At 27.4% G+C, this 72089-nt stretch overlaps 7 protein-coding genes across 30 annotated transcripts; 2 read left to right on the top strand and 5 right to left on the bottom strand.

Annotated features, from left to right (window-relative positions):
- Positions 1–1624: 1624 nt before the first annotated feature.
- LOC107169576 (facilitated trehalose transporter Tret1-like) lies at positions 1625–10338 on the bottom strand. Of its 5 annotated transcripts, none has more exons than XM_015519366.2 (8): positions 10000–10338; positions 8352–8659; positions 8136–8218; positions 4969–5511; positions 3870–4110; positions 2646–2851; positions 2207–2472; positions 1625–2051 (listed from the first exon to the last, which is right to left on the bottom strand). In XM_015519366.2, exons 4-8 carry the CDS (start codon positions 5479–5481, stop codon positions 1796–1798), a joined length of 1482 nt encoding a protein of 493 aa, XP_015374852.1. In that variant the 5' UTR covers positions 5482–5511; positions 8136–8218; positions 8352–8659; positions 10000–10338; the 3' UTR covers positions 1625–1795. The 5 variants fall into 5 exon arrangements, with proteins under 5 accessions (XP_015374852.1, XP_015374849.1, XP_015374850.1 ...); XM_015519363.2 differs by having other exon boundaries at positions 8136–8285; XM_015519364.2 differs by having other exon boundaries at positions 8136–8285; positions 8352–8671.
- An 843-nt stretch (positions 10339–11181) lies between these two features.
- LOC107169567 (facilitated trehalose transporter Tret1-like) lies at positions 11182–19367 on the bottom strand. 4 transcript variants are annotated; one of them, XM_015519338.2, is made up of 10 exons: positions 19270–19367; positions 19027–19126; positions 17308–17405; positions 16282–16370; positions 15916–16060; positions 14967–15355; positions 14090–14243; positions 13799–13989; positions 13327–13592; positions 11182–12815 (listed from the first exon to the last, which is right to left on the bottom strand). In XM_015519338.2, the coding sequence occupies exons 4-10, from the start codon at positions 16330–16332 to the stop codon at positions 12599–12601; spliced, it is 1413 nt and encodes a 470-aa protein (XP_015374824.1). In that variant the 5' UTR covers positions 16333–16370; positions 17308–17405; positions 19027–19126; positions 19270–19367; the 3' UTR covers positions 11182–12598. The 4 variants fall into 4 exon arrangements, with proteins under 4 accessions (XP_015374824.1, XP_089084898.1, XP_015374827.1 ...); XM_089228772.1 differs by lacking the exon at positions 17308–17405; XM_015519341.2 differs by lacking the exons at positions 19027–19126; positions 19270–19367 and adding an exon at positions 17944–18070.
- Positions 19050–36258, bottom strand: LOC149055221 (uncharacterized). Its single transcript, XM_089228762.1, has 4 exons — positions 33281–36258; positions 31904–33221; positions 30533–31269; positions 19050–19496 (listed from the first exon to the last, which is right to left on the bottom strand). Exons 1-2 carry the CDS (start codon positions 34751–34753, stop codon positions 33201–33203), a joined length of 1494 nt encoding a protein of 497 aa, XP_089084888.1. The 5' UTR covers positions 34754–36258; the 3' UTR covers positions 19050–19496; positions 30533–31269; positions 31904–33200.
- LOC107169569 (prostatic acid phosphatase-like) lies at positions 24925–30333 on the top strand. Its single transcript, XM_015519348.2, has 7 exons — positions 24925–25440; positions 25598–25696; positions 27333–27572; positions 27652–27837; positions 27979–28102; positions 28171–28376; positions 29315–30333. The coding sequence occupies exons 1-7, from the start codon at positions 25276–25278 to the stop codon at positions 29501–29503; spliced, it is 1209 nt and encodes a 402-aa protein (XP_015374834.1). The 5' UTR covers positions 24925–25275; the 3' UTR covers positions 29504–30333.
- Positions 36259–36564: 306 nt separating the features above from the next.
- On the bottom strand, positions 36565–45156 carry LOC107169568 (facilitated trehalose transporter Tret1-like). Of its 8 annotated transcripts, XM_015519343.2 has the most exons (11): positions 44974–45156; positions 44775–44876; positions 44280–44376; positions 43230–43268; positions 43093–43137; positions 42595–42739; positions 38360–38748; positions 37928–38099; positions 37545–37723; positions 37168–37433; positions 36565–37103 (listed from the first exon to the last, which is right to left on the bottom strand). In XM_015519343.2, the coding sequence occupies exons 3-11, from the start codon at positions 44328–44330 to the stop codon at positions 36887–36889; spliced, it is 1503 nt and encodes a 500-aa protein (XP_015374829.1). In that variant the 5' UTR covers positions 44331–44376; positions 44775–44876; positions 44974–45156; the 3' UTR covers positions 36565–36886. The 8 variants fall into 8 exon arrangements, with proteins under 8 accessions (XP_015374829.1, XP_015374828.1, XP_015374830.1 ...); XM_015519342.2 differs by lacking the exon at positions 44775–44876; XM_015519344.2 differs by lacking the exon at positions 43093–43137 and having other exon boundaries at positions 36566–37103.
- Positions 40683–54006, top strand: LOC107169570 (facilitated trehalose transporter Tret1-like). 8 transcript variants are annotated; one of them, XM_089228766.1, is made up of 8 exons: positions 40683–40949; positions 50580–50658; positions 50829–50979; positions 51317–51705; positions 51777–51933; positions 51990–52189; positions 52310–52575; positions 53527–54006. In XM_089228766.1, the coding sequence occupies exons 2-8, from the start codon at positions 50593–50595 to the stop codon at positions 53741–53743; spliced, it is 1446 nt and encodes a 481-aa protein (XP_089084892.1). In that variant the 5' UTR covers positions 40683–40949; positions 50580–50592; the 3' UTR covers positions 53744–54006. The 8 variants fall into 8 exon arrangements, with proteins under 8 accessions (XP_089084892.1, XP_089084891.1, XP_089084894.1 ...); XM_089228765.1 differs by lacking the exon at positions 40683–40949 and adding an exon at positions 49543–49651; XM_089228768.1 differs by lacking the exon at positions 40683–40949 and adding an exon at positions 49584–49651 and having other exon boundaries at positions 50785–50979.
- An 8833-nt stretch (positions 54007–62839) lies between these two features.
- Positions 62840–68186, bottom strand: LOC107169573 (facilitated trehalose transporter Tret1-like). 3 transcript variants are annotated; one of them, XM_089229591.1, is made up of 8 exons: positions 68084–68186; positions 67057–67135; positions 66733–66927; positions 65906–66294; positions 65678–65834; positions 65425–65603; positions 65042–65307; positions 62840–63669 (listed from the first exon to the last, which is right to left on the bottom strand). In XM_089229591.1, exons 3-8 carry the CDS (start codon positions 66827–66829, stop codon positions 63453–63455), a joined length of 1305 nt encoding a protein of 434 aa, XP_089085717.1. In that variant the 5' UTR covers positions 66830–66927; positions 67057–67135; positions 68084–68186; the 3' UTR covers positions 62840–63452. The 3 variants fall into 3 exon arrangements, with proteins under 3 accessions (XP_089085717.1, XP_015374842.2, XP_089085718.1); XM_015519356.2 differs by lacking the exon at positions 68084–68186 and adding an exon at positions 67893–68018 and having other exon boundaries at positions 66733–66883; XM_089229592.1 differs by lacking the exon at positions 68084–68186 and adding an exon at positions 67893–68017.
- Positions 68187–72089: the final 3903 nt, after the last annotated feature.

Genomic DNA, 72089 nt, shown 5'->3' on the forward strand with positions numbered 1-72089 from the left:
CATTGAGATCGACTGGATCGACTATATGTCCTTCTAGATTTCTATTAATCAGAGTAGTCTCGGATTAATACTTCTAAAAATTATACAGTGGCCACACCAGTAAAATTAATAAGAATACTGTCTTATACGCTAAAAAATATGGATCAAAAACTTAATATGTGGACAGCAAAAATCTATAAGTCGGTAAGCGAGTTCGTGTATAATAGTAAAAATAGTTTGTACTCCAATTCGTTGTATTAACACAATATTATAATTATGTTCATAGCAGCTAGATAAGTGCATAAGTAGCTTTTTTTTTATTATTGTTTTGTGTGTACTACTTGTTTTTGGTTATGTTTTTATACTAATATTATTTATGTGTCACTCAAATATATAGTACATAATACAGTTCCATATAAAACTTAAAATAATATTCATTATAATCTATAAATTATAAACCAATCTATGAAATTAAATATCTTATTTGGTATAAGTTTTTCGAGAGTCATCATATATTATATAGAAATCTCGAGTACCTAACAATAGTCATGTAGTATATTATGTTTTTTTTTTTTTTTAATTGGCCGTAAATTAATTAAAAATCAAATAAAAATTAGTAACTGAATAAAAATGCGAAGTAATATTATTATTGTAAATGTGCATTTTTTTTTTTTTTTTTTTTTGATATATAAATTGTTTAAAAAAATGTATGTAAATTAAAAAGTGTTATCTTCATCTTGGTAAATAGTATAGCGTTGTGAGCTTTAAATGTCTATAAATATTGACACATGAAATATAAAAATGTGTTAAATTATATTATTATATTAATATACTTAACGTATTGTTTCAAAAAGTTTAACAACTATCATGTCTAGTGCCTATTATTCGACTATTCGTGCAATGTCTGGAAAATGATAACGAGTGTGCTATTCATAAGTTCTTATACGTCATTCTCATCAATAGCAAGTCGTCTCATACGGTGTTTGTGTACAGTTAAAAATATTTATGACGTAAGAAGTATATTAAACGTAATTTCATAATAAATAAATAACCCAACCCAAATAGTAAATAGTCATCTCACAAACAATATTATTTACTCTATGCTAATAAATAAGTAAACTTACAAAAATACTATAAATTAAACAAATCATCCATCTCTCTACAGTCTACGTCATAATTTGAACAAGTTAAATTTAGTTAACTGAATCATCATAGTTTTAATCTTTGATTTTAAGTAAATAATAGGAATAAAAAAGCAAAGTTTGGAATATGTATGCACATAGACTAATAGACTGTTTGTATAGACTTAAGGCACCAATTATTATTTAAATATACTAAAACCTAATTGTATTAATCATATTATATAGTTTGTGCTCTAATTTTCGCCATAATCGTAAAGAGCAATGAACATTGTATTTATATCGATAATCTGTGTACGTATTATTATCAATTAATTGTTATTGTATAGGTAATGCTTTTTTTTTTAATCTAATTTTTGTTCTTTCGTTCTACGAATAAGAATAATACACACACACAATGTTTCTCGAAAAAAAACTTTTCGTATTGATAATGTTATGCTCAATTTAAGCTACATAATACGTATAGGACTTTCCGCAGTAATTTTGCAGTATCTAAACATTTCAAAACACTGTTTAATTGTTTATATTAGTTATACTATACAATATAATGTAATGGCGTTCAAGTTAACAATAAATAATAAATACATTTAAATTAATATAAATTAATATAGTGAACAACGTTGATTTTTGCGAAGAACAAATTAGGAATATTTTTGTTTATATTTGTTTGCGATAAATCAGTTTTGATTATCGTGGTCCTCATAATCGTCTAAGTCACCGATGAAAAATTTTTCGACATCTTGAAGGGTTCTATTTTCAGTCTCGGGCATGCACGCATACAGGTATAGAGTTCCGACTAATGTAATTGATCCATAAACGATGAACAGCCCGGGGAGAGTGAACCATTCTTGCATTTCCAAAAAAAATTTTGTCAAAACGAACGTCATCAAAAATGCCAAAGCGGCCGTTAGTCCACTTGCGATGCCGCGTCCCCTAAAGAAAAAATTTGGTTTTGACAGTAAGTTAAAGACTTTACCGAATATTGTATAAAATTAATTTCACTAAATTATGGTCATTTTTTTTATATAAATATATTTTTACTCTACAATTATTTAACATACCTTACTAAAGAAAACGTCTAAACTTACTTTGTCGGATATATTTCACTGACCATCATCCATGGAATGGGAAACACACCGTAACCGGAAAAGAAGAATAAGGCGTTTAACAATATCATCGGTATCCAAGTAGATAAAAACGAGAAATAAGTAGTAGAAAGAATGTATATTCCGATTCCAAGCATCGAAAAAGCACAGAGTGCCATCGAAATCAATGTGATAGGACGTTTGCCAAATTTTGCAACAGTTAACACGTTCAAAAGAGTTCCTATTAAGGTCAAAAGAGAAGTGTAGACCTAAAAATAAAAAATAAATACGATTAGTAAAAAATATAATCCTCAAACAATTTGTAATTAAAAAAAAATAAAAATTCAGAAGGACGAACTATTATTTACATATTGTGAATATATAAAAAAAACATTGTATGAAAAATATATTAGTAATTTAAACGTTAAAAAGAATCACAGACCAATGTCCATTGAGCAGTGCACGGTAAACCGATTTCACCAAACACGTCTATCAGGTATGGTTTAGCTGGTATGAACGTGGCGAACGACCAAAAGAAGAAGAAGAGCATTATGAAGAAGAACGGCCGGCTGACTTCTGGCGACCAAAAACTTCTCAGCGTCTCCAGAAAACCGATTTGGTTTTGATTTGCGAGAATATCAATTTCAGCTTTAAAAAACATTATATTAATACCTATACGTTATAAATACGACTGTTACATTGTATTTTTTCATTACATTATATTGTGTATATACCTAATACCTACTTATTGATATAATTGTTAAGATTTTAAAATTTTTTGTTACTATAGTGAACCAATATCATTTATAGAGAACATATTCTTAAATTCGTCAAAAATTAAAAGCATTTTTTTCAAAATCTTACTCCATATTAATAAGAATATGCAAAACAAAAATATTTTAATCCGGTAGAAGTTGACTTGGGTCTAAAAGGATTGATATCTTATATCTATACGTAAATTACAAAAATCGTACACACTCATCGAGTATCGTCAATTTCTATGACTCCCAACCTATCAAATTCCGGATACACCACTATACTATTATAGTCTCATTTTACTATCAAAAAATGTGGGGAGTTTAAATACTTTCCGACTTACTTGAAGCATTTGTTTATTTACTTGTCAGACCTATTGTTGAATATCACTCGGTTGTTAAGAATCCGTTGCAGATTGCGGACGCTTGCAAACAATTCGAGCTTGTCCTGATTTCTAAGTTTTATACTAAAATATACTAAAATATACTTTTAATATTAACTTTGTAGTTTGTACCTCGTGGATATATAATCCCGCCCTCTATGTTTTTAAACCCATCCACCTTTTTAGCTCGTTGTCATCAACATAATGCATTTTTTCTTTAACAACTGTTGAACTCTTCTTACCTAATTGCACTTATACGAATATACAATTATATAAAGGGTCTGTTTTGAAACACCCGGAATAATTATAATATCCTAATTCTTGTTTTGTTATGACCCATCACTAATCAACCTGAAATTACGTAAGAAACGAGCATCTTCCTTACACCAAGTGTATGTATAAACACTTAAAATTATTTTTGTTAAATATTCACATATCATTTCTCTGTGCATATCTTGTTTATAATATTGAGCTCACTACCGTGATTGTTACAAATAAATAAATAATGTTGTCATCTACGATACTTACCATTGGTAGTGTCGTTGGTGTTGATTTGCAGGTATTTGACGTACGATAGACGACGTTGGTCTATTCCGCAGTCGGCGTACTGCTCGAGATCGACGGACTTGTTGAATCCCGCGTAGATCGAAAGCTCGGAAAACTCGTCTTCTACGTCGGCCGTGCTCACACAGCCCCTCAGGTAGGCCAACGACTTTTTCGCCTCGTCGGGCCTGTTCCTCGACATTAGCCATACCGGCGATTCGGGTGTCTGCATAGAGAAATGAATAATAACATTACGTAGAGCGTGTATAGAGACTGCAGTGGAGTGGCTGTGTTATAATATTATAATATATGCCATGGCCATCATATCCTAGGTCTAATAATATACTGCGTTCGAGTCTCGGTAACTCAAACTTTTTTCTTGGCCCTTAAAGTTTTTTTTAACACAACGTTTGAGGTATATAATTCGAATAATTTACGAGACAAATTTATTTTTATTCCCTTTGAGATACTACTGAATATTACTAATGATCACTGATCATTCATTAAAAAACGTATTCACGATTCCGGGATATGATTTGAAAAAGTTAATAAAAAATAATAAAAAAATAATTCTAAACCGCAACCACTATAGCTCTACTTGACGTAGTATCCAATTTTTCTATCATTCGTTTTAGACAAAAATGAAATGATATTGATTTATCTGCTTTGTGAGTGTACCTATATTGTTTATTTTCTATGTCCTACATGATTTGTATTATTCGCAATGCGCCATATCCCACCTACACGATCATTTGCGAAAACAAAAACTGTGAAAAATATCAAATTTGAACACACCGATATATACGGTTTGAAATGTTTACGAATCAATTATGTATAATGCGTGCACGTGATGGCTAACCTATGTAAAAATATTCTATCTGAGAGAAAAAAAAACCACGTTATTTGTTTTAGATAAAAGTTCTGTAGCGCTAAAATCGTACAATGCAACCTTATCATGATTTTTTATATTTTGGTAATAACCCCTTTGTCATCTTTTTAAAGAACTAGAAAAAATATGACTAGTATAAATATAATAATAACTTATGAAAATGCATAATAATAATAATAATAATAATATACTTACCAGGAGCACGACAGCGGCAAACGATATGATGGGCACAGACATGTTGATCATGGCAACCGTCCGCCATGGCATAACTGTGGACATGAGGTACGCGACAAACGAACCGAGCATGATGGTGAACGTGGACACCGACGACAGTGGGCCACGAAGCCTGGGTTCGACCGTTTCGCCCACGTACGTCAGCACTGGCGCCTCGCTCAGGCCCATACTCAGGCCCAGCGCTACGCACGACACGTACAGATCGAACGCGTCGCCGGCGCGCCACAGCACGTACCAGCCGGCCAATTGCGGTACGCTCACCAGGGCCATGCACCACTTGCGGCCCACGATTTCCTGCAGAACGCCGGACAGCAGGCCTCCCGTCGGGTGACATACCAACAGCACGCTGCCGTACCACGACGCTTCGGTTTCTGTCAAGGTCATGCTGTCGCCTCCGCCGCCGTCGACTTTGTCCAACATCAGCGAACCAATGACCACCGTTGGTATGGCCAGCGACATGCCAAAGCCCAACATTATCACATTCTGCACGATGATGGTACCGATCTGTGGATTTTAGAAATGAATTATCACAGCTGATGCAGTGCGTTTGTGCAATTTGTTTTTATTTCTATTTCATAGTTTATTGTGAAATGTAGCTTTCTCGATAGAAAGTTTAAAAGTTCGAATCATATGTGACAAAAAATTATATTTTGAAACATTAATTTTTCATTTTTAGGTTATTTCCCTTTTTATCTTCAAATATCTTAAAATGTAATTTTTTGGTGATTTTCAATGCGATAAATTCACAACAGACAACAGTAATAATAATATTAAACTTGTTATGAATAATTCAGAAACTCTAATGACCAGTAAAAATCGAAATATTTAGTTAACAAAATATTTGTATTAAAAATATATTATTTAAGGTGTCGGGTTACGTGTTCGAAAATGATATGTTCGAATGAAAAGTGTTCGAAAAAGCATATGTTTGGATGAATTTTTGTTCGAAAACTTTGTATTTATTATTTTGAAATTATAGATATTAAGATATCTATTATCTATAGTATATTCCAACTATTATACCGTTAACCAGGGAAAGACGGTTATTTAAGACAATTTAACAATTAACATTATGGCACGTTTCCCTCGTCGATATCGTCTGGCGGCGTACGATACGCGTTTATGTGAAACGGGGCTCCGGCCTAATATAGTATCTGATATAGAGCAATAAATTTTATCTACACGTTATATTATCGTAAGCTTTATCATAATATGGGTTTCTGTAAAATAGGTACCGACTGTAATTTACCTACTGCTGCAGTATATTTTCGATTGTCTGACCGAATGAAATTGCGAACGAATATGTCGACGTGTACTATAAAATTAATATCTACTATACATAATAAAAATATGTTATTAGTTAATGAGTATGAATTAATGTTTAATAAAAATAATTTTCGTAAACGGGATAATGAAAATGTGTACTATTGGATCTGTGTCAAAAAATGTGGTGCTAAATTTCGAACAATTATTAAAAACAATGAACATATTAAAGACGAGTCGTACATATTAATGGATCATTCACACGCGCCGAATCCTATAAAAAATGAATGCAAAATAGTTAAAAATAAAATCAAAACTGCTTCATTGCAATCTCAAGATAATTCACACAAAATTTATCAGGAGTAAATAATTGGAGTAACGACCCACGTTATATCCGCCAGAATTATGGTCAGTAGCACAACGAGTTGAAAATGAATTGACATGGACTACTAATATCACTGAATCTTGGCATAGTCGTTTAAATAGGTAATTTTAAAATTGATAGAGAATGTATACATTTTATATTTTTATATCATAATGTTGTACAGGTTGATATCGAAACATCCAGGTGCTTATAAATTCATAACACTTCTTCTAAAAATGCAGAACGAGAACGAAAGCTTAATTAAACAATTTATACAAGGCAGAATTGCAAAAAAAATAAAGGTATCCCGACAACAACACGAAGAAAGAATTAAAAATTTAAAAGATTTAAAAATAGTAATCAAAATAACATTGAGTTTTTAAGAGACATTGCGTACAATTTAAACTTTTAACTTGAATATACTCGTATATACATTTATTTATTTTATTTGACGATATACATAGAACTATACATTTAATAATTTTTTTCACTATATAAATAATATTTTAATATAATATGCTTGTTCTTAAGACTGAGTTTCACTATTCGAACAAAAATTCATCCGAACATATGCTTTTTCGAACACTTTTCATTCGAACACATTTTATTCGAACATATCATTTTCGAACACATAACCCCTTATTTAAAACTATTTGATAAAGTCAATAGATAGTTTATTTGATAATTCGAATACTAAAAAATACCCTTAGTAAACGAGTCGAGTAATACTTATAGGTGTATGACATTACATAAATTGTTGGCTTTAACTTTTTATGAAGTTGTATCGGACATCGGTTGATTTTTATTAGTCACTCACCTTGGGTATATATGTTTTACTCTACTTAGTTTTTTTTCTTGACAGCATTTATACTTGATATACTTTATAATTGATTATTAAATCATCTTGTAATCTAACTTCAGAGGTTTATTGACATATTATATTATACATTGAATTCGAACCACACTGTCGAAAATACTTGAAAAATATATTTTAATGTATTGCGAATGGGCGACAGGTATAAATAACATTAATACAGTAGTTTATTGATTATTATTGTCACTGTGACGGACCTACTTGAATTATTATAGTAATTTATGAATTTATTTTTATTTTTTATTATCGTATGGTAATAATTACTCGTACAATAATATAGTGCTGTACTGCTGTAGCTTTTGCCCAGAGCAATCCCACCCCACAAGGTCACACAACCTGCATACTGCCATTCTTCTCTCATCATTGGAATACTTGGAACAATCACTTTATGGTATTGTATATCATATTATTATCTTTAATGTTCGCATATTAATCAATGAATAATCGGAGAAAGCTGGCCAAACATTAATTATTATTTTAAATCAATTCTGAAATGCAGACTAGAAGAAAGTATAATGGATGACTGGTCGGTTCAATTATGATTCTTCGGTTAAGCTTTCGTTCTTATTGTAAACCTTTTCCAAACGCATTTTTTTTTTTTATATATATTAATATCAATATGCTTACCAAGTTTTTCAAAATCAATAGATTGTTGATACTTATTTTGTACACATCATTACAGAATCATAGTAAAACATAATCATTTCGTCCTTTAAAATTGAATAAAATATGTTTTAATTTTATTGTAAATGACCTTATGGATTTGTGACTATTACGCTATAATACGAGTAACGTCATTAATCATAGTACATCAAATCAATTGCTATTATACAGTATACGTACCTAATAACGATTAATTTTGTTTTCATTCTTGTACATTTATTTTATTCCGCAAATGACGGATATGCTTGTCAATGTATCTATATTATGTACATTTGAAATGATTATATTCACGATTATATTCTACTGAGTTGTGCTTATATACACTTGTACAGGTACCCGCAAATATTGATTAATCAACACGATTGTATATCAATGGCATTCGCATATGAGCGCACCATGAGGTCGACATCAATCTAGTTTCGCATTATTTTAATACATCAAAAATCCTTGACGTGCGTTGTTCCGGCTTTCCACTTCAATAACGTTCTCTAATTATTTGACTTTATGAGTTTGATTAGTTTGAACATTATAAAACAGTACCTAAAATTATACTTTCTATGCACTTCCAAATGCTTAGGTGTCGCCTCAGTTCAAAAGAATGATCATTAGAATTCAGATTAAGGTTGATATTCTGATTAAAAATATTGGTGAAATTCATAACTTTTCACGGATAAATTTAAGATTTATTTAGAAATAAAGATAAACATTTATAATTAGTCCATATACCATAACTCACAATATTCGTTAGGATATGAATAGTTTAGAAAAAATATTTACAATAAATCCATGCAATTCCACGTGTTCCGATTCGTATCCTATTTGAAATTTTAAGACATATCATCAGCTGTATACTACTTATAATTTATGTACTTGATTGGATAGTGGGAAATATTTTAAACAATTTATTATGCATTAAGCCTGTATTTAAATTATGTTATTACTATATCGCATTATGTTCATTTTATTAATTTAATTAATATAAAAACTAATTAGTCAGTATCCTAAAAATATTTTCATTAATACTACATTTAATTATAATATATGAATTGTTTCATACCATTAAATAATATTATTATTTTAGGTATATAAACATACGGTGAATAAACTTATTAAAAGAAAAAAAAAATTTCAAAATGATAAAAATTGTTTCTTTCAAATAATATTTATTTAAAAACCTGAAACTTACAGACTTGTGTTTAATTAAAAAATTTAACAAACTTAAAAAGTATGTATATTAATATTGAAAATCATAATTTAAATGTGCACATAATCAATTGATATATTTTAATATTTTTTTAAAATTAGTCAATAGGTAGTTATTTAAAACACATATATAAATGAATAGGGTAATATGAAATACGTTATAGGTACGTCCAGTATGATTAGGTTAATTTTTTCCCAAAAGTGAATACTTAAATGAGTTAACATTGATTGGAATTATAATATTTTACACACATAATGCACTAATAATTAACATGATAATAAAAATGTTACGTTATCGAGTAGGTACATAAATAACAAAATAATACTACTAATTTAATTTACGTTTCAACAGATCAAAAAATTAACTCTTCAAATATACGATACACCTAAAATCTAAATAATTATTTAAATATGATTTATATTAACACGTTTTTGGTCAGGTTTATTAGGTACTCGGACTAAAATACAAAAATAAGTTATATTCCTAGATAAAATTCAGTTAATAATCGTATAATTGTGGCATATATATAATTTTAGGTGTTCATCGTGCGTCACGAAAAAATGCCGTAGTCGTTAAAAGAAAAATACAAAAACAATAAAAATAAAATAAACACATTATACATACTTGAGCTAAGGAGGATTTAAACAAATTGTACTCGTTCTTGCCATTTTCCACGTCTATTTTTGACGATTTAAGTTCGGCCATCGCCGAAACAGTCACAATAAATTACGATAATGATTTAGTGCAACAATATATTATATATATTATAAATTATTTGCTTTGATAAATAACGAACTCAACTGTCAGACCCACACACGACAAAAATAGTGTACCAGTGTACCCGGTGTGAAGTGGTAACTTACTATGAATATGCGTTTTGACTCTGTATCGCTGCACTGAGAGGACGGTCAAGGCGTTTCGGGTGATAGTCAAGGACCGTTGTCGGGATATTATTTGGTATACGTTCGAGTACGATATAAACATTTTAAACATTCCCCGATCGTTGAAACAATTATTAAAAAGTAACAACAAAGAGAGTGAGGAGTTTTTTTACTGTATACTATGTAGTATCTGCTGCATGCGGTATAGGTATAAGTAAGTACCCACCTATTATTATATACGATTCGGTTCTAAGAAATTGTTAACGAGTTCTACAACATTTCCTCAAAATAATTTCCGGAATTAAACGCGTTGCACGACTTTACCATGAATACAATACCTATACCTTCTATACCTTAACATGTGGTATGTGTGTAAACTGGTAAATCGCATGTTATCAAAATAATAATATCATATTATTTTTAAAACATTTTTTATTTTTAAATATATTTTTTAAATAAATCGCTTAGCTATTTTGGTTATTTGTTAACCCAAAAACTTATAAACCTGCAGTATTGTGTTATTATTACCTAAAAAATCACGCTTTATCTACAAAACTTAGAATTTTCACATATTTCTTAAGAATAAAGTATTTCTTGTAATTAATATAACAAAATATTTAGGTATGGACTACTATGGAGTTTGTTTTCAGCCGAAGGTTATATTGACTTCTGTATCTTATGTGTATTTTGTATATGAATCGTGTGTAAATAAACACTTAACCGTATGATAAATATCGTTGATAATACTTAAAATGCAAATATTTCTGTGATGAAACTAGTAGTTTTATTTTATTATTTTATCACAGGAATAGTAATTCTTATTATTAAATTATATAAAAAAATATATATATATATTATATAAACGAGACAGGATACAATATATTATGCGCAAGGAGTTGAAGTATATACACGATAACTAGTGGTGTTAATGTTAAAATAACGTAAGATTTAATTGTACAAGTAAGAGTATAGACTATAAGTATAATATTATTTAAGTATAGAATAAATGTAAATGTATCAACACTATCAACTACCTCTTTAAAATTTTCATCGCCACTAATAATAATAATAATAATAAAAAAAAATGATTTTCAAATAATAATTAATTAGGTTAGGTTACCTAATTTTGTCAAACATTAGATATTTAGATGGATAGGTTAGGCCCCAAAATGTATAAGGCTATAATAATTGCTTTATATAACGTATTGAATAAATTTCATTATTTAAACAATTTTTAAAATAAGAATGAGTATACTGTGTATAATGGTTTTTATACTTCGTTAATATTATTATTAAACTATTAACGTATAACATTCACTGGCCTACACAAAAAGAAGGAAACAATTAATATTGCATGTGATTGATTATTATACACTTGTAAATTATCAAAATAATAATAATATAAAAAAAAAAAAAAAACATGAACACATAAAAATTTAATAAAATAGTGTCAATACCTGTATCACAATTAAAATATGATTAAGTACATTGCAACCTACAAATTTTTTTTTTCCAATGTTAATTAATAAATATACCTACGTAACTTATTGGGTTTCGAACGAAAGGATTCAAATTTTTTATGAAAGATTGCAGTTTTGTATTACCCATGTCTTTTTGGTATGCCGTAAAATTTTTTTATTGCTTATAATTTAAGCAAATATTTTAAATATTAAAAAAAATATATTAAATTAATATTTAAAATTTTTCAAATTATATTATCCAGAACAAATTGAGAAAAGTTAAAATTACGGTTAAGTCTTAACTATTTCAATAGTAATTATATAAAATATTTTTAGGTTTTTTTTATTTAAAGGAATATGGCTTCAACAACTTTGGTTATTAGCCGGACATTAGTTTTTACGTGAAATTTTCTTAAGATTAGTGTTATATATTGTAAATACAAATTACATTTATTGGATTACATGGTTACAATTTTTTTATAATATTAATGGTACTTTTAGGTTTTTGTCATCGAACATTTTAACTATACAACATTATGGGAAATAAAATTATACAATATAATATTTAGTAATAACAAGGAACAATTATTAGAAAAATATAATAGTACTAATTTAATTATTTTATTTACATATAAAAAAAAAAAAATAGAATATTTAATTATTAAAACAAATATACAAATATTATATCGAATATATAAACTTCATGTGGACAAATAATGTAAAAATTTCAACAATAGGCATAATATGTGTTATGCCTTAGAATACATGTACTATAATACACATAATTAGATTTGAAACCTAAATTTAAATACCTTATAGTGTATATTATTATTACAGTCGTCTCGTACAAAGATGTTTACTCAAAATTAAATTTTGTTTAGTTTATTTGAAAAATTCCGATATTTCTTGCAATGTCTTATTTTCAGTTTCAGGTAGACAAAAATAGAAATACACACAACCGATTAAACCTCCAAATCCAAATATTGTAAATGTATTGTAGAAACCCACTAAATAGACGGCATTTGTATAATACTTGGTCATGAAAAAACTGAGAATGTAAGACAGCGTTGAACAAATGCTACAGGTAATGTTCCTACTCCTGAAACAAGACGTGTTAATAACATTTATTGTTATTATTTATGTAATATAGATTCAAGTGAAATTTCTTTCTCGATGACATATATCTTTTACAACATGTCTTTGTCTATATTATAGGTATATATTATGTAACATATTATTAATTTTAACAATAAACAATATTTCAGTGTTATATTAATACTCTTATTGATTTATTTGTGTTATAAACTAGTGTAATATGCATTATGCTGTTTACATTGGAAATTGTGTGATAATTTATTATTTTAATCTTCAGTGTAAGTAGTAAGTACCCATTACTCTTTAAATGTTATCAATGCGCGTAGATTTACACAGGCATTGTTTATATTTCTGAGACTTAAGTACAGAGTACTCGCCAATAATTGTCAATTATTGTGATTTATTATTACATAAATAAAAACAAATTATAATTATAATTATATTGTTGTACCATTATTGTTATAATTTTTATTCATATATTTATATGTTTAGAGTTTCATTTGTTTTCTACTCACTTCATGGGGAATATTTCAGTAAGAAGTATCCATCCAATAGGCATTATGCCGAACGATGCCACGAACGTACTTATGAGGAAGGATGTTAGTAATAACCAAGACTTTATTTGTTTTGAACTCGTCCAATAAACACCAATCATTCCAATTGATATGTAACAAATTGAACAAATCGACAACGTCGTTAATGTAAGGAATCGTTTTCCAAGTCTGTTCACCATAAAAACAGTCAATATGCCTCCAACTATAGCTATTCCCAACGAAAACGCCTATATTAAATAAATACACTATAATATAATATAATTAGCTGCCAGATAATCACACAAATATTTTTTTATTTTTTTTTTTTTAATGAGATTTTAACATTAAATTATAAACATACAAATATTAAAAGCATTTTTTTTTTAAATTTTTTTTTGAATGCAAATAATAATTTTTAACCTCTTGGCTCTTAGTTTTTGAGTTATATACTTACTATGGTCCATTGGACATCGACATCGGCGCCAAACGTCATAAATACTTCTACTAGATACGGTGAAAATGGTACTCCGGATAACAAGTTCGAAAAGAAGAAGTATATCAGTAGTAGACGAAAAGGTTTAATCACGTCTGGCTGAAGCAGTTGTTTCCAAGAACTTTCGGAATCAGTTTTGTCATTTTTATTGTCTGTATCGAACCATGAAAATAATTAATATAGATTTATTATTGTAGACAACATGCGCTAGTGTAGCTCATAATGTTGGTGAAAAAATAAATAAAAAATTACTCGACGAGTTTTTATTTGCAGACATGAACACTACCATTTCGTGAAATTCGTTAGAACATTTATCGTGTGTCACCCATCCACGTAACTTGCCAAGAGTCCGTTGCGCTTTTTCGTTCTTGCCTTTGGACAGTAACCACATCGGAGAATCTGGACTCTGTGTATACAACAATTATTACTCCTATATAGTTGATGGGTGTTTTTATCTTCGTGCTATACGGTCGGTGGTATATTTTATATACGATTATAGATCGTAGATCGGTAAAATATGTATTTTTTGCCATGCTATGATACAGTAGTCTTATCGATAACAGTTTTTTTTTGTATTTAGAATAAAATTATATTAAGTCGTACTTATATGATATATTATGAAATAAATAGCACAAGGAGTTTAGAATTTTTTTACGTTAAAAGTCGTATTCAATAAAATCCACATTTTTAGTTTTAATTTCCCCCACCCCCTTCACTCTTCTTCTTCGTTCCGTAATATTTTATGCAAACGAAATGTGTGAAAATTAATTTTTGATGGTGATGTTTAAAACTAAAAGGTTTTTTTCGGTCTAAAATATTAAATACTTAGATATTAGGTATATATTATCTATCGCTATAAACTTTTGTTTTGTCACAAATAATAATTATTATTCTGCATGCTATGATATAATGTATTTTTCTAGTGAATACAAAGGTTCAAAAAACATATTCACAATATACGTATTTGTATAAGTCTTCATCTGAAACGTGTCTAAATAGTTATAATTTAATATAATATACAAAATAAGTGTTAAAATGACTCCCTACTATTAAGTAAATAACCACTAATTATATTTTACAAATACGTTTTATAGTAATATGTAGATACTATAATATTATAATTACCCACCACGCACAAAATCGCAATAGTTATGATAGGTATCGCCATGTTTATGAGTACGGTCAACCTCCACTGTCTGGTGATGGCGTAGATGGCGGCGAACAGCAGTGAACCGCTGAAGTAGAACACGTTCGTGGCACACATCAGAGCACCCCTGAGCTTCGGTTCGCACACTTCACCTATGTACGCAGAAAACGGGCCGCCCGAGAATCCTACGCTTAGCCCCATCATTATCGAGCACGCGTACATGGTCTCCACGTTTTCGGCGTAGAAAAACATGATCTGAGACACCAAGTACGGTATGTTTGTGATTATCATGCATTTCTTGTGGCCAAGCCAATCCAGCACCAGCGACGACATCAGACTGCCCAGAGGTGTGCAAAGGTACAACAGACTTCCTGCGATGGACACACATAATACATATGGTAAAATATGTTAAGGTTATACTACCATAGGTGTATAATGTATATATATATATATATTTATATATATATATATATATATAGCTCAGTGGCGTATTTATAAATCATTTTTGGGGTGGGCTAATACATAGCAACTGACAAAATATAATCTAGCACCAAGAGGCTATATTTAATAGTTAATGACTGTAATTTCAGGGAGATGGGCTGTAGCTCACAAGGCCCCCCCCTTATATACGTCATTGATATAGATATATAGCAGTTTAATCCTCCCCGCCGCCCCGGATAGAGCTAGCTGTTTCACCGTGTTTGTCCCGCATCGTTCAATTTTTAGTTTTTTATACTTATATTTTTTTAAATTCGATTTTGGAAAATCATTACACATTGTTAAGACGTGTGCGTTGAAAAATTTGGGCAAAAGTTGGAGGTGTATTGAATTCGGAGCAATCGTCCGTTTTGGGTGTGTGTATAGCCGTTGGTGCGGTGAATGTGGTAGTATATATATATATTATATATATTTATAAACATATACTACACACCAAACCAAGACATCTGCTCATTGGTCATGGTAAGCCATTCATTTTTATTCGAGTGGTCTGATAATGCTCCGATGATGACTGTCGAACAAATTAGCTCTGTGCCGACTCCGACTTGTAAGAATCCAGCTCCGACTAACGCCAAACACTATAAAAAAAATCATTACTAATTTTTATTTATTTAACACTTATTAAAAAGTTCAGTTTTTAGTTGTAAATCATTAAAATTATGATTTATATGCTAAAACAATTTAAAAACTACAAATAGTTGAATAATACATAATGTATATTTTTTTCAATTAAAAGTGTAACAATCGAAAACTTATTTTAAGAAATTAAGATTTATATTACCTTACAAAAATAACTTACTTGTGAAAATGTGGATTTAATACCATATTTATAGTTACTATTGGACTCCATTCCATGAACTATATTTCTTTTTTTTCCGTGAATTAAAACTATAATAAAAAATGTGATAGAATTATTTTGTTATTTTATATTAAAAGTTTTTGTAAAAATAACTTTAAAATATATTTTTCAGCATTTCCATAAAAGCTTAGAATTTATATTAGGTAGATAAATATAATAATTGTTAGTAAATTATAATTTTTTATTATTTAATATAGTTAGCTTACTTATTTAATTGTACCTATGTTATTTATAATTATTTTATTGTATAGAAGCCTTTAACGTGCTACTGTAAGAGTTAAAAATGTAAAATATTATAATCCTTGGCAGGTTGTAAATGTTTCACTCTCCTGCCTAAATAATCCCTATCATAAGTACCTACATAATGATCTTTACCTACTTATAATGAAACAATAACAAAACATATGTAAAATTCTTTTAATGTACAAAAATAAATTGTTTAAATAACGCTTTTGAGTGTTTTTCATAATCTCATATCTATTATTTCACTCATTACTAAAATTGTTATTCTCGTTATTGTCCTATATTCATTGAATGTAGGAAATAATTCATTATCCTAGGTCAGAAATTTATCATCTAGTTTCTAGATAGAAAATAGTGAACATTTGATGATGATTGATGTGGTTTTTTAAAAACATTTTAAACATAATATGACATCATAAAAGTCTCCCACCCGAAATAATTATTATAGTTTTATACATGTTTATCAAACATCGTAAAAACTAATACGAAATCACAGAAATATTCTTACCTTTAAGTTTGATAATTTACATTAATATTTGAAATAACAACACAACATTGGAACTACAGAAAATAAGTTTTGGTGTGGTGTGCGTTAGTCATTAATAAAACGGATATTACACAACGGGCACATACATCTTTTTAATAAAAATATCAAATAAATAAATAAATATTTATTTATTTAATTAGGAAGCAAAATAGTAAGATAACCATTATTCAACTAACCTCGTAGCCTTTCTGATTTCTCTAAAAGCTCATAAATAAATAAATAGCTTTATGTGAACTCCATTCTTTGATAGTTGACGAATCATAAAAATGTTTAACTATAACAAAATTGATATTAGTATAATAAATTAGGTATTATTAGTAGTGTACAACTAATGTGTCTAAATAGGTTTTTATTATAGTATATTAATTGTTAAGTATGTAATTGTACACATTTATTTTTATAGTAATCAAATAATTTAGTATCAGTTTGTATATTTGAGTGATTTAAAGATAATCTAAATTCAAAGTGCCTTAATATTTTAATAAATTAAATACAATTTTTTTATTGTTGAAAATTATGGTAGGTACATAGAAACTAGAAAATACTAAGTAATGTTATTAATTATGAAAATATTTTCAAGATTATAGGTTAAGTAGTTAAAATATAATTCTTTAAATTACAAATAAGAATACATATAAAGATATTTTAAAAAAATTAAAAAAAATCTGGTATTCTCCTCTTAATTCAATAAAAAAATGTGGAATTTTGTAAGTGACGTCTTAATATAATTTAAAACTAAGTAGGACCTACCTGTAGATGCTTACATTATATTTATTTGTAATTTTGTCACTTTTTAATCAAAAAATTGTTACCTATATCATGATGCAGCAGGTATTTGGTTTATAGCCAACACTAACTATTCCATAAATCATTAATTAAATTGTGATTAAAACAATTACCACGTCCAAATCACATGCACTAAAAATATTATATTTTTAACAATCGATAATGTTTTTAACCTAATACAAAGGAATTTCTAATCTCTAGAAAAATTATCATCCCATCTTTATTTGAATGAGATAATTTAGGTGTTTGGTAGGGATTTTTGAGTTAATTTATCACAAATGATTAAAATACTCACTACCGTGATATCAGTTATCATATATTTTAATTTTTTAACTGGCACTAATTATTAATATTTTCCAAGAATTACTTATTATGATCGAAGACATCACTTATTTGTTAGGTACCCAAGTTTTTTTTTTTTTTTGGAAATTATATTTTCGTTTGATTTTTCTTGCTGCATTACATTATGTGTATAAGAAAATCAACATTTTAGTAAATGCTATAAATAATACATCTTATTTACTCAAATTTTTAAATTCAACCATGTTTGATATTTGCTTAGTTCCTAGGTTCCTATATCATTTTATTTTCATAAGTATGAAAGGTGTTGTGTTCCCGCATTATCTTATTATAAAAATACAAATCAATTTTTAATCAATAATTAACAATTACCTATACTATATACTTTGTATAATGAGCATTTGTGTAAGTGTAATTAGTTTTATGTACGTCTAATTTATAGGTTTAAATTATCAACTAAATCTACATATAGTTAATACGCAATTTAATGACTTCATACTTTGTAGGTATACCTACTGTATTGTGTAAATATATTTTTGAAAATAAATACCGTTTTGAATTAAAAAAATCCAATGTAATTTAAAAAACAGTATAACATGATAATCTCGATTATATTACATTATTATACATTTGGCACCAATAAGAATAAGAGATTATGATTATGGAAATTATATAAGTAATTATGTTTTCTGAATTAAGAAAAATACAATTTCAGTTTATTAGTCATGCAATTCCATACTAAAATTTTATAATAATAGTAACATTATTTTCAAATTAATAATAGTGATCGATATTAATAAAATACTTACTTTTAGATTTAATTTCTTGTTCGTAAAATTCAGTATTTTATTTTTTTTTCATTTAAAAATAAATACTTTAGTTTGAGAAATAGATATTTTAAATACCTACCTACGAAAAAAATTAAAAAATATATAATCATTTATCCAATAGCAACTAATCTTTATATTTAATTTAAGTAAATAATATATTGTATGAAATCATGAGTTAGCTTTAAAGTATTTGACTGTTAGGTTTGCTGTTTGAAAACTCACCAAAATCCTATACAATAATTTCACAAGTAATATCGGTACATATTTAAGCGACGTTAACTATAAACGTGTATCATTCAACTTACTCTGCTTTAATAGTGCGTTCATCATTTCACAATTATTGAGTGTTTTCTTCTATGAAATCGAGTTTAATCTTATCATTCTTATCATCTAATATTAGAATATAACTATAGGTAGTAATTAGCCGTATGCTCCATTGATAAACCGATCTGTAATGCGTGAATTATAAATATGTTATTCGTGTTTTGTTGACTAACTATTATATATTTATTAACATAATATATTATAAATATTATTCTATATTATGTATTATTACTGGATTAGTTTGTAAAGAGCAGAGACCGGAGAGTATATAATGTATTACTTAAAAAAATTATTTGATGTTAAATAAAATAAAATAGCAATGCGTTTTCACTGGAACTCATTTTAAGTTCTTGGATTTGAATGTTGTGATACAACAATCAATTAATCAATTAATAATCGAATCTAATACAAATAATACCTATTAATTTTTGCAATTTAAATAAATCATGAGCAATATGCATATAATTATAATCGTAAATATAACTAGCTATATAATTATTATGATTTTATAGATTAATTTATAATTATATTAATAGTAATATTTAGTTCTTTTTAGTTTGAGTGCGTTATTTGCATTATTATCGTTAATGTTTTTTTTTTTTTTTTTTTATGTCGAGGGTTTAGAGCAGTGGTTAGCAATATTTTTTGACTCTGGGGCTACATTCAAACATTAAAACAATATTGTGAGTCGTGTCTGATAAAAATAAAAATATTTTAGTATTTTAAAAAATAATGGCCGTATAGTATAATGACATCTCCATAGTATAATTTTTTAGAGTGTAAACACTGTTTGCAAAACTTCCTTTTTATCGGTTTACATTGGATTTTTAACGTATATATACGTTCACTTATTGGAGAGGCAACACCCAGACATTTTTATGTATTAGCTTATCATAAACATAAATAATTTAAATGAGCATTGAAATTATTTTTACAAAAATTTAAAAATATTAGTTACCTACTTAAATAAATAATAAAAACACTAAAAATTTATATGGTAATTAGTGATTATTATTTTATATTTAAATGCCAAATCAGAATGTTACGGTGGTGTATAGGTATCTAAAGGAAATAGGAATATATTAGGTGTGTGTTGTATGGACTTTATTGTCTAATGTAACTGTCTATATGTAAGTGGTTGACGTGGTTCTATCCATTATACTAAACAAGCTTATTAAAGTGACACACTAAGAATTATTGAAGTCTGTATAGTTTGTAGATAATATTATGTATCTACTTGCAATATGCGTAACAATAATATTTTAAATAATTGTTTGGAAGTTAGTATACTCGTAGAGTTAGGAAATGTATCTAAAAAAAACTTAATAATATTTGTATTGAATGACTTGACCTAACCACAAAATACTACAATATATCACTTATTTATCTATATGCTCAAATAAATCGTAAAGTAATCAAGCATTGGGACGTATTGTTGAAATGCTGTATTGAAGATTAATTTATTACTATGAATAAAATTCGGCAGGTACCTACTTTAAAACGGAGTTTTTAATGAACTTTATCTATTTAGGCCTTAAACAAAATTGTACTACAACAGTATATAGCATAAAAATTAATATTAAATATTAATACTTAAATATAATGTTGCAATATTATATATTCATATTTCATTGAATATTATTATTATTATCAATTGTAATTATCTTTTTTAAATCTTTATCTATTAATTTAGCTATAATTTTGAAATATTACAGAACAATATCTATTTACTACAAATTATTTAATTTTCATCAACATATTTTTAACAATTTGCGTAGGATTTGTTTATTTCAATAATTTTGGTGAAGTGACTCGTAAACTGTATCGTATATATCATACATTGCACTCTGTATAAAATAGATAATATTATGAGGTAAATTGTACACGTCATGATATACCAACGATAATATTATTCAGATGCAAAGTATGATTCTGCGTCAGAACGTAGTTGATAGATAGTATAGATTATGTATATAATATGATGAAAAATATAGTTTTATTATTTAAAAAAAAAACACATATCTATATGTATTATTTTTATTTCTAAATTAAATTAAACATCACTCACAGAGTCACAGCCCACAGGCCACAGCGTTTTGATATGAATCTAAACTCAACAAGATAGTTCATGTGTACGCAGTAGATGTGTACCTATAGGTAGGTTTAATAATAGAATACATTTTATTGTACCATTTTAGTGCTCTTATTTAAAAAAAAGCGGGTAAGTAAGTGGATGTCACTCTGTTGTACAGTAGGTTACAAGTGGGTTACTGTAATGGATGGTATTAAATCTGAATTCAATGATATCATTGTATACGAAAAACGATTCTGAATGGAGACAGTTTATCAGTCTAAGATATGTTATACTATATTAATTTATTATATTGTTATAATTTCGAAAAAAAAATGTAGATACCTATAGTTAATTATATTAAATTATATTCATTATATACCCAACAATCCAACTCACTCTGTCATTCATAGATATAGTAGATATATATATTTATTATAAAGTATTAATATAAGTAATGGATGAAATTAGCTTTTAATATTAGAATATAAAGTATGCTCTAAAAATTTAAGTACCCACGAATAATATTTTTAAATTACAACTATAACTAAAATTGTTATTCTTGATTATTTAATATGTAATTTCATCCAAATTTGAACTTAAAATAAATATAAAAAAAAATTGTGTGTGAAAAGTTTTTAGATTTTTTTGCAGCAGAATTAACTACTCACATTGAACCTTGTTTTAAATTTTCAATCTTTAGCTATAAAAGTTAAACGTTTTACTAATTTTTAACAACTGTAGAATTTGTAAATTTTCAATAAAAATATGTTTTGTCAATATTTGAACTTTAAATGATTATAAAAAAAAACGTGCCTTTGTATTTTTAATATTTTCCAACTGCTATTATACCAAATTATGGGGCATCTTGTATTAAAGTTTAAAGTTTTTTGACCCAACGGATAAAATTTTATTGACATTTATAGAATAAAAACTAAAAAAATATGAAAAATTTTAAACGTCTATAAATAACTTAAAAATTGTTGAAATGTTTTGAAAATTGTATCTAGTATAGAAATTAATGAAATAAACATACAGTGTAAATTTCAAGTTTTTACAGTTATTCATTATTGAATACAATTTAAGAATACACGAGACATAATTGAATGAATATCCAATGTTGTAATTAATTCAAATGATCATAAATATTTAATTTGACTTTCTGGAGACATTTTTTATTTCATAAAAGTAGACAAACTCATGAAGAATCTTGTATTGAATTTTCAAATATTAGATATAAAAAGATAAATATTTATGAATTTTTAATTCAAAATAAATTGCAAATTTTCAAGATTTTTACGTATCTTGTCAAAATTTGAACTTCCAAATTTCAATGCTTATTAAAAACAAGAAAATTGTGACTGTATTTTTAATATTTTTAAACTACCATTGCGAAAATATATTAGGAGCTTTGTATTCAATTTTGAAGATTTTTTACTAAACGAATAAAATTTTACTGTCATTTATAAAGAAAAAAAACGGAAAAGATAAAAAATTCAAATGTCTATAAATAACTTTAAAAGATTTTAAAATGTGTTGAAAATTTTATGAAGCATGTAAAATGCCAGTATAAAATTCAGTAAAAATGTCATGTGTCTACAGTGACAATGATTTGTTTGAGAGTTACACCAATGTATAAAATAAATTTTTCTAATAAATTGATTTTGCGTAAAAATTTCCGTTTTTCCTTAATTTTTTTTGGGTTTTTCCCGGTGGTCGTGGTTTTGAAAATTATAGAGAATTTCAAAATTCTACTTCCCTAATTCACCAACTAGGTTAACTTTCCAATCGGAAAAGCTACTGAAGTTGAAAATCGAAGCATTATTTCGACAAATTATCGTGTACACACACAAAAAAAAAAACATACAACATGGTAAAATCAGTACCGCTCATAATCTACAATTACGCTTAAAATTATTGTAAATGATTGTTACATAAATCGATATGTCTAGTATTATCTGCTTATAGTGAGGTGTATCAAAGAGTGGATTTAATTAAACTTAATTATGTTCAATATACGAAATAAAATATAGACGATATATTCATCCACCATGTTCTATACAAATATTATTTTTCATTTATTTATCTCATTCATTCATTTCAAATTGAACAAAATTAGACGTGCAAATTTCAGATAAGAATGTATAAATATAACGTAGGTAATTTTAGTACAATAATCACTAATCAGTTGTTATACACGGTGTTTCTTTTAAAAATAAACATTCATTATTTAAGATACCTATTGTCAAAACTATTAACGTTTTTGGAAATATTTCCATTGCATAATATTATTAGTCATTACAAAACAATGAGTTTGAAAAATATTTTATTTGCTTTTTATAATGAGAATATTTTTTTGAAAAATTCAATAATAATATTGAATCTCGAAAATTTTACTATATTTAAAAATATTTAAAGTTTAAATAAATGGAGTACTGTGGAACATATAAATACCTTGCAAAATGTTGGTGCATTATTAATATGTTTATCTGAATTTAAAATTCATAAGACTAATTAACTTCAAAGTACATAAAAAAATATTCTCAATAACAATAATTATTTTCTAAAAAATTTACCTTTAAAAGAATCACCTTACTTATTTTAAATTATATTACTCTAAAGTTTTAAATAATACATTTAGTAACATGAACTGGCAAGCTAAATCTTATTTAATATTATTAATTTCTATGTATATTTTTTTTATTATATATCTAAATAACACAATTTTTAACTTATTAAAATAAAATACCTGATATTGTGAAAATAAATCACCCTTTTAAAGTTATAAAAGTTGTATTCGTTTTGTTTGAAATTGATTCCAAACAAAAGTTCCTTTAAATAATGTTATATATTATTTATAAATATAAATATATTATTCTATCTGTTAAAGTCGATTAGAATACAATTTTGACGCCGTTGACGGTTTTTACATGACATATTTTAATTTATGCCGTATGAAATGTGCAATTTACAGCGTCGAATTAAAACCTACGAACGTTGGTTTAAATTCATGGTCAATAATTGCCTATAACAAACTATTTTTATGTTACGGTTGTGTCTTAAGATTATATATGTTTTGCGAGTACCTGCAACTACATAATGTACAATAATATAATATAGTTTTATCCGTAAATCACGAATTAAGACCGTGATTATTTCGATGTGAGTCATTTTCACAATTTTAGGAGTTCAAAAAATTATCTGCGGCGGGACGAGTGTTAATCGTTTTTGATATTTTATTTAACGACGAGTACGAAAATGATTGATGATGACCCGACCCGACCGAAGAACGGTTGGCCAAGGTTCAATATTATTATTATTATATGTAAACGAGTATAAACGTATGGTACAGTGCGTATTATAATAATAATTTTACGTTATACAGCGAACTACTACGTAGTAGATAATATGCACATAAACCACAACGGTCCGTTGTCTACTAACTCCTTCCACCAACAACCAGGACTCACGCACACCATATGGCCCGGTTACCACCTATTTAGTATAGTTTGGTAATAATAATAACAAACAACTACTGCACCGAGGTTATACTGAACATAATGTATAATATTTTGTTATATAATTCCATCACCGAAACCGCGTACTCACAGTGATGTCTAACTGTCGTTTAAACGGCCAGCTGTTAGTGCGGCGTCGTTCAGAAAAATCGGACCGAGAAGCAATATTACTATACAATATACATATACTATAATATAACTGCTGTTTTTTTTTTTTATTGTTGTTGTTTGTTTCTTCTACGTACGACATAATATTTTTTATTCTTAATAACGTATTCATCGACAGTTATCGTTCAACGTTTACCATCGAACATCATGAACGTGGTTAAAAGCACCAATAACGATTTTGCGTTATGCGTTTTGCTTTTGATCTTTTTGATGTGTCCAGGTGCAGTTTTTGCAGTGCACCACAGTAATTTTTATTCAAATGAACAGACGGTAAACAAATTTGATTCGAACACATTGAGATTGGTTCATGCGGTACGTAAGCCAACAACAACAATAATAATAATAATAATAATATTTTTATATGACTATAATAATAATATATTATCCTAACTCCAGTGCATCTGTAACGTTTAACATATTACAACATGTATAATAGTATGTGCAAAACTCATTTTGAAATTGTTTATAGGTATTCAGGCACGGACAACGGACGCCGGCTGATACGTACCCACTGGACCCGTACTCAAATTCATCATGGGAGCCATTCGGGTGGGGCCAACTGACCAATGCAAGTAAATATTATTATTTGTATTTATGAGAAGTAACTACGTCAGAGCCTTTAGAATGTTAATTGTGTTGTTACGATGAGCGTTAATATTTATTGTTAACTTATTACTTATACTCGATTACATTGTACAAAATATTATATATTATTATAACATGATGCCAAAATTCAAAGACGACCTATTTGAGATGGTTTTTTTATGGGAGATGGTATTTTGCGCCACTTTTATTACTTGTAATTTGCGACACGAATAGGTACATTTAAGTACGTATGTAATTTTCGCCAAAATATAAAAAATATAACATGTATTTTGCGCCACACTTTCAACTTTAATAGCAGTTGGAATTTACCAGCAGATAAATTTAGTGATATCGCATAGGATATACAATAATACGTACCGATGCGTCCGACGCGTGTCACATATCGTCTCAATATCGTCGAATTATTTATAATTATGACTGATTTTTATATGTTTTATTAATTAACGACAATTTAGATGTTTAATATGCATAGAGTTTGATTTTTTATATACATTTATTTATAATTACGAGTTTAATATGACTGATTTTTATAATATGTTTTATTACTTAACGATAATTTAAATATTTAATAAACATGGAGTTATTTATATTATTATAATATAAGTGGCGCAAATTACAATTTTAGTAGGAACTCAAGGGCACAGATAACATAATTCCTTTTTATTTGGCGCAAATTACAAATTTAAAAAGTGGCGCAAATTACATATATTTTTTTTTTTTTGGTTGATTTTGGCGCAAATTACATACGCCCTTTTTTATTTATTTATTTATTTATTTTTTGGTGGGGGAGTCAAGAAATTTGTGATATAATATCAAGCACTTGTAAATTTTGGCCACATTTTATAAAGGTTAACTTTATTTAGTTATTATGTACAAATGTATGGATTGCATATTATAATTGTTCACTTATACAATAGGTACTTAGGTAATAGATAATACACTAATAACATTAAATTGTAAACAAATTATTTCAATTATTGATTTAATTAGATTTTCTCAAATGATCTAATAAGATTTATAAATACTGAATAATAATAACAATAATTATATACTTAACTCAATAAGGTCTGTGTTGTAATTATCATTATATTGGTATAATGCATATTATCATATCGCTGTATGCCTGTATCAATTACTATAGACTATAATATATTCATTAGTTATATATAAATATATATATATTATATATACTGGAAGAGTTCATAAATAATTTAAATGTTTAAAATTGTTTATTTTTGTAATCATTGAATATCACGTTATCATATTACATTATTTTAAAAACATTTTAATATGCATGACTGCATAATTTAGGTATTTTAATTAAATAATACTTACGTAATCGTAAGGTTACGTAAATGTGAATTCAATGTGTGAATCGTTGGATTTTAATAAAATTTGTTGCAGTGTTTGCAAAACAATATACAATTAGGTACATAATGTTTATAGACTTTTATTTGCTGTAGTGCATGGAGAGAAAAAATACTAAATATCGGGTTTTCATCCATATTCCATATTAACAGTTTAATACTGAAACAAATATACGAGTGATATTAACGAATATTAGAATAATAAAATTAAATATTTTTGTTCATTTTTAGAATGGTAGACGAAAACAATATGAGCTCGGAAAGTTTATTAGAAAACGTTACTCTGGATTCTTGGATATTCTGTACTCTTCGAAAAAAGTCACGTTTAAAAGTACTGACGTGGACAGAACCCTAATGAGCGCTCAGCTAGTCGCGTCTGCCATGTACAAGCCAGTTGGTGTACAGCAATGGAATAGATATTTAGAATGGCAACCCGTTCCGATACATTCAGAACCTCTGAAAGACGACCGAGTAATTTTTTTAATGTTAAATATATTTAATTTATCTCCGTATTTCTACTGTTGACAGTATACAAATGTGTGTGCTGTAGTTGTTGTTAGTACGAATAGACTGTCCCAGGTACTACGAAGAAAGACAAAAAATAATGAATTCCAACGAAGTCCTAAAAGAGCTCAACACTTACAGTGATCTATATAGTTATCTGTCCAAGCACACTGGACTGACCATTCAAGATCCTGACGATGTTCAGTCAATTTATAGTACGTTAAAAGCCGAGGTAGGTTACCCAGTAGTGAATTTTTGAATTTGTACATCACATCAAATTCGTATACAACACATTTTGTATTATTGTGCTTATGGCTTTAAAACCATAAAATATAATCGTGATTTATTTAATGACATTTATTTTCTATTCAAGTCAGACTACGGAGTTACCCTTCCAAGTTGGACGTCCAAAGTATATCCAACGAAATTGGCCAAAGTAACATCTAGAAGTTTCATATTAAATGCGTACAATGATGAAATGAAAAAGCTCAAAGGAGGTATATGGTAACGAATAATTGTAGACACAATACCTAGGTAAAAATATATTTTAACATGTTTTTTTAAGGCCCGTTACTAAAACAAATATTGGAAAATAGTCAAAATAAAATAAACAAACAGTCCACACATCAGTTGTATGCCTACGCCGGTCACGATTCAACTGTGTCCAATCTTTTGATTTCCTTAGGTGTATGGGATGAGCAGATTCCCACATATAATATGTTGGCATTACTAGAGCTACACGAATCAAAGAAAGGAAATTTCTACTTAAAGGTATTTATTAAAATTAATTATGGTTTTCAAACTTATTCGTATTTAACAGATCACAATTTTATATACCTATAATATATATATTTTAGATTCTGAGCGGAGCGATGAAATTATTGATTTTACCATGATGTGTGTGTTTTTTTTTTTTGTGTCATCACGTTTTGGGGCAGTAAAAATGCTTCGATTTTTGACTTCAGTACCTCGTTCGATCAGAAAGTGAATCTAGTTGGTACTTTGGGGGATTAAAAGTAAAAAATTCTTAATAATTTTCTAAATGATCAAGAAAAACAAATTAAAAATTAAGGGAAAAACGGGAAATTTTACGCATACTCATTTTTCGACAAAATCTATTTTGATTATTGATGTAACTTTAAAAAAAATGACCATTGAAACATGAAATTTTCACCAAATGTTTTCATAAGTATATTCTATCCGCCATGAAATTTTCAAAAATGTTTGACTTATGTTGTACTATTCATAGGTATATGCAATTTTCGATCATTATCAGTTTTTTTTAAAATTAATATCGATAAAAATTTATTTTTTGGGTAGAAAATATTGAAGATTTAATACAAGGCTCTTAATATATTGTTACAATAGCAGTTGAAAAATAAAAGAAATTCATAGTCAAAATTTTTATTTATAAGCATTCAAAGTTTGAATTTTGACAAAATACGTAAAAATCACGAAAATTCACAAATTATTTTTAGCTAGAAATTCATAAAAAATTTTCTTTTTAAATCAAAGATTTGAAAATTTTTAATAATCTATAATATATCCTAGACAGATAAACCGTCTTCGCTCAGAATCGTTTTTCGTATATACAATGATATAATATCATTGGATTCAAATTTAATTCCATCCATTACAGTAACCCACTTGTAACATACTATACAGCAGAGCGACATCCACGACTTACCCGCCTTTTTTAAATTGCCTAGGTGTTTTTGCGCAATGAATCATCGTCAGAACCTTATCGCTTACAAATACCTAACTGTAAAGAAGATTTATGTACTCTAGAACACATTTCGAACTTGACTTCGAACGTGATACCGTTGAATTTGAATGAAGAATGCAAGACTGATAATCCTGAATTTTCTAACTTAATATTTGTTGACCGAGGCCCATAAAATCCTTTAGAATGTGTAAATGGATAAGAATACTCACTCTTGAATAGTTATATTTTTTATTATTAGATGTATGTGATTGGAATTACCAGCTCTACGATTAATATGTGGTAACTTTTTTTAATATTGATATAATTTATTTTTATTTTTCAAGAAAAGCAATGAAAATATTAATATGACGCGTGGGTCTCCAATTTTACCTTTCAACAATTTTACTTTACATTTTCCTATATTTAATTATTGCCAATAATAAATGAAATCATCTCAATTTTATTTTTTTTTATATTTTAGCAAAAAAAATATTTTAATTTGGGAGTTATTTTTACTATATATATATATATATATTATTTAAAGCAAAAAAATATGCTAAAAATCAAAAATAAGGGTTTAATATATTAATTTATAAGAAAATTCATAGTGAGTACTGAGTATTATCTATTTTAGAATTCAAAGTTGATTAGAAATGTACAAAATCTTCGCTTTTCTATTTTCAGTATTATATGATGACGTATGATCATAGTATTATTATTTATTATATACAATATTTAGTTATTAGTTTTTATCGATTGAATTTTTTAAATATATGTTTACTAAAATTATTTATAATCTAGAATTAATAAGTCCAATAAACAAATTTTGCACTTATTGACTAATGACAGGAGATTAACATATTGTATGGGCAGTCACTTGATATAATATTTTTTTATATGACTTGATTGAATATATATATTTATTATACTGCATTAGACATATCTTTAAAAAACTTATATTTTTTTGGTTGTTATTGTATTTTCATCGAATTGAATTAAATTTTAAAACCTAACATCTCAGTACATTGACAGTGATTTTTTAATAAATAGCACAATAAAATAAAATCATCCAATTATTTTATTCCATCTCATATCCCAAAATATGTAAAGATGGGCTTCGGCATAGACACAATTCAGTATATAAACATCTATACATCTATTAATATTATAATTCTATCATTCTAAGTACTCATTAAGTATAACAATAATAGCGAGTTCTTACCTTGTCTAGGATATAATGATGTCCAAGCGAGAGTTCAACAATCAGTGGTTTTCGCTATGAAAACTTTAGATCAATTCCATGACAATTATTATGAGTACACGAACGATTAATCTAACGCGTTGATGATTCATGTATAGTTAATTTTTCATAACACATACTATTAATTTCTCGAATTAATTTCATAAAACATTAAAATACTATCAATCTCGATTTTTTTTTAATGCGCATTTATAATTTTAATTTGTTCATGTTATGAGTTTAAAAAATAATAGTGAACAATAGTTACAAACAAGCGTTGTTTGTTACTTTTTTTGTCGTTATATCCTGATGACTTGATATGAGTGAAAATGTAGCGTTAAGACATCAAGTATGACGAACGAATTTGTATATTTTTTGTTACCTTCCGCAGTACGAAAATGGCCGTCAATCTACTTGTAAGTTACTCATTCTTATTGGTAATTTTCTTAGTTGTGGCGTAACGGAAAAATATGTGTTGGACTTTAAATTTATATGACTTGATCTAACTGATTCACTGAGTATGTTATGAAACCTTGTCTCAAACCTCATTACTGAAAAGTGGGTGTTCGACTGATTTTAATATAGCTATGGCTTCTGATGTATGTATAATATGTATATGATCAGCTGGCTGATAGTTTTTAATTGCATTTTAGTTTCTCTACAAATAAATTTGTGTTCTCGGAGCACTTCTCTGTTATTTGTAATTTTATTCGATGCATCTAAAATTATATTAAAAGTATATTTAAGTTTCGCGTGTAATAGATATGAAGAAAAAAATTATCAAAGTGTTTATATTTATATGAATCAATTTACAATGGGTAGATTTCAATTGAATAAATACAATTAGACTAATCGAATCTAGTGTATATAAATTAAACAGGGTAAAATTTAATTTAATAAAACAATTCATAACTCTTGTACTTTGGCTTAAATATATCAAAATAAATATTCATATTATTGAGAAATATTTTCCAAAGTATATTATATTGTTATGAGAGCCACTCACAACTATAATAGTGGCATCATCATCATAATCCCTAATACATACGCTTAGCGCATGTCTATACAATTATATACGCAGTCACACATAATATGTTCGTACAATAATAGACATCTGTGGTCAGATAAAGTTATGTCCCTTGATCCAATCTAAATAAATTACCTCACCGACTCATCGGGCTCTTGGACACAACGACACTCTCCCTACGTGCACTTTTGGTGATGGTTATACGTGGAGAGCTAATTAATGTATATTTAAAGTATTTTTGTTTTATAAAACAATAAATAGGTTAACTTAACATCAATAATATGTAATGATTTAATAAAGAGGTATAATAAATTATTTTATATTACCTCTCCGATCCTTGAATTGACTTCTCAATTGAAACAGTGGTTAGCGTTTGAGGTGCAAGGTGAGGTATCCGATTTGTATTTTAAAATAATAAAACCTTTTTCTTTGATCTATTAATATTACTTTTATTTAATTTATTTCTAATGCACATATACATTAAACTAACTTATTAATTTATTTTTAGTTCACAAATATATTTTTTTACTTTAACAATATTACGTCTTTCTGTATAGACGATCTGCGTAGTATTTTACACTCGCTTATGATCGTCTATACCAAAAGAACGGCGACAACTCGTCTGGCCCAGTGATTAAAAACGGAGCTCCTTATATCTAATATTGTATGTGTGTATGTGTGTATGTGTGTATGTGTGTATGTGTGTATGTGTGTATGCGTATGTCCTATCTTATCCTTAATGGCTAACAATTATTATAATTATTTTATTATATGTATATTGAATTTAAAAAGATATGATGGCTAAAACGCACATCATTACAAATATATCACTTGCGTTTTTTATTAACATTATATTATAAGGGAATTGAAATTACACCTACTTCTTATTCCTGTATTCATTGAACACCTGACAAGTTTGCGGTCAAACTTGAAACTAAAGAGTAAGTTAATTTACTATATAATTGGAGTCCTTATACGTATATGTGTATTTACATACGTGTGCACAATATATATGGATAAAAAATCACATAGAAATGAAAAGAAGATAAATACAATAATAATATACAATATATAATATAATATATTGCGCAACCACGTTCTTTTCGATTTATTATAAGTGGCACCCAAATCGACAATCGTGGCTCGTAACACGAAATTAAAATTAAAACAAAATATTAATAAATTTTAAAATTTAAAAAAAAAATAATAATAACAAAAAATAACAATTAATGAGTAAAAAAACTAATTTCCCTATCAAATAACAAATGAACAACGAAAATAAAATGTCAGAAAAAGCTGAAGATAATTTAAGTTCATAAACACTCTCTTCACAACATATCTATAAATTATTAAAACCGCAATTAATAACTGAACTCACCAAACGAAACCTATTTGCTACGGGTATAGTTCCTGAATTAAAAAAATAGAATAACACAATACCATAACCGAGAAACGACACCAAATGATTTTATCAATACTTTTAATGCAAACAAAATTTTGTTTAAAACTATGTAAAAATATGTAAATGTATTATGTAAAATTATGTAACAATATTTATTAATTAATATGGTATTAAAAAAGTATAAAAAAGCTTTTAAAGTATTTTTTCGTCTTCGTCGCCATTCAACATTCTGTATCTTCAATCTATAAAGTATTAGCTCACATTAATAAAAACTGAAACAAAAATTGAATTCATATATTACCTTATTGCATTGGATGATCAGAAGTTCCTTAATGTGTTCAAACGTTAAATTCCTCCGATTATCTGTAAGTACATTTTTATACATTGAAAAACTTCGCTCGACCTCAGCAGTATTTATAGGAGCGTACTTCATACATGCAATATCACTTGCATTTAAATCTTCAGGTAGTTCATAGTTTCCGTCTATTTCTCCTTCCAAAATCTTAGAAATTGTCTTCATTATTTTATATCCAGGGTTTTTTTTTAATACAGTTGTAAGTTTGGCATTTATAATACCACCAATTTTGTTTTTTGATAATTTTAATGTGGTTTTTGCATTTTTAATTTTGATCATGGCCTCTGATAACAAGTAATCTTTTGATTCTAACATTTTTATCGTGCTCGGAATTATTTCAAAATTTGATTTAATGTAAATTAAATTAGTTTTCAAATTAGGATCTTTTATCAAATCTTGCGATTTTTTAATTGAAATAGAGTCTTCACTGTTTAATTGAAGAATTATTTCTTTAATAATTTCCAAGTTGTCACAATAATAAAAAGCAGCGTTTAGCCATGTACCCCAACGCGTTAATATAGGTTGTGGTGGAAGTGCGAGATTAGGGGCCATATTTCGGAAAAGTATCGTACGCGATGGAGCTTTTAAAAAAACTTTTTTGACGTTAGAAATAAGTTCATCAATTTGAGGGAATTGATTTCTTATTTCTTCGGCAACCCTGTGTAATCCATGTGCTACACATGTAATATGAACGACTTTTGGATAAAATGATTTAATAGATTTACCTGATTTAATCATATAGGGTGCAGCGTCACTTAAAAATAGCAATACCTTATTGTGCCGAATACCAGTAGGCCATAAAATTGATAGCGCCCGATCGAAAAGTTGAGCAATTGTGCTATGGTTTGTTTTTTCCAAAGCCTCGGAATGAAGTAAAAATGTTTGACTTGGTCGATCTATTTCTAATGTACCGACAATTACATTCGCTACATATCGTCCCTCACAATCGGTAGTTTCGTCGATTGAAATCCAGATATTATGATCCCCAATTGAACTTCTTATGTTGTTTATAGTTTCAGAGTAGCATTTTTTCACATAATTTTTTCGTAAGGTCGACTCATCTGGTATGTGTCGTTTAGTATATTTTTCTAAGAAAGCGCGAAGAGATGGATTTTGTAATTTAAATAAAGGAATATTTGCAGAAATAAAAGCTTGGCAAATATCTTCATTAAAGTTATCCATGTTCATATTAGAAATAAAAGTTTGTTTTTTATTTATTGAATGTGTTTCTTTGAGTTTTAAATTGTTCTTGTGTTTATCACGTGATAAATGTTGGTCTACCAAAAACTTTGTAGTCGCATTAACTGGAATTTCACAAATATTGCAATACAAAATTGAACCATCGGTTTTAAAAATATCTTTATGATCGTTTACGTATGTCTGTAAACGACTCCTAATTGGAGTTTTTACTTTAGGCATTTCAAAGTTCCGAATTAAAATTATATCTAAACTCACTAGACGCACTCGGGCACAATTTTAAACATCAAACGCAAGACACGGACTGACATCGAAAACTGACCGTCTAACACTTAAATTCTATTATATGAGCAACGAATTTATCTATATTTATATATATATATATATATGCTGCATAAGAGTATATGACTATATGAAGTATGTAATCTTATCTTTGGAAATAACGACCGATGTCAATTTTATCGATTTTATGTGTCTGTAAACGTGAAAATACGACGAAAAACGAATATATGTGTTATAAATAATAATATGCACTTTAAAACTACAAATATGCATGCAATATGTATTTAATAGGTAAAAACGTTGAAATATGCAAAATATGCAAAATAAAATTGGTGTTATTTTAATAAGAGTGATCGAAATCGGGGAAAATTTTCATCAAATTTCGAAAAGCTTATTCCAATACATATATGCATTTGCATATAAATCCGGTCCCTAATAATAATGAATCAAATTTAATTAACGGCATAAAATGAGCTGATTTAGAAAACAAACTATTAAGTGGATCCACTTCACACATAGATATGTTAAAATTACTATTACAAAAACAAAAACTAGACGACGAACAAACAATAAATTATGACAATGAAACAGAATCTTTATTTAAAAGAATAAATCTCCCACTATGCCCTAATCAGAATAATACAAACAATTATGAAGGGCTTAAAACCAAATATTATTAGACAAATAGACATTAAGGAAAATAATATTCTTAAACAATTAAAAGATAACATTTTATTTTATCGAATTTATGGTAACTGGAGAAATAGATCAATCGCATAGGTACGGGTATAAAAAATGCAATTAAAAATATTAAAGTAACCGAAAAACTCAATGAACAATTAAAAATCTCTAATGAAAATAATGAAAAACTAAATCAGAAAATTGAAAATCTATTAGAGAGTAAAAATTCAAGCATTAACAAAAAAATTTTTTTAAACATCCCAATCTAATGATACGAAATAACTTTTTTAATCAAAATTATGCTAATAATAAAATACAAAAGTGTGAAATTTGTTTACTCAACAATCACACCACAATTAAATGCTTTTGAAACAAAAATAATATTCACCCACAACAAAGTAAAATATGCTTCAAAAATAATCATAGAACAGAAAACTGCTATTTCAATAATAAACCTACTATAACATGTCAAATTTTCGATAAAGCAGGACACTCGGCTAAAACGTGTCGGTCTATTGATCAGAATTCAAAAAACTAATTTTTAGGTCGAACTTTACTAATAGATGTTCACCTTTATCTTCAGAATTTCCAAAATACAACTATATATGCGACTATAATAAATGATGGTAAATCACATAGAAATGAAAAGAAGATAAATACTTATAAAATAATAATAATAATATATAATACTATACAATATACAATATATATTGAGCAACTACGTTCTTTTCGATTCACTACAATACTGTTTAAGCTTTAAATCATTATTTTACAAAACATTTAAGATTAAACATTAAGAATATTACAGTATAATATACTGAGTATATTAGATTAAAATGTTATATTAATAAAAATAAATATTTCCAAGTTAATACAAAAAAAGCGAGACGAAAGTATTAAAATAATAGTAATAGTCACTTTAATAATAAATAATAATAAACATACTATAGATATAAAAAAAAAATTCGTTGAACACAAAATAATGAATATTGTTTTACAAAAATATGTTCGTAATTTTATTATATGCATTAAATTGAATATTTATATTTATTCTCATAATTTGTTTTAACAAAATATTTGATCATCACATATTTTGTAAGTTATAACTTACTACGTATACTTATATTTAATTATAACATATAATAATACAAACTTGACTAGGGTGGTTTAGTAACATATAAAATACATTTCAATTTTAAAACTAGACCATTCAAGGGTAAACACTAACGGTGCAGAGATCTCCTTCGAAAAACATGAATGTAGGTTAAATAGGTTGTTTAGATATTGCATTGTTGAGTGTCTTCTATTTCACTTTGAATTTACCTTTCCTTATTGAGTTTATTAATAATGTCAGTGCATTCAATTCGTATTTAAATAATGATAACAGATATTCTATTTGAAAAACTCAGATATTTCTTGTAATGTTTTATTTTCAGTTTCTGGTAGATAAAAATAGAAATATACGGTGCCAAATAAGCCCGAAATGCCAAACAATGTAAACGTATTGTAAAAGTTCACAAAGTTGGACAATTCAAGATAATACTTGATCATGAAGAATGATATTAAGTAACCCATTGCTGCTCCAATGCTGCAGGTAATGTTTCTACTTCTGAAATTTAAATAATTCAAAGTTTTGAATTAAAGTAAAATAAAATGTTTGTTTTTCTACTCACTTCATTGGAAATATTTCGGTAAGAAGTACCCACGCAATAGGCATTATCCCTAATGATGACATGAAGGTAGTAATTAGAAAGAGTATTAACACAAACCATGAAGTAATAGATTTTGAGTCCGTCCAATACACTCCGATTAACCCAATTAATATATAACAAATTGAGCAAATTAATAACGTCGAGAATGTAAGGAAACGTTTGCCAAGTTTGCTAATCAAAAATATCGTCATTATTCCTCCGATCATCGATAAAAATACTGAAAAAGCCTATAATATTGTAAAAATAATTAAAATTTGATGTTATTAAAAATAATACATAACAATTGTCATATTATATTTTAAATGTTAGACGACACCTCAATCAAAGACACTACTTACTAATGTAAACTCGACGTTAACGGGTGCACCGAATTCAGTAAAAACTGCCACTAAATAAGGTCCGTATTGTATTCCAGACAATAAATTTGCAAAAAAAATATATACCAGTAACAGACGGAATGGTCTATACACTTCAGGCCGAAAGAGTTGTCCCCAAGAACTCGTTATGCCTTTCTCGTCTAAAAAAAAAAGCATAAATGTAAAATATATATTGTTTCCTATAGTCTATACCTACGATAAATTACGTTCAACATAAAATAAAGGGATTGACAAAATAAATAGGTCAATAATATTATCGCTAATCACCATATATTTAAGTAACAGTTTATACAAAATTGTACTGGTTTTCACACTATAGGTATAATAACTAAGTACCTACATACCTGTATCGATGTCCTCACTGCCGTGTACCACAGTAGACGTATAAGCTATCATTTCTCTGAACTCCTTGCTTGAACCCGTTTCGTGCGATGACCATCCCCTTAATTTGCCAAGCGTTCGCTGAGCCTTTAATGGTTCACCTTTGGTCAACAACCACATTGGAGATTCTGGTGTCTAAAACGTATGTATTTAAACGACATTATAATCATTACATGGTAAAAAATAATTATTTTGTCACAGAACAACATTTATTTGGTTTTATTATATCTTGAAATATACGAATAATAAATAATAATTAATAAACACCTATTAAAAAATAAAATATTCGTATTTAAAAATATATCGTTAGCTGGTGATAGATAAACTTACCCATTTAGGGTATATCAAAAACAATAATATTAGCTAGGTGTAATAATATTAAATATTCTTCTAACCAAAAATAGTATGGTGATGGTCACGATTGGGATTGACATGCCAATGAGCACGGTCAGTCTCCATTCCAATGTGATAGCGTATATCAACGTGAAAAGTAATGAGCCAACGTAGTAGAAGACGTTCGTTGCCGACATCAGCGCACCTCTCAGCTTGGGCTCGCACACCTCGCCAATATAGGAGGAAGACGGACCGCCCGAGTATCCAACGCTAAGTCCCATTAGTATCGAACATGCATACAATATCCCGACGCTGTTGGCGTAAAAGAACATGATCTGAGACACTATGAACGGCACATTGGTTATTATCATGCAAGTTTTGTGACCGTATTGGCCCAGCGTTATCGAAGACAGAGCGCTGCCCAAGGGCGTGAATAAGAACAGAAGACTACCTGAAAAATTAATAATTAGATAAAAGAGTATAAGACGTAGGTACTGAATGCTGTAAAATACATGACGCAGAATTAGATGTTTGATAGAGATCTGAATACAATATTTAGATCTCTAACAAATCTCTAATATCTTTTTCAGATATAAAGTAGAAACTTGTGTGTAGGTGGGACTATAGGGGTAGTACAAAATACCTACATAATATTTTCATATTAATACATTTTATAGATACAATTAACATTTTATCATTCAAGATTATTCTCAAATATATTATGCTACCTATATATGAAAATTAAATATTTTTACTACTATTAAAATTGAGTATCTATCTACATACTATATCTATACGTGGTACTATTACCGAATTCAGAACTTTTAATTTATTTGTTTATATTTAATTAATTTATCCTAACTATTTAAATTTAACGCATTGATTATAAAAGGTATAAACCAATAAATGCTAAGACCTTTAAAACAGTTAATAACTATATATTCATTTTGGTTGAATTTGTTTTTCCTAATATTATAAAACACTATTAAATTTATTTATATCGTCAAAAATGTACATTTATAAATGGAAGGTGGTGTGTAAAAATTAACAACAATAAGGACAAATATTCTGAATTTGTTTCTGCATAATTGGATATTAGGTACAAGTGCTGTTAGGTATTATCGTACTCTGTCAACTATCTATTACTAATATAAGTATTAGGTATAGACGTATAGTAAGCATGTCGATTGGTCAAAAGCATAATGAATTTAGTTCAGTGTTTATTTTCTAGTAGATTTTTATTTCATAAAATATTATCATATTATAGTGTTAAAATATAATGGAGTGTTAGAATAGAATTAATGTATTATACGCGTTATAAACACTACACTTATATTACATTTCATTTTTTATGATAAATTCATAAAAAAACAATAAACGAAGTATAACGTGACTGATTCATGGAGGCTTAGTTGGATTAAACAAACACATTAGATACGCACACGTATCAATACTAGGTATGTAAATATCATCAACGAAGTGTGGCAATATCCACACTATTAAACAATACTTCATATTTATTTTCTTATATATTATTCTATAAACTATTATATATGGCATGTAATTATGCTGCTTATTTTTATAGAGATTCAATTTGTGTATTACAAATTCATCTAAGTAAACAGATTTGATAATATTTTATAAATAAAAAATATGTTTGAAATAATGTTCTAAGGAACTTTTGAATAATATAGATGACGTAATGTGCAGTATCTTTCCTTGCTGGTATTCTTTGGAAAACCGAAGACATATTTCGACAGACAGAACATTTCGAGGCTGAAAAATATTCGTTCGAGACTCTTCCCTCGGTTATTTGTCGTTCTGCAGACCACTCTTCAATAATATTAACTTGAGGACGATGATGCCAAACAATTCAATCGAGATATGAACAGCACAGCAGATGAGTTGTAATTAACAAAGTTTTATTGACCGATGGCGAAAAATATTACTGCTTTATACCTTTTGGAGCATATTTCGCAAGTCCGTATAACCATTGTGTGAACCACGGTAGACGAATTTATATCACGGTCGAGATCACATACCTTAAACGACGGTCTATAATATGGTTTACGTTAAAAACAAGTTTCCATTACAACGTGTCGTGTAACGTGTTATGTCGAATGTTATCAAAGAAAAAATTGGAGTTTATCGATACGTATCGATTTAATTTTGAGTGTTCAAGAAGTTACACGTTCAATATACAAGCGATACGTACCGGCCTGTATCGGGCTTAGACTTCGATACGAGTCGGTGCGTAACTATTCTCAGTTGATACGTATCGAATTCTTCTTCTTGAAAATCTTGATTCATAATATCGAAAACGACATGAAACGGTTTAGTAGAAATTTTTCTTTAAATCCAGGAGGATAAGTGATAATAGAATGAAATATTTACCTTCGGTCTGCAGAACAGAACAGAACCGTTACGGTTAAACAAAAATGGCGGTTTTCGATATTTTTGCTTGCATTACTCATTGTATACAACTATTTGCGCCTGCAACTTTCGTGTCACCGTTCACCACTGCGTTAAGTTATTTGTTAATTTTCCACTGAAACGAGTCATTGTAGTAAATAATATGTGAGCATCAACACTTCCGATTCAATGAAACGGCTTCACCTATTTATGAGTACGGGCCGAGGGCTGCGCATTAAGGTAAGACTAACATCAATCACCGATTTAAAATACTATATTCAAATTATGCGTGTTTTCCGTAATGTTCTGTATGACCGTTGTTATGAATATATTGTAGTTAAAAAATTATGTAATCGATGTGTAGGATTTTCAATCTGCAGTGCCATAATTTCAGCTTTCAATAAAGAGGAGGAGAGGCAAAAGTTATAACTAGTCCAAATAGGTTAACTTACAAAAAACCACATATCTTGCTTAAATTTTTACTTAGCTATCATTAATACCTCACATATTTTATAATCGAAATATTTTTTACTTTAATCATTGCAAAACAATCGTACATAAAAATTAAAACTGTAAACAAATATTATTTTAAGTTATAACGATATGTTATTTCTTATTGTTTTCCAACATACCTATGATTAAAAACTGTCTACGATTCTTAAGCTATTTGTATTAACTAATAATTTTTTTTGGCACGTTTGTTTTTGGTAGTATTACCCATTTTTTATTTTAAAACTAAATTTGACCATTTTAAAAAAATAATGGAAACACGCCGAAAAAATAAATTTTTATGTAGAACATAGGTAGGGACTATACTAAATTCAATATAATGGAGTTGGCAATCCGGTGTTCTTGGAACCTATTTTTAGCGGCCCTCGAAGGCTCCAAAAATATATATCATGGTAGTGTTTAAAATTTTAATTTTATAGGTATCTTAAATAAAATCGAATCATGATTTTTATAGTTTATGAATATAAGCTATGAGCTTATCTCCCATTGTTCTCAAGTTCTCACAAAATATAATCTTTTATGACAATCATTTACATTTTTTTTGCACTCAAGAATTAATAAATATTTTTTTTAAATTTTAAAATTTTCTTTACTAATGAGTTTAATTTTAAAATTAGTTAATACGGTCCACCTTAAATTGCGAAACATAATATAATACGATTGTTGCTATAGTATAGTATATATTAGTATTATATTATGTTAAAAATTTGATTTTTCAATAATTTTCATAACGTTTATTTTAATTTTGTATTCGGTCCACAAAGAAAATCTAATAATAGTTAGAGCTTGTGTTAGTTAAAAGTTTTCCGACTTTTGCTACAGAGAATAGTAGATACACCATAAACGATTGACAAAAAGTTAACTGATCTGAAATAGTGAAATCAATGATAAATAATAAGAGTGCCAATCGGTTGTTGTTTTTAGAATTTGTATTAATTTTATGTTTTAGAAATTATGCGATATTATAGGATTATGATTTTAATTATAATTTTTGGTGTATATACAATAATATATTATGTTCTTTTCCCTTCATAAGATACACACACATAACGCGTGTATACTGTATACACATACGAACTTTCATGCACGTTCCCACATGTGATAAATATAAATATATTCCAAATATTAATTATTTATTACCAAAATATCATTGTGACGATGATTTCTTAGGACACAATATACCTAAATATTTTTCAAAATATTAAAATAGGCATGTTTTTGAGTTAATAAGATATATTAATGGTTAAACGGAAACAATCCGGTATTGGCCCATAAAATTGCTTTTAAAATCAGACAAGGGTTAATGTCAAACCTGCCAAATGACACCACTTCTATTCAAGTTCAAACAATTTCTTATGAAAATTCGTCGTCTTACCGAACCATGATGCTTGTTCGTTTGTCAAGGGTTGTAGTCCGTTTTTGCTCTTATCGCTCGCTAACGCTCCAATTATTATCGTAGAACACGTGAGTTCTATGCCGATCCCGATCTGTATGAAACATGGTCCAGCCAATGCCAAGCTCTGCAATGCCAAATATTGCCGTGTTTAATGTTAGAACACAATTTAAAGAGTTACATCAGCATAATAATTATAATTTATAAGTATTATTATTCATTTCAAAAAAAAAAAAAATATATATAATGTAAGAAAGTAATATCAACAGAAACTGAAACTGAAACTAAATGTGTTATTTACTCGCAAATCGTTACTGAGGTCTACAAGTAAGTGCATTCGTTTTAAATAACAATAATATGTTTTTATTTTTTTAATACGGCAAGAATGTAGGTATTACAGGTGTAGTATACCCGGTAAAGGTGGTATGTGTTCATTTCTGTGACCTCTATGTTATGCGATTAATAAAATATTATTTTTACATTTTGTGTGATATTATTGTGGCCAATAAACCGTATGGGTTCACCCTGGAAAACAACATGGTATGAGCAACCTTATTAACATATATAATGGTATACATTTTTAATTAGATGGTGTCATCTTATAATATATAACTTACATAAAATAATCGTCGGTATGACATAAGTTTCTTGTTAATCTATACATATATTTAAAAAAAAATTATTGTCATGTGTAAACAATTGATTCATTTGTACTGTATACAGGGTGATTCTTTTATCAAACAACACTTATATGGTGTCTGTGTGTAAATACCACCTAACATACACCTATAACATACAAACACCACCCAAAATCACCCAACTTTGGGTTAGGTCTATATCCTATATCCTATAGTATAGCCTATATCTTGTAAACGGATTAACGAAAAATGAAAATTTAAACATGAACATTCATTGAAAAAATAGCCTTTTTAGTTTATGAAATTTTATGTATAGGTTGTCATTTGAAAATCAAAAGTTGATAGTTAACCTGATAAATATAAGGGTGAAAATATTTAAAAAATATATAGTTCTAAAACAAGATGGTTCTAAAATTTTGAAAAAAAAAAATTTGAAAAAAGTTAATAGTTTTTGAAATAATAAGTGTTGTTTGATAAAAGAATCATCCTGTAGATAATTTTTAAATTATTATTGCAGCCTACTATTTAAATGTATCTAAATTTTATTTATTAAATCATTAAACCATAATATGATGATACAAAGTCGAAAAAAGTTATGATAATCTAAATTAAATAGGTATATAAATCAGAATAAAACTCGTATCATACACCATAGGTTAGGCTAGTCAAAATAATTTTAAAAACAAAAATGATAGGCTTACAGAATAATGTTGAAATTAATAATATGAATGTATGATATTGTTGGATCAATGTCATACATGTGGTATGATAAATAGATTGGACTTGTTTTTGATACCGTAAGCAAATAAGTTTTGTAATATATAAATAAGAGTTATGAATTATTATGATTATTTGAACGTTAAACACTATGCACTGCAGGTATAAGAGTTTTCTGTAAGACTATAAAAAATCATATGATTATGAATAAAATCTACAATTATATAATCATTTCAATACATGAATAATTTGAATCATAGTTAACCTTTAATTAACTTATAACACATATTTGAGTATTAACTAATAACTAACTTGAGCAAAAATGGATTTAAAGCTATATCTATAGTTAATATTGGATTCCATTTCTTTTCTCGGATCGTTCGTAGTTTTCAAAGTTTTCTTAGGTTTTCTGTAAAGTAAAATAAGTAGGAATAATTAATTTGTGAAATAATTATCTGCCAAGTATAACTTATTTATAAAGTAATAAATCAAATCAATATAATACTAAATTAAATGTATAATAATTACAAAGGTGGGGTAACACTTCTTAAGAGTAAATCATAATAATATGTTCTGTTTTCTTGGTAAAATGTTTAAAATTGGTATAACTTATACTTAATAGTATATAGCCTAAAATCGTTTATTATAATATAAGTGAGTAATTAAAATCTTCTTATATTTAAATTCTTATTGAATTATTTACTAAAAAGGAATATAATAGTTGAGTATTTATATCAATTAGAATTCAGTATTTACTAGCAGAAAAATATAATATAAATAAATTAATAAAATAATATTTGTATTTACCTTTTACTTATAGCTGATATTTTTTTTTTAATAGTATGTACCTATCAAAAGCAATAAATATGCCATTTGTGAATTGATGATCATACTGATTTAAAATTAATACTGTTAAATAAAAAATATATTATTATGACTTTCGAAATTTTAATATCCTTAGAATATTTATAAGAAAATACTATCTTCAAATAAAACGTATACTAACCAGTAGCGGATCTGAAGATCATTTGAGGCGGGGGCGAATTGGTCTCATAGATTGATAGGTAATAACAAAGACGTAACCGAATACACATTTCCGATTTTCGTATTATAAAAACATACCTTTTTTTTTATCATTTTACATTTATTCATAAGTTTAATGTTATAGCTATGACTTATGAATTTCATATTCTTTTTATCATACGGCGCTATAGTTTAAGTAAAAAAAATTCCCTAGGGAGGGGTAATCGCAACGTCCCCCCCCCACCAATCCGCCACTGATACTAAGTTTATTCTTACGTGTAATTGCGTCAGTTTATGTGCATGTGATTATCACTCAATTTACACTGATTTAATAACATGTACAAGTTATTTCACAATAATTATTAATACGTGTTTTGCAATGTAAAATAGTAGGTTATAAGTGGGCTAGTGTAATGGATGGGATTAAATTTGAATCCAATGATATTATATCATTGTATACGAAAAACGATTCTAAGCGGAGACGGTTTATCTGTCTAGGATATATTATAGATTATTAAAAATTTTCAAATCTTAGATTTAAAAAGAAAATTTTTCATGAATTTCTAGCGAAAAATAATTTGCGAATTTTCTTGATTTGTACGTGTTGTCAAAATTCAAACTTTGAATGCTTATTAAAAAAAAATGTGACTATGTATTTTTAATATTAGATTCTGAGCGGAGCGATTAATGTATTGATTTTACCATGATGTGTGTTTTTTTTGTATCTGTCATCACGTTTTGGGGCAGTAAAAGTGCTTCGATTTTTGACTTCAGTACCTCGTTCGATCAGAAAGTGAATCTAGTTGGTACTTTGGGGGATCATAAGTAAAAAATTATTAATTCTTTTCTAAATAATCGAGAAAAACAAACTAAAAATTACGGGAAAAACGGGAAATTTTACGCACAATCAGTTTTCGACAAAATCGATTTTGGTTTTTGATGTAACTTTAAAACAAATGACCATAGATACATGCAATTTTCGCCGAATGTTTATATGAGTAGGTATATTATTCTATCCACCATGCAATTTTCAAATATTTTCGACTTAAGTTGAACTATTCATAGGTATTTGAAATTTTCGATCATTATTAGTTTTTTTTTTTTAAAATTAATATCGATAAAAATGTATTTGTTAGGCAGAAAAGCTTGAAAATTTAATACAAGGCTCTTAACATATTGTTATGACACCCAAAAATGGGGAGATAAATGGAAAATAAAACTGAACCCTCAAAAAAGCACAGCAGTCCTTTTCACTAATCGTCGTCCCAAAACTCCCGGCAATTTAAAATTGTTCGGCAATAGCATTCCTTGGTCACCTAATATCAAATACCTCGGCGTAATATTAGACAGGAAATTAACTTGGAATCCATACATCACCTCTAAACTACATCAAGGCTACCAGAGACTAAAGATACTTTATCCATTGATAAACCGACAATCATCTTTAAGCTGGAAATGTTCTATTTTGCTATACAAACAAATATTACGACCACTACTTTTATACGCAGCCCCTGTGTGGGGGAATTGTGCTAAGACCCACATACACAAAATACAAATATTTCAATCTAAAGTCCTTAGGACAATATCCAACGACCCATGGTTTATACGTAATGCTGCACTGCATACGGACTTCCAGCTACCATCTATAACTGATTATATAAAGAAATTAACAATCAACTTCTTCAACCACTTACAGTCTGCCAGCAGCGCGAATACTACAACCTAAGTGTACCTCCTACTGTACGCCGTCTCAAGCGTGGAGGTCCACAAGACCTTCTACGCTAATTTGTCTATTGTTTTGTTTATTCTATCATTTATTAATTCTTAATAAATCTTAATTGTACATACCTATTCTGTATATAATAATATAATTAGTTCTAAGTTTATCAAACGTTGTTTAATTTCTATATTATCAATTATTACTATTCTGTAAATATTTTATGTTAACCTTTTTCAAAACGTCAAAATATTATATTATTTTAGCCTTAAGTTTAGATGACCAATTGTCAGGAAAACTTTATAAATAAAAAATATAAAAAAAAAAAAACATATTGTTACAAAAGCAGTTGAAAAATAAAAGAAATTCATAGTCATAATTTTGTTTTATGAGCATTCAAAGTTTGAATTTTGACAAAATACGTAAAAATCGCAAAAATTCACAAATTATTTTAAGCTAGAAATTCATACAAATTTTCTTTTTAAATCTAAGATTTGAAAATTTAATTCAAGATTTGTTACTAGTTTGTCAATCTTTATCACAAATAAAAAGTCCACCGGAAATTCAAATTACATTTTTATGAACATTTGAAATTTAAATTTTTACAACATTGGATTTTCACTTTTAGTGATTTTCTTATTTTAGTGTAACTCTAAAACAAATGACCATAGATACTTGACATTTTCACTGAATGTTTATATAGGCATTTTATATATTTGATGAAATTTTCAAAATATTTAAATTTGTATTGAGCTGTTTACTGAAATTTTAATTTTTCAACTTTTTCTATAAATATCGATTAAAAATTATTTGTTGGGTAGAAAAGCTTGAAAATTTAATACAAGGCTTCTAGCACATTGTAACAATAGCAGTCGAAAAATATTAAAAATACATAGGCACGATTTTTTTTTATAAGCGTTTAAAATTCAAATTTCGACTAAATACATCAAAATTACGGCAATGTTCAAATTATCTTAGATAGAAATTCATAAAAGTTTTTCCTTTTATATCAAAGATTTGAAAATTTAATACAATGCTCCTAAAATATTTTTACATTTTTAAGCATTCGAATTTTAATTTTGACAACATACGTAAAAATCACGAAAATTCGCAAATTATTTTATGCTAGAAATTCATAAAAATTATTCTTTTTAAATCTAAGCTTTGAAAATTTTTAATAATCTATAATATATCCTAGACAGATAAACCCGTTTCCGCTTAGAATCGTTTTTCGTATACAATGATATAATATCACTGAATTCAAATTTAATTCCATCCATTACAGTAACCCACTTATAACCTTCTGTACAGCAGAACGACATCTACGACCTACCCGCATTTTTTTAAACTGCTATTGTAACAATGTTTTAGGTATCTTGAATTACATTTTCAATCTTTTCTACCCAACAAATAAATATTTATCGATATTAATTTAAAGAAAACTAATAATGATCGAAAATTTCATATGCCTATAAATAGTTCAACTTAATTTGACATTTTTTGAAAATTGCATGGTGAATACTGCAGATTGTTGACTCAGTGAAGCGATTAAAGTATCTATATATGTTACCTGACTGTCACTCGACGAAAATAAGTCGCTACCGACTGCCGACTACTACAGTTCTTTATAATATATAATTATTATTATTATTTTTTTTTTTATTGTTCAAATATACTCGGCAGCTACATGGCCATTAGTTACAATAAATTATGGTAGGTTTACAAGATTTGAGATTTTAACAATATTTTTTTTTAAGAGGTATTTGGCGTAAAAGTATAGTTTCTTAGTATTTATATAAAAAGGAAAGAAACAAAAACAAAAAAAAAGAGGAAAACAATTAGAAATTATTAAATTAAGTTATTTCATGGTGGATAGAATATATTTATATAAACATTCAGTGAAAATTTCATGTATCTATGATCATTTGTTTTAAAGTTACATCAAAAAAAAATATTGATTTTGTCGAAAACTGATTGCGCGTAAAATTTCCAGTTTTTCCTTAATTTTTAGTTTGTTTATCCCGATTATTTAGAAGAATATTAGGAATTTTTTACTTTGGACCCCCCATAGTACCAACTAGATTTATTTTCTGATCAAATTAGGTACCGGAGTAAAAAATCGAAGCACTTTTACTACCCCAAAACGTGATGACAGACACAAAAAAATTAAAAATTAATAAATAGTAAAAAATAAAACACGCATCATGGTAAAATTAATACATTCCTCTCTCCGCTCAGAATCTAATATATCTATCTAATTTAAATTAGGACCAAAAATTGCTTTTGAATTTTTTACTAACATATATAACCCCATGAGCAGTAGCGTACCCAGGATTTTCGAAGGGGGGGGGGGCTAAATCTATATCGGTATTCGGTACCATAATAAATGTAACGTTTATGCATTGCTTATACTACCTTGGTCATTGTTACTAAAGATAATACGTTGTATTCAATACCGTTTTTTAGAAATATCATGGTTTGCACTTTGTCTTTTATACTATAAAATGTATTCCAAAACGCGGCCAATGAGGGGGGGCTGAAGCCCCCTAATCCCCCCTCCCTGGGTACGCCACTGCTCATGATGATATATATTTACATAGTATTATTATATTTCTTTAAACAAAATATAGATATAATTTAAATGGATAGATGGTTAACGATTATGCGTCAGTAATGAGCATATAAATAGTAAAGATATATTAGGTTGAATAGATTGGCGGCAACAGTGAATTTGATGATGACAGAACAATGTTTATACTAAATTTACCAACGTATTGTTATCAAAAGGATTACGATGAAAGATAGTATGAAACACTTAGATGGCCGCAATATTAATTACATGCAATAAATGATATTATAACATACGTGTTTTAAATCAGTATACGTTGGTCGTTGAGTGATAATCGCATAAACTGATTCAATTGAACGTCTTAGTAAAAATTTGGTATGTTTTTTTTTTGAAAATTGTGTTAATGTTGAGTACATTCTTCTTATTTTAACTTAAGAATAATTAAATTAAATATAATATTAATTTCAACAAAACAAACGGACGAGAAATAAAATAATTTTATTATTTTTAACTATTCGCAGGCATAAAGAAAATGTTTAAAAAAAATTGCAATGCCTTTGACAAAGTAAAAAAATATAATAAATAACTGTTGCAGCCTAATTTAATAAATAATGCAAAAATTAAATATTTCTTGTTTTAACATCGGCGTGATATTTTATATTTTTAAATAAATAAAGCAATATTTGTAATTAAATATTATTTATTTAATAATTTTAAAAGGTTTTTTATTATTCAAAGAGCAAATTACACTATTTTGAAATTAACTACTGATATCTTGAATTTTCTTGAAAACTAAAAATACCAATAATCTCAAAAATACACAAAAAGTTAATGAATTTAATCAGAAAAGTACATCGATATGTATTGTGCTCGTATGTATAAGATTAATTTCAAAATAATATTGACACAATTGCTACTTCCATAAAATCTAAAATGATTATAGTCAAGTTTAAAGTATCTATAAAAAAATAACTTATTATTTAAGTGTCAATAAATTATACTGTTTGAAAAAGGGCATTTTCAGTTCCTAAATAAGAAATTCAAATAAATTAGTTGCTACCTAAAAATTTCTTTTTTTTTACAAATTCTAGTTTAATAAAATATTTATTTTTAATCATAAACTGATAAATGAATTGATAAATTTAGTACTTTAGATAGAATACCCAATACTTTATAGTCTATTATAAGCAGGTACTCAAAATATTAGATTATTATTTTATGTTTGAATTGAACTAGAATATTGCAATATTGGATAACTTATACTACAATATTGTTGTTATTAATTAATATTATTTATTTACAGAACAAATAACAACATGCCATTTAATAATATAGATGGAAGTAATCATTATCAATATGGCATAAAATCAACTTTAGCTCAGGTAAGTCTGTTATTTATAATAATTAAATAAACTCAAATTTTGTGTTAATTGAAACAGTGAGTGATACATAAAAAAATAAATAAAAGTAGCCATACTAAATATCAATATAATATGTATTTATTTAAGTGCGATAATTTATACGACGATTCAATGTATACATTTCTAAACAGTGTTGGGCAATATCAGGAGTTTGGTTCTTGCAAATAGCACTCGGTGCTCAAGTCATGATATCCACTATAGTTATTGGGGCCTTAGAGAATAACGCATCCAAAGACTCAAACGAATTTTTGAGAATGACAAGTGAAGAAGCATCTTGGTTCGGTGAGTATATCAATCAAATATCAATACACAACCTCTATTAAGCAACAAAATTCATCCATATGGATGGTATACCAGCTATTTTGTTTCAACTAAAATACAAGAATAGTAAATTAATAAAACAAAAAGTAATTTTAAGTATAAAATGGTATACCTAAATGATATTGGAATTTTTTAGTTTCACCTCCATTAAATTATTAAATTATTAAATTATTCAACCCCGAATAGCTCTTATAAGCCAATTAGTGATTACTAAAACAGTGCAAAAAGAATACTTTTTTATAATCGTATTAAAATAAATATTTTAAAATGTATTAAAAAATATTTTATGACATTTCAGCTAGTTTGTTATATTTGTTCACACCTGTGGGTAATATTCTATCTTTGTTTTTACTGGACCGATTTGGCCACAAGAAGTGTATGATACTGACAAACATACCGAGCATAGTAGCTCAGATAATGTTGTACTTTGCCGGAAACATAGAAATGCTGTACGTCAGCTCAATCCTGTTGGCGTTAACTTTAGGGTTTTCTAACGCTCCGAGTTTTGCGTACGCCGGTGAAGTGTGCGAACCAAAACTAAGAGGCGTGTTGATTTCGGCCACAAACATATTTTATTGTGGTGGATCCATAATATTGATTATGGTGTACAGTATTACCATGCAATGGAGATTGACAGTGCTATTGACCACGGTGTTTCCAATTTTGACTATTGCTTTATCATTAACGGTAATCAGGCATATGCAATCGGTATTTCCTACGGCTCAATAATAATCAACCAAAACCATGATACATTTTAGACGCCAGATTCTCCGGTGTGGTTATTGGCCAAGGGAAAACATTCAAAAGCTCACCGAAACCTTAGCAGATTGAGGGGAAAAGTTTCGTACGAAAAATGTGAAAATGAATTTCAAGAAATGGTCAGATACAATTCGCCCTCCAAAAATGACGATCCGAGTAATATCATTAATTTTCCATTACACAGATTATTTTATTTTATTGTAGCTCAACAGGTCGTCACATTTTTATAGATCGTAAAGAAAATATTATAGATAATTGGAAACAACTGTTTGAGCCCGAAGTCATGAGACCTTTTCGTTTGATCATGATGTATTTCTTCTTCCAGAATTTAGTGTCTGGATTGCCATTATTACCATATTTAGTTTCAATACTTCATAAATTTGGAGCGCCAGTTAACGTTGAATGGACAATAGTAAGTTAGCCAAGTAGATTTTAGTTTTTGAGTTGCCTACTTGCCTATCACATTTTTACTCGACTAACGTTATTTAAATATTTTGTTTAGTTTTTTTAATGCATTCAATTTTATTTTCAGTCATTCGCTATGGCTCTTTCTGTAGTAGGGAGTTTAATGGCGGTTGTTTTAATACGTAAATTAGGCAAACGATTTCTCACGTTATTTACGTTATCGATTTGTTCTATTTTATATATAACAATTGGGCTGATCGGTGTTTATTGGAAAAATGCAGAACCAATAACCTCTTGGATAGTACTAGTACTTTTTCTTACTACCATTTTTATTTCATCAGTTGGAATAGTGCCAATCTCGTGGACCCTTGTAACAGAAATTTTTCCAGCAAAGTAAGTTAAAACTGTATTAAAAATTAAACGTATATATTTTATTACGATATTTTTATATATTTTACCTGAATTTATTATTTTTAACACAGTTGAGCAAAACAAAATGTAAGAAATAATTACTATTGATATTTTTTTCATTCATTTTAAAATATTTTTAAATTTTTAAATTACTATAAATGGTCTAAAAAAAAATTTTAACTCTAAAAATTTTAATTTCTAGACAAACAATTATGAATGATTCTAATAAAGTAATTATTGAATTTTGTTCACTTGTATTAGGTAAATTTATACTATATTTTCAAATATTTAAATATTTAGTTCTTTTTTAAGGAGTATTTTATTGGCGATACAAACTTCGTTTTGTTTTAAAATAAAAATAATTAAATAATTAATTATGGATTACACCAAGGGAAAATATGGAGTGAAGATGCTTGATAATCACTTTGCAGTGGCGTAGCTGAAGCTCAGTCAAGGGGGGACGATTTCAAAACTCAAATATCACAAAAGACAAAATTTATCTTCGTCACTAATAAGTCATATTTATTTGTATACTCACAATTTTTTTTTTTTTTGAGTGAACCTCTTAGATAACAATGCAATGAACAGATGATTATATTATTATTATTTTTAGGCCACGATAAGACGTTGATAAAATAAAATCCAACAAATAATTTAGCCTATTACTCTGAGAGCCTAATAGCCGTAATGTAATAATCACCTCTGAAAAATCCAAGGGGGGGAGATCCCCCCTCGCCCCCCCCAGATACGCCATCTGTCACTTTGTATAATACAATACTTACTCAAAATGTATAAAAAGTTTTTATTCTAAACGATAATTACATTTTATATTTTAATTTGATTATAAATATTATATAGAATAATTTTCTTCTTAAATTATAGTTTATAATTTATATAATCAATCATGAAAATAAATTTTTATTTTTATTTCAGGAGTAGAAATATTTTGTGCAGTATTTGTACGTGTTTATTTTTTATCATAACCTTTTTCTTGACAAAATATTACCCGGATTTGTCAATATTATTGGAATTTTATAATGTATTTACTACAATTGGTATTGTTGGTTTATTTGGCTGTGTATATTTTTATTTTTGCTTACCAGAAACTGAAAACAAAACCTTACAAGAAATTTCGGAGTTTTTCAAATAAAAACAAACGCTCAATCGTTTTATTTTTTTTTTTAAATTCAATACTGGTGAACTTTGTATGTACAAAATGTTTTTTAATTATATTAAAAACTTACTGATTTTCATTACATCAAATCTCGATGGATTACGAGGACAGAAAAAAATGTAGGTATACAAATATAATATGGTATACTGTAATTTATTGTATGCACATAGTACATAAACATAAAATGAGATTTAGATACATGCATTATTCAGATATTATATTATGTTAACAATGATAAAGTTTATATTGAACGAATATCTTTGTATGTATAAAACAAAGTTTTTTTTTTTATGTCTTGGATAATATCGAAACATTGTTAATTTTTAAATATTTTCTTTTATTGTTATGTTTACAATCACATACATACCTTGATAGTTAGTACGATAAGATCAAAGCAAAGGCCACGACCAGTGATGATAGTCATCTATCATCAACTATGCTTCAACTTACCATTGTCGATAGGTACCTAACCTCAACTAACCTTCTTATGACTTATTTATCCATCTGCTTGTCACGCGGGGAAGGCAGTACCGTAGACAGGGTTAGGATTTGGGGAGGGAAAAAGTGTATACAGTACTATACACCCAATATCCCTTTGAGAAGGCTGACTACGACACTGGGTTTCATAAGTATCAATCTGAATAAGTATTTGAGTAACGCGTGGCAAACGGATGGTTAACTAGAACACTTTGAATAAAAAGATCCTTAGTTGGTTTTTGATATGTGTTTGCTTATCTAGTTGTACTATTGATTGTTAACCTCTTAGGAATACTTCTTATTATTAAAATATTAGGCCCTTGAAATACTTTCTTCCTACTACATTTTTAGGACTCCAGTGCCAGTACCACTTAGATAATATATTATGGTTAGAGCCCATCTTGTTGGTGTATATAATTTTAAGCTCATATATTTAATACGAGTGTCTAGCGGAGATGAGTGCATATAGGTGAAGGGAAACGTCATGGATATAGGCACATCCATAGTGGGTACATACTGTCTAGTTCTAAACAAAAAATATGATCTAAACTAGGAAGTATGATTGAACGTAAATTATAGAAGTATAATAACTAATAAGTATTAAAAATATATTTGATGTATTTTCTCCGACTCATATCTCCTGTTGTAGAGAATTTACCTATTATTATTATTAAAAACTTATGATCCTATTGATAACTGCTGAACATAATTTTTTCAAGTTTTGCACTTCTAACAATAACTGAATACTTGGACAAATGAGACGTCTTCATTAAAACGAAACAACTTTTAAATATAAGTTAAATTAGGTATTATCTAAATTATGCCCTCTTCTAACACTAAAATTATTATTATTATCTTTTTCGGTCCCCAATAACGTCATGTGGTATTATGATTATTTTATTTTAGATGGTACCTAAAAAAACGTCCCTCGACACCAGAAGTTGAATTATTACGATTTTGAATATTCTTAAAGTGAAATCTAAACAAATGTTTTTACTCAATTTTTTCTAAAATATAATTATTATTTTTATTTTTTTCGACATAAAATTTTGCTGTGTGACAGTTAATATTTACGTCACAGTGTCTGTACTCCTTATGAGGTAAAGATAAAGTGTCCAGAAGAAAATTTAATCGTCTAAAAATATTTCAAATTACATACTTATTGTTAGTTATAATTATTGAAATGTTATACTATGAACTATAATATTTTTTATAGACTTAAACCATGTACAATTGGATTTGTATTCTTTTTATTATTATAAAATACACTTTTTTTTTTAAAATAAAAGCATCGGCAACTATGGCCATATTACTTGTGTTACTTTAGAAACACGTGAACATCTGGGGAAAGGATTCGTCACTAAGAACCCAGGGGTCACCCAGTTCATGTCTGCTTTAGTGCTAATTGAAATTTTAATTTTAGAATCGACTTTAATTTAATCGACTGCCTCTTCTGAAACAACTAAGATGATTGCCATAGATTATATTATACGTCAATAAAGTAAATCCAAAGATATATGATATTTTAATTTTTAATAAAACTTTTCATATCATAGAGGTTCATGTTTATGAATTATTCATTTAAATAATTAAATGTGTTATAACAATAACAAAAAAAAGTTTGTAATTTTAAATTGAAATTATAATAATATAATATATTATATTAATATTATTTTTCTTAGTTTAATTGTTTGGTTATTGATTAAAATCATGCTTTATATGCATTTTTTATGCAAGTCCTTATGATATAGTCATATATATATTAGTTGAACATTAAAAGTTATAATTAACTATAAATTAACTAATTTAGGTTAGGTTAGGTTAGTATCTAATCATTGGGGGCAAAGTACTCGGGTATCGTAAAACACTTCTCGTTAAGTGAAATTAAATGTACATCAATTTGGAAAATGTATTTCCATTTGCGTTAACTAATTAATTTTATGTTAAAAATTCATGTTCCATCGACCGTTGTTCTAGACTACTTACCTAGGTATCGAATATTTTCAGCATTTTCGGTATTTCCATCCTGAAATGATTGACTCTTCTCTCCACCCTGTCGGGTGCTTGCCTTGTAGATATTTTTTGATGATGATTGATTGTACAATGTGTTTGTTAAATAAGAGCATAAATGCATATTTTATAGTGCATATTTCTGAGGTTTTTAGAGCATATAAATCCGGGCCCTTTATATTAATAAGTAATATAAAGGTACCTTCGCGTAGCTGTTAATTAGATGTATATATAATTATAATAAAATCCATTTAAAACTAAACCACATGATTTATGTAATTATAGTAATTATGCTTAACAATTATTTATAATTCAAATTAATAAGCACCTTTGGTTTACCAAAATGGTTGGCTGTGTAATTAATGATTTATAATGGTAATAATTATAATCTATATTGCTGTATTTCTGGTAAAGCGGTTATAAAATAAATAATAGAAATAAATCAATGATAAAATAAATAAACTATTATAAAAATGATTCACAGCAAACCAAATAGAAAAATATCAATACTTACCTGTTTGGCATGACCAAATAAAATGTGTAAAATAATAAACAATATAAACCCAACATTTGTGGAATGCAAATTGGTCAGCTATTCCTTGTCTTAAAAATAAAACAAATATACAAAAAGGTACGAATAAAATAATAAAATATGTAACACAGATCTTATGGCTCACAATGATAGATTCGATTCGATGGATAAATTTGCGCACACAAAATACAATTTAGGTGATCAAAGTACAAATCAAAGAAATAGAATAATAGAAAAAATATTCATCTATTGTCACCTTCCGAAAACACATAAACTGTACATAATAATAATACCAGTTTTGTTTTTTATTTTCATTGCGAGATTTGTATTACACACTATTTACATTGGTAATGTTCCTTATTGCTCTTCACGATACCACTTTATATTCAGCAGCATAATAATTTATATTTATTGCTGGCCGATAAGTATAGTTATTCGTAAAATGTTCGTACATTAATACATTATCTATCTATTAATTATTACAATAATACATTTCCATAGTCACACAATACACAAATAAATACCATATGAATACTTTTGGGTAGTGTAGTGTAGTTTTCCTAACTTAGTTTTTAACATAACATTTGGTTCATCGACTTCATCGGTTACAGTTGCATCAATATCTTTTTGAGATATAAAGTAGAAACTTGTGTATAGGTGGGACTATAGGGGTAGTACAAAATACCTACATAATATTTTCATATTAATTCATTTTATAGGTACAACAATAGGTATAACAGTTATCATTCAAGATTATTTTTACAACTATTAAAATTGAGTATCTATCTACATACTATATCTATACGTGGTGCTATTACCGAAATATGAACTTTTAATTTATTTGTTTATATTTAATTAATTTATACTAACTATTTAAATTTAACGCATTGATTCTAAAAGGTATAAACCAATAAATGCTAAGACCTTTAAAACAGTTAATAACTATATATTCATTTTGGTTGAATTTGTTTTTCCTAATATTATAAAACACTATTAAATTTATTTATATCGTCAAAAATGTACATTTATAAATGGAAGGTGGTGGATAATAATTAACAACAATAAGGACAAATATTCTGAATTTGTTTCTGAATAATTGGATATTAGGTACAACTGTACAAGTGCTGTTAGGTATTATCGTACTCTGTCAACTATCTATTAATAGTATATAAGTATTAGGTATAGATGTATAGTAGGCATGTCGATTGTTCAAAAGCATAATGAATTTAGTTTAGTGTTTGTTTTCTAGTAGATTTTTATTTCATAAAATATTGCCATATTATAGTGTTAAAATATAACTCTATAAAATATAACTCTTCAATAATATTAACTTGAGGACGATGATGCCAAACAATTCAATCGAGATTTGAACAGCACAGCAGATGAGTTGTAATTAACAAAGTTTTATTGACCGATGGCGAAAAATATTACTGCTTTATACCTTTTGGAGCATATTTCGCAAGTCCGTATAACCATTGTGTGAACCACGGTAGACGAATTTATATCACGGTCGAGATCACATACCTTAAACGACGGTCTATAATATGGTTTACGTTAAAAACAAGTTTCCATTACAACGTGTCGTGTAACGTGTTATGTCGAATGTTATCAAAGAAAAAATTGGAGTTTATCGATACGTATCGATTTAATTTTGAGTGTTCAAGAAGTTACACGTTCAATATACAAGCGACACGTACCGGCCTGTATCGGGCTTAGACTTCGATACGAGTCGGTGCGTAACTATTCTCAGTTGATACGTATCGAATTCTTCTTCTTGAAAATCTTGATTCATAATATCGAAAACGAAACGAAACGGTTTAGTAGAAATTTTTCTTTAAATCCAGGAGGATAAGTGATAATAGAATGAAATATTTACCTTCGGTCTGCAGAACAGAACAGAACCGTTAAGGTTAAACAAAAATGGTGGTGTTCGATATTTTTGTTTGCATTACTCATTGTATACAACTATTTGCACCTGCAACTTTCGTGTCACCGTTCACCACTGCGTTAAGTTATTTGTTAATTTTCCACCGAAACGAGTCATTGTAGTAAATAATATGTGAGCATCATCACTTCCGATTCAATGAAACGGCTTCACCTATTTATGAGTACGGGCCGAGGGCTGCGCATTAAGGTAAGACTAACATCAATCACCGATTTAAAATACTATATTCAAATTAAGCGTGTTTTCCGTAATGTTCTGTATGACCGTTGTTATGAATATATTGTAGTTAAAAAATTATGTAATCGATGTGTAGGATTTTCAATCTGCAGTGCCATAATTTCAGCTTTCAATAAAGAGGAGGGGAGGCAAAATTTATAACTAGTCCAAATAGGTTAACTTACAAAAAACCACATATCTTACTTTAATTTTTATTTAGCTATCATTAATACCTCACATATTTTATAATCGAAATATTTTTTACTTTAATCATTGCAAAACAATCGTACATAAAAATTAAAACTGTAAACAAATATTATTTTAAGTTATAACGATATGTTATTTCTTATTGTTTTCCAACATATGATTAAAAACTGTCTACGATTCTTAAGCGATTTGTATTAACTAATAATTTTTTTGGCACGTTTGTTTTTGGTAGTATTACCCATTTTTTATTTTAAAACGAAATTTGACCATTTTAAAAAAATAATGGAAACACGCCGAAAAAATAAATTTTTATGTAGAACATAGGTAGGAACTATACTAAATTCAATATAATGGAGTTGGCAATCCGGGGTTCTTGGAACCTATTTTTAGCGGCCCTCGAAGGCTCCAAAAATATATATCATGGTAGTGTTTAAAATTTTAATTTTATAGGTATCTTAAATAAAATCGAATCATGATTTTTATAGTTTATGAATATAAGCTATGAGCTTATCTCCCATTGTTCTCATGTTCTCACAAAATATAATCTTTTATGACAATCATTTACATTTTTTTTGCACTCAAGAATTAATAAATATTTTTTTTAAATTTTAAAATTTTCTTTACTAATGAGTTTAGTTTTAAAATTAGTTAATACGGTCCACCTTAAATTGCGAAACATAATATAATACGATTGTTGCTATATTATAGTATATATTAGTATTATATTATGTTAAAAATTTGATTTTTCAATAATTTTCATAACGTTTTTTTTAATTTTGTATTCGGTCCTCAATGAAAATCTAATAAAAGTTATAGCTTGTGTTAGTTAAAAGTTTTCCGACTTTTGCTACAGAGAATAGTAGATACACCATAAACGATTGACAAAAAGTTAACTGATCTGAAATAGTGAAATCAATGATAAATAATAAGAGTGCCAATCGGTTGTTGTTTTTAGAATTTGTATTAATTTTATATTTTAGAAATTATACGATATTATAGGATTATGATTTTAATTATAATTATTGGTGTATATAAAATAATATATTATGTTCTTTTCCCTTCATAAGACACATACACATTTTTATTTAGTAATAATTACTTCCTCACATATTTTATTTTTTTAAAATTGATAATTGCTATTTCTGATAAATAATCTACGATTATATTTTTATTACCTTTGTAGGTGTTTAATTTAATTTAGGCAGTTTTTTCTATTTGTAATAAATTCAGAATTGACATCAGGTTACAACTTGAAAAGTTGAAACAGATGGAACATAATATAATTTTTATTGTTTAATAAATTATATTTACCTATTGGATAACCTTTGGAAATTTACAAAATCATTTTTTGCACCCTAAATAAAATTCAACTATTTTTATATGTTACCTCTGGTAATATTTGTTTAGTTTATTTTAATGTATAAATACAATTGATAATACTTATATACTTATATATATTTATATAAATGTTATAATATAAATACAATATTTGGTCATATTAATTCAAAATTGACTGCAGTCTATATAGTTTCCTTCTTTATTTCTAAAGTACCTATCATTATTTTTTTGCTTTTAAATATGCATTTTCCTGCGGTTGCAGTTTTCCCTTCCTATTTTTTAAACAATTTATTTGACTATTTGATAGTTTTATTTTATTTTTTTAAGCTTTGACCAGTTATTTCAGGGAGACTTGTTTAGTCATTCGATAATAAACTAGTTAATGTGTATAAGTTTTTGGATTCAAGAATCTGGAGATTATATAGACTACACTCCTTTACTCTTAGGTATATTATTATAAATTCTGAGTAAACCGATGAATGTGTTGATTTCACGATGATTTAAGTTTTTATTTTTTATCTTGTGTCCGCTAACTTTGAACTTTTTGGACAATAACATGATTTGATTTTTAACTTCAGCTACTTTCTTTGTAAGAAAGTGAATTTATAAGTTTAGTAATTTTGGCCTTTTGGGGTTCAAAACAAAAGTAAAAAAAATCCCAATAGCTTTAATAGTGTCCGAAAAATGAGATTTTTCGCAAAACCGGTTTTCAAAAAAAAGTTTATGTTTTTTAGTGTAACTCTAACAAAACTAATAGTGATACTTGGAATTTAAAAATTTTCGTATTTATCTATATTTTTTAAATTTTTCCAATGAAAAAAACAAAATACTTTGAAATTTAATTCAAGATTTTAAATAAATTTAAGTCATACATTTAGCAAAAAAAGCTTACTGGAGAGTCAAATAAATGTTTTATGAGTGTTTTAACTTTGAAGTTAGACATTGCATGTTCGGCAGTAAATTAAGTATTAACAAATTCTCATGGATATGCTTTCTTATTTAGTTATAATTCAAAAACTATTAACCATAAGAATTTGTAGTCTGTATCTATAAATTTCATTAAAATTTTTTCGTTTGGTTAAAATGTTTGAATATTAAGATCAAATTTTGATAATATTTATTAGACTCAAACATTTCCAAATTATTTTGTTGTGCGTCTATCTCTAAGCACTATTTTTTTATTTACTTAACTGTAGTGTAATTTTTTTGTAAACATTTTCTTAATTTTAAGCTTACTTTAAATACAAATTTTAATATAATAATTGCCATCTTATGGGCTGTAATGTTTCTGATGTGTACAATTAATTTTTCCGATACTACACCACACGAAAAGTATTCAGGATTATGGTTAGCGTTGTATATTGTTGCATATTTCCATACGTCAAGGTTTATAAATTTTTTCCATACATTGCATGTAGTTATCATAATATCTTATATCATACATTTGTACCATAGATTATGCTAGTATAGAAAAAAATATTAATGCAACCAAAAACTAAAAGATTTAGACGACTAGAAGAATTAAATAATAAAATGTAATAGTAACTAATCAATTAGTAATTATTGGATTAATAAGTGTCCAAGACTATAATAGAATCTAAAATAAATCAAATATAAGTTTTATACGCGCACAACATTTAAATATAAAATATGTTATACGCTCACAAAATGTTTTGTATATTGACAATGGAGTTTTTTATTGGAAGAAAAAGTTATGGAGAACTTTGAGTTGGGTATTATAACTTTAGGTATAAATCACAACAATTTTATGGATTTTCAACTTCATAATTCCATGCAAATTTTCACGATTTTGATATATTTTGTAAACATTTTAACTTTAAATGCTTATAAACAAAAATCATAATTTTTGATTTTTTTATTACGATAAGTACAACTTATGATAAACCATGTATTAAATTTGAAAGATTTTATAGAATTTTTTTATAAGTATTTAAAAAAAAAAAAAACTTAGAAAAATTGAAAATTTTAACTGTCCATAAATAATTTAAAATAAGTCAAAATATTTTGAAAATTAAATAGTAAATATATAACGCTAATATAAAAATTACTAGTAATGGTTGAAATGTAGAATAGTAGAATAGTGGTGGCGGGGTGTGCCAACCAGACAAAAGCTGGTTTTATATGAACATACCTGTTTATCTAGTCATTCAATGAAGTATAAAGTAGGTATACTGACACTAAATAAAACATAGCTAATATTTTCTATGTGAATACATTTCGAAAACAAAGCTATTATAAAGGCATAAACTATTATAAGCATAATAGAACATATTGGTATAAATTTATTTAAAAAAAAAATATAAAATAATATAGATACTATATAATATTATTATGTACAAATAAATAAATATATTTATTAAGTATTAACAATGTTAAAAAATATTCGTAAATGGTATCAAAAAATAAACACAAACGTTATTATAGTAGTTATACATCTACGATCTACCAGACTTCGCTCGGGAATTATAATTAATAAAACTAACTAAAGTATATTTTATTTCACTAGGCATATCTGGCATCATTGATATATACATTTTTCCATAAAACTATGCTTACAACTTTCTCTCTAATGTGCTTTTTAAATTGAATAAGCCCGTTTGGTAATTTTCGATATTATCCAAGACATAAAAAAAAAAACTTTGTTTTATACATACAAAGATATTCGTTCAATATAAACTTTATCATTGTTAACATAATATAATATCTGAATAATGCATGTATCTAAATCTCATTTTATGTTTATGTACTATGTGCATACAATAAATTACAGTATACCATATTATATTTGTATACCTACATTTTTTTCTGTCCTCGTAATCCATCGAGATTTGATGTAATGAAAATCAGTAAGTTTTTAATATAATTAAAAAACATTTTGTACATACAAAGTTCACCAGTATTGAATTAAAAAAAAAAATAAAACGATTGAGCGTTTGTTTTTATTTGAAAAACTCCGAAATTTCTTGTAAGGTTTTGTTTTCAGTTTCTGGTAAGCAAAAATAAAAATATACACAGCCAAATAAACCAACAATACCAATTGTAGTAAATACATTATAAAATTCCAATAATAATGACAAATCCGGGTAATATTTTGTCATGAAAAAGGTTATGATAAAACATAAACACGTACTAATACTGCACAAAATATTTCTACTCCTGAAATAAAAATAAAAAATTTATTTTCATGATTGATTATATACACTATAATTTACGACGAAAATTATTCTATATAATATTTTTTATCAAATTAAAATATAAAATGTAATTATCGTTTAGAATAAAAACGTTTTATAATTTTGAATTCCCATCACGCTAAGAGTTACTAGTGGGTGACTTCTTAATCACGTATACCTATCATGTGTCTTTTTTTGTCTCTTATCACTTATACTCATTATGCTAAGAAGTATAGATTGTATAATTATTATAAAAAATAAAAAATAATTTTGAATAAGTATTGTATTATACAAAGTTATTATCAAGCATCTTCACCCCATATTTTCCCTTGGTGTAATCCATAATCAATTATTTAGTTATTTTTTAAATCATCAATTATTAACAATATTTTCAAATACTTGATCATTTGTGGATTAAAGAAGTCAATATTAATAATCTATTAAAATTTTACAATTTATAAAAAATGTCAGAGTATAGTAAGTATAATAGAATACATTTTGCAACTATTTTTTATATTTTTGTTCATGAAATAATTTTTTTTAGGATAATTATTTTAGAATGTTGGTTGAATGTAAATTGGGACCTAGTGTGGCGCGGTGGTTGCACACAATTTCAAATGTGGCTCTCGACATTTTTTACGACAAATCATTTCCTCCCCAAATAAAAAACACACATTCCAATCGAACCAACCGTAAGCCCAACACAAACAAAATGACACATGTTACTGAGTTTTGTCAAAAAAAAAAAAATTGAGAACTGGAAAATTATTCATTCAAAATACGTTGAATTAAATAGACATATTAAAATGTACAGAAAAAATCCAATAGCTTAACAATATGTTTATTAAAAGCTTATGTTTTTTGATTTTTATTTGAAAACAAAACGAGGATTTGTATCGCCAATCAAATACTCCTTAAAAAAGAACTAAATATTTAGGTATTTGAAAATATAGTAGTTTACTTAAAAACTCAAAAAATCAGAATTTTTATAAATTTAAAATATAAGAAAACTGGAGATGAGTAGTCTCGGTGAATCATTACAATCATTTTCCAAAAATTTACCTAATACAAGTGAACAAAATTCAATAATTACTTTATTAGAATCATTCATAATTGTTTGTCTAGAAATTAAAATTTTTAGTGTTAAAATGTTTATTTAGACCATTTATAGTAATTTAAAAATTTTCAATTGAAATTTAAAAAATATTTTAAAATGAATGAAAAAAATATCAAAAGTAATTATTTCTTACATTTTGTTTTGCTCAACTGTGTTAAAAATAATAAATTCAGGTGAAATATATAAAAATATCGTAATAAAATATATACGTTTAATTTTTAATACAGTTTTGACTTACTTTGCTGGAAAAATTTCTGTTACAAGGGTCCACGAGATTGGCGTTATTCCAACTGATGAAATAAAAATGGTAGTAAGAAAAAGTACTAGTACTATCCAAGAGGTTATTGGTTCTGCATTTTTCCAATAAACACCGATCAGCCCAATTGTTATATATAAAATAGAACAAATCGATAACGTAAATAACGTGAGAAATCGTTTGCCTAATTTACGTATTAAAAAAACCGCCATTAAACTCCCTACTACAGAAAGAGCCATAGAGAATGACTGAAAATAAAATTGAATGCATTAAAAAAACAAAACAAAATATTTAAATAACGTTAGTCGAGTAAAAATGTGATAGACAAGTACGCAACTCAAAAACTAAAATCATGGCTAACTTACTATTGTCCATTCAACGTTAACTGGCGCTTCAAATTTATGAAGTATTGAAACTAAATATGGTAATAATGGCAATCCAGACACTAAATTCATGAAAAAGAAATATATCATCATCAAACGAAAAGGTTTCATGACTTCGGGCTCAAACATATGTTTCCAAATACCTATATCTTCTTTACGATCTATAAAAATGTAACAACCTGTTGAGCTACAATAAAATAAAATAATCTGTGTAATGGAAAATTAATGATATTACTCGGATCGTCATTTTTGGAGGGCGAATTGTATCTGACCATTTCTTGAAATTCATTTTCACATTTTTCGTACGAAACTTTTCCCCTCAATCTGCTAAGGTTTCGGTGAGCTTTTGAATGTTTTCCCTTGGCCAATAACCACACCGGAGAATCTGGCGTCTAAAATGTATCATGGTTTTGGTTGATTATTATTGAGCCGTAGGAAATACCGATTGCATATGCCTGATTACCGTTAATGATAAAGCAATAGTCAAAATTGGAAACACCGTGGTCAATAGCACTGTCAATCTCCATTGCATGGTAATACTGTACACCATAGTCAATATTATGGATCCACCATAATAAAATATGTTTAGGGCCGAAATCAACGCGCCTCTTAGTTTTGGTTCGCATACTTCACCGGCGTACGCAAGACTCGGAGCGTTCGAAAACCCTAAATTCAACGCCATCAGGATTGAGCTGACGTACAGCATATCTATGTTTTCGGCAAAGTACAACATCATCTGAGCTACTATGCCCGGTATGTTTGTCATTATCATACACTTCTTGTGGCCAAATCGGTCCAGTAAAAACAAAGATAGAATATTACCCACAGGTGTGAACAAATATAACAAACTAGCTGAAATGTCATAAAATATTTTTTAATATATTATTTCAAAATATTTATTTTGATATGATTATAAAAAAGCATTCTTTTTGCACTATTTTAATAATATAATTACTAATTGGCTTATAAGAGCTATTGGGGGTTAAATAATTTAACAAATTTAATGGAGGTAAAGTTAAAAATGTTTAATTTACAGTTTAGTATACCTTTATGTATACCATTTTATGCTTTAGGTTATTTTTTTTAGAAAACAGGTACCTGATATATTATATTTTTATAGATACTATCTCAAAAAATAAGTGTTATAAATATATTTAATTTCCATTTTTTTTTGTATTAATTTTTCATTATTGTATTTTAGTTGAAACAAAATAGCTGGTATACCATCCATACGGATGAATTTTGTTGCTGAATAGAGGTTGCGTATTGATATTTGATTGATATACTCACCGAACCAAGATGCTTCTTCACTTGTCATTCTCAAAAATTCGTTTGAGTCTTTGGATGCGTTATTCTCTAAGGCCCCAATAACTATAGTGGAGATCATGACTTGAGCACCGAGTTCTATTTGTAAGAACCAAGCTCCTGATATTGCCCAACACTGTTTAGAAATGTATACATTGAATCGTTGTATAAATTATCGCACTTAAATAAATACATAATATTATATTGATATGTATGACTACTTTTATTTATTTTTTATATAGGTATCACTCGCTGTTTCAATTAATACAAAATTTGAATTTATTTCATTATTATAAATAACAGACTTACCTGAGCTAAAGTTGATTTTATTCCATATTGATAATGCTTACTTTCATCTATATTGTTAGATGGCATGGTGTTATTTGTTCTGTAAAAAAGTAATATTAATTAATAACAACAATTTTGTGGTATACGTTATACAATATTGCAATATTCTAGTTAAATTCAAACATAAAATAATAATCTAATATTTTGAGTATCTGCTTATAATAGAGTATAAAGTGTTGGGTATTCTATCTAAATTCTTAAGTACTAAATTTATCAATTCAAGTATCAGTTTATGATTAAAAATAAATATTATATAAAACTAGAATTTAAAAAAAAAAAGAAATTTTTACTTTTAACTAATTTTATAAAATGATTTCTTATTTATGAACAGAAAATGCCCTTTTATAAATAGTATGATTTATTGAAACTTAAATAATAAGTTATTTTTTTATAGATACTTTAAATTTAGCTATAATCATTTTAGATTTTTATGGAAGTATCAATTGTATCAATATTATTTTGAAATTTTTTTTTTGATCTTACATACGAGCACAATACATATCGATGTACTTTTCTGATTAAATTCACTAACTTTTTAGGTATTTTTGAGATAATTGGTATTTTTAGTTTTCAAGAAAATTCAGGATATCAATAATTAATTTAAAAATAGTGTAGTTTGCTCTTTGAATAATAAAAAATCATTTTAAAATTATTAAAAAAATAATATTTAATTACAAAATATATTGTTTTATTTATTTAAAAATATAAAATATCACGCCGATGTTAAAACTAGAAATATTTAATTTTTGCATTATTTATTAATTTAGGCTGTAACAGTTATTTATCATATTTTTTACTTTGTCAAAGGCATTGCAATTTTTTTTTTAAACATTTTCTTGTGCCTGCGAATAGTTAAAAATAATAAAATTATTTTATTTCTCGTCCGTTTGTTATGTTTAAATTAATATTATATTTATTTTAATTATTCTTAAATTAAAATAAGAAGAATGTACTCAACATAAACACAATTTTCCAAAAAAAAACACACCAGATTTTTACTAAGACGTTCAATTGAATCAGCTTATGCGATTATCACTCAACGACCAACGTATACTGATTTTAAAACTAGTATGTTATAATATAATTTATTGCATGTAATTAATATTGCGGCCATCTAAGTGTTTCATACTATCTTTCATCGTAATCCTTTTGATAACAACACGTTGTTAAATAAAATTTAGTTTAAACATTGCTCTGTTATCATCAAATTCACTGTTGCCGCCAATCTATTCAACCTTATATATCTTTACTATTTATATGTTCATTAATGACGCATAATCGTTAACCATCTATCCATTTAAATTATATCTATATTTTGTTTAAAAAAATATTATAATACTATGTAAATATATATCCTCATGACATTAAATATGTTAGTAAAAAATTTAAAAACAATTTTTGGTTCTCATTTAAATTAGATATATATATATTAGATTCTGAGCGGAGCGATGAATGTATTGATTTTACCATGATGTGTGTGTTTTTTTTTGTGTCTGTCATCACGTTTTGGGGCAGTAAAAGTACTTCGATTTTCGACTTCAGTACCGCGTTCGATTAGAAAATGAATCTAGTTGGTACTATGAGGGGTAAGAAGTAAAAAATTCCCAATATGCTACTGAATAATCGGGATAAAAACTAAAATTAAGGAAAAACGGGAAATTTTACGCGCAATCAGTTTTCGACAAAATCGATTTTGGTTTTCGATGTAACTTTAAAACAAATGAACATACAAACATACATATAACTTTCATATACACGAAACTTTCAGCTTAAGTTGAACTATTTATGGGCATATGCAATTTTCGATCATTATTAGTTTTCTTTAAATTAATATCGATAAAAATTTATTTGTGGGGTACAAAAGTTTGAACATTTAATTCAAGACACATTGTTACAATTGCAGTTGAAAAATATTAAAAATACATATGCACCATTTTTTTTTTTATAAGCATTCAAAGTTTGAATTTTGACAACACACGTAAAAATCACGAAAATTACCAAAATTTATAAAAATTCATAAAAAATTTTCTTTTCAAATCTATGATTTTTAATTATCTATAATATATCCTAGACAGATAAACCGTCTCCACTCAGAATTTTTTTCCTTATACAATGATATTATATCATTGGATTCAAATTTAATTCCATCCTTACAGTAACCCACTTTTGTAACCTACTGTACAGCAGAGCGACATCCACGACTTACCTCCTTTTTATTTATTATAGCAACTGTATAACCCAATTTCACACCTGGAAAAAAAAATGAAAAAACGTAAATTACGATGATATATCGGTGTATCTAGGTTTTAGAAGTAACGAATTTATAAAACACTCCAAATCACAAGAAATCTATCGATATACCTAATTATTATTAAAATCGATCCAGTAGTTTCTGAGACAAACGCGTTCAAACATACAAGCAGTTCGTTATAGGATCTTCTGGTTTTCTTTCTCTTTTTTTGTAAATTTAAATTCTGATTGAATTGCATAAATATATTATCATTGATCTTACAACAAAGTAGTTTATTTGATTTTATTTCTATGAACACTTTTTCGAGTAGATGGCTGCACAAGGTGCAGTAATCCTATATATCGGATATTAAATCAAAAGTTGTTGGTACTTCGAAGAAGTAATTTTTAATTATATCCATTGTTTTTTCAAACATAAGAAAAGATTATAAAGAACTATTAAAGAACAAAAAAATAAAAAAATCATGATAGTATAGTCAATATTATATGAATGTTGATTGTTTAATCAAAAGATTAATTAATTAGTTTACCCAAGACTTAATACTTATACATACATTTATCAGACTTTTATAAATATAAATATATATATATATATATATATATATATATGTTATCTTGTAGAATTATGATTAATAAACATTAAAGTTTCTGCAATTAGGTGTAAGTGTACAAAAAAGTTTTTTAAGCTCTACTTAAAAGTGCTACAATATTTGGAATAGCAAAATCAATAACACCTAATAAGCAATACATTATATCCTATAAGTTAAACTGTTAAACTATTTAAAAACGAATAATGAATACAAAATGCACTACCATTTAACATGCAATAATAATAATATAATAATATATTATTTTATTAGGTATAGATAGATATTAAAATAAAATATTTACAATCATTTAGCAGAAAAATAGCCTTTTTCTAATTTACTATGGACTATGATTTTAAATCTTAAATTGTGCACTATCAAATGAACAACGGTTGGATATCGCTCATGGATTGGAAATGATAGAATACACCATACTGCTTTATTACTACTGATATATCATCGCAGTTGATATTGGTTGATTTCATCTATATATCCAGTTGTATTTTCCACATTGAAAACTGTCATATCGCTTCCCTTGTTGAGATATTATTTACAAATGCATTGGATCGATTTCACCGAATTGCAATACTCAACATTGATGTTTGCTTTGAACGTCTTCGAAAGTAACGATGAATAAGGTATAATCCAACGATTATCCACTTCAACATCATGGTTCCGTATTTTTAAAGTGATTGTCTTGGCAACCAAAGTTCTTGGTATCGTTTTGTGTATTTACCATTAGACATGCATAGTAAATTGTTGTTATGTACACCACATGGGCAATGCTTTATATTATTTGTGATGCCTTCAAATAAATCTGGATCTCTGTTGGAATCTGGTATTCCTGCTGAGATGACCTGATAAATTTAGTTTGGTGTGAGTTTTATGATCAGCCAAATTAAAATATGTGCCTGTGGCAATCCTCGTTTTTGTCACTCAATTGAATACATCCAACAGCATGTCTCTCCAAAAACCTGATGCTTAACAATGGAATCTATTAAAGATTTCAATTTTTGTTTGAAAACACGTGTGATGATATAATGACGATTCAAAGATGATTGTATAGGTAGCAATAATTCTATAATTTCTTCCCACGTAAGATTACATTCGAATGTAATAAACAGATCTGAACGGCATAACATATAGACAATATATTGATGAAACAACTGTCGACATTTCAAGATATTATTTTCAACGTTTTCACGAATCATTAAACGATAGGAATAGTAATAACCTAACCTTGCACTTTGAATGTTGCCATGTAATTGCCGCGCATAATATCGGGGCAACGAATATAGTCATTTGGAAACATGAATTGTATTTTTGCGAATGTTCGCTAAGAAATGTTTTGATATGCTCCTATCGCCTGATAACAACGTTGATAATAGTGGTGTACCTATGTAATTCTGGCAATTTTACTTTTCCGCCGGCATAGCACACACCTGGACTGCCTCATTCTTAAACATGAATGCTCTACAATAAATGCATATAATTTATCAATTTTTCCAATAACCACAGTTGGACGAATGCTGTAATTATAGTTAATATCGTAATGGAATGCACTGAGATTCAAATCTGTGTAAGTGATTCGTCCGTATTGAGCATTTTATTTATTTATCGTATGGCATATTTTGACACATAATATACATAAAAAATTGTAACATGGAATAAAATAAGAAGAATAGAATAAAATAAAATAATCCATATAAAAAATAGTCTATCTAAAAATGATGGTAATATAAAACAATCACTATTGTGTAGTTCAATATTTTCTCTACAGTCTGATGTCCAATCAAGAGCTTCACTTGTTAGTCTAAAGAAATTATTGAGTATTGAGCATGAAGTTGTCTGTCTGTTTCCAATCTTGCATATCGTCGCTCAATTGTTTCAGATGCACGCGTTAGTACGTGAAGTTGTCTGTCGATTTACAATCTTGCATCTCTTGCTCGATATTTCTGAAGCTCGTATTGCCATTGTCTTTCGTGCTAACCTACGCCATTAAATAATTATTGTAGTACCAATCGTCGCGTCCTACTCTACGATCACTACACAAATTCTCTGTACCAAATTTCGTCCCAATTCCGTCCAGCCGTTTAGGAATACAAACATAAAAGTGAGGCAGACAGACAGATAGACAGAAATTAATTTACAGATGCG

Source organism: Diuraphis noxia, unplaced genomic scaffold (genome assembly GCF_037042655.1).
Source record: "Diuraphis noxia isolate RWA-SAM2 unplaced genomic scaffold, SU_Dnox_SAM2 contig0005, whole genome shotgun sequence".
Lineage (NCBI taxonomy): Eukaryota > Metazoa > Arthropoda > Insecta > Hemiptera > Aphididae > Diuraphis > Diuraphis noxia.

Excerpts from the sequence above, each read along its gene's own strand:
- LOC107169576 (XM_015519362.2), bottom strand. The coding sequence starts at position 10,080 with ATGGCCGAACTTAAATCGTCAAAAATAGACGTGGAAAATGGCAAGAAC. Across the intron at positions 5,512-9,999 it reads TTAAATCCTCCTTAGCTCAA|ATCGGTACCATCATCGTGCA; the intron begins GTATGTATAATG and ends TAAAATCCACAG. Across the intron at positions 4,111-4,968 it reads TTGCCGCTGTCGTGCTCCTG|ACACCCGAATCGCCGGTATG; the intron begins GTAAGTATATTA and ends TTCTCTATGCAG.
- LOC107169567 (XM_089228772.1), bottom strand. The coding sequence starts at position 16,332 with ATGGAGTCCAATAGTAACTATAAATATGGTATTAAATCCACATTTTCA. Across the intron at positions 16,061-16,281 it reads TTAAATCCACATTTTCACAA|TGTTTGGCGTTAGTCGGAGC; the intron begins GTAAGTTATTTT and ends TTTTTTTTATAG. Across the intron at positions 12,816-13,326 it reads ACTGAAATATTCCCCATGAA|GAGTAGGAACATTACCTGTA; the intron begins GTGAGTAGAAAA and ends GTCTTGTTTCAG.
- LOC107169569 (XM_015519348.2), top strand. The coding sequence starts at position 25,276 with ATGAACGTGGTTAAAAGCACCAATAACGATTTTGCGTTATGCGTTTTG. Across the intron at positions 27,838-27,978 it reads ATAGTACGTTAAAAGCCGAG|TCAGACTACGGAGTTACCCT; the intron begins GTAGGTTACCCA and ends TTTCTATTCAAG. Across the intron at positions 28,377-29,314 it reads AAGGAAATTTCTACTTAAAG|GTGTTTTTGCGCAATGAATC; the intron begins GTATTTATTAAA and ends TAAATTGCCTAG.
- LOC149055221 (XM_089228762.1), bottom strand. The coding sequence starts at position 34,753 with ATGCCTAAAGTAAAAACTCCAATTAGGAGTCGTTTACAGACATACGTA. Across the intron at positions 33,222-33,280 it reads TGATCATCCAATGCAATAAG|ATTGAAGATACAGAATGTTG; the intron begins GTAATATATGAA and ends AATACTTTATAG.
- LOC107169568 (XM_015519342.2), bottom strand. The coding sequence starts at position 44,330 with ATGGAATCCAATATTAACTATAGATATAGCTTTAAATCCATTTTTGCT. Across the intron at positions 43,138-43,229 it reads CATACCGACGATTATTTTAT|GGTGAACCCATACGGTTTAT; the intron begins GTAAGTTATATA and ends GTTGTTTTCCAG. Across the intron at positions 42,740-43,092 it reads ACAATAATATCACACAAAAT|AGCTTGGCATTGGCTGGACC; the intron begins GTAAAAATAATA and ends TTGGCATTGCAG.
- LOC107169570 (XM_089228763.1), top strand. Across the intron at positions 50,659-50,828 it reads TAAAATCAACTTTAGCTCAG|TGTTGGGCAATATCAGGAGT; the intron begins GTAAGTCTGTTA and ends ATTTCTAAACAG. Across the intron at positions 52,190-52,309 it reads TTAACGTTGAATGGACAATA|TCATTCGCTATGGCTCTTTC; the intron begins GTAAGTTAGCCA and ends TTTTATTTTCAG.
- LOC107169573 (XM_015519356.2), bottom strand. The coding sequence starts at position 67,927 with ATGTTTAAAAAAAAAATTGCAATGCCTTTGACAAA. Across the intron at positions 66,884-67,056 it reads TAAAATCAACTTTAGCTCAG|TGTTGGGCAATATCAGGAGC; the intron begins GTAAGTCTGTTA and ends ATTTCTAAACAG. Across the intron at positions 66,295-66,732 it reads TGAAGAAGCATCTTGGTTCG|CTAGTTTGTTATATTTGTTC; the intron begins GTGAGTATATCA and ends ATGACATTTCAG.